This window comes from Typha latifolia, chromosome 10 (genome assembly GCF_019914945.1).
Source record: "Typha latifolia isolate L0001 chromosome 10, TyphaL0001v2, whole genome shotgun sequence".
NCBI classification, from domain to species: Eukaryota; Viridiplantae; Streptophyta; class Magnoliopsida; order Poales; family Typhaceae; genus Typha; species Typha latifolia.
This window is the reverse complement of record NC_133095.1, coordinates 3,705,129-3,760,955: the sequence shown is the minus strand read 5'-3', so window position 1 is coordinate 3,760,955 and position 55,827 is coordinate 3,705,129. Positions and strand designations below refer to the sequence as shown.

Here is a 55,827-nt window from a genome sequence, read left to right as displayed (position 1 = left end):
TCGGATTTCTTGACAATTCTTTGCCGTGGAGATAGAAGAGAGGGATACAATTAAGGGGATAAGACCACAGATCCTTCTAGGGGTTGGGGTTGGAGTTGGATATGGATAGGTATTCTTTGCTGTCGATGGGAGAGAAAGAGATAAATTTAGGAGTTATGAGTTTAGATTAGTTGACATAAGTGTTGTTATTATCTATATTTGGGACATGATCTCCTTATTGACCAAAAATGTAGTCTTGTGTTCCTCTTCATCCTCTCCTTTTCATTATGTTATCTCTCTCCTAAGTCCTTCCTCCGCCCAATGGGACTTGATATTTCTCCCAGTCAAAATTTCAAGTTGCTTTCGTTGAGAGTTGAACTCAAGACCTCCCGCTTACTAAACGGGTGCTCTAACCAACTGAGCTGCGAAAGCTGATGTAATTAGTGTTAATTTTTACAATATTGAAATTTTAAAATTGACTTTAAATTGCTATCTTCTGCATATGAGATTATGTTCTAACAGACAGGAAGGAATAAATAGAACAAAGTAACAGCTTTCTGCAATCCTAGGTCAGTTAGCATTTACCTGGTGGTATCATCATCCTACAGGCTTGCATGAAAGTTTTATTTCGGTCTCATGATATCAGTTCAATTTACCACATTACTCAAAAAGCAATTAATAAAAAGCTTGATCAGCTGCTATGCACAAGGAGATAATTTACACAGGATAGGAGAACTATAGCCAAACAAATCTGCGATCTGATTTTGTATTTGATGCATGAAGAATACCACTTATGCAGTAGTGATAAATTGACAAAACAATACACTGAACTGTTAAATGAGCAGAAGAATGACAGATAACAAGATTTCCGGAATTTGTTTCCAGTTTGTTTTACCAAAAAAAATTAAAAAGACTAGGCCCACATGGAGTACAGACACAGTAGACCAGAATGTACACGAATGACAAAAGATGATACATATTCTAGTAATGACCAAGAACATCAGATATTCCAGCATATGCCCAAACTAACAACTACGGCACGATGGTCTTCACCCAGGAAATCCATTGCTCTCAATTAACTAAAGCCTCTTCCAGGAGTACCTAACCGATGAAGTTAAAGGACATCCAACAATTCTTGAGAATAAACACAACAGACCCACTACACCCACCGCCCCTATTCAGCCCGAAAGGCGTCTGTCTACTTTCCCCAAAAACCACCCTTATTCAGCCTGCTTGGGGCAAGATTCGGTATATCCCTCAATCAAGACATGATCATTAAAGACCGTCGACTCTAAGTTATTTAATCTCAATGATTTCCCTCTAAATGCCAAAGTGATAGCAGCTGCACTTCCATCCCAAACAGGGTCGACTTCCATCACAACCTTCTGTATCAAGTGCTCATCATAAAAATTTGCTAGAAGTTCACTAACACCTCCATCATCCCCTCTAAAATCTAATAAAACACTGCATAAACCTCGACGCCCACAAAAATCAAGAACTGCATTCAGGTTAATCTGGTCAATGACCACGACTTCAATGCCCTCAAATTCTTGATCCACTGATATGGGACTTTCTGCCAAAACTATTATGTTAGCTGGTGACTCTTTGCTGAGGAAGGGAAGCTGCAATGGACTATCTAATTCTGTTGCTATAATAATATGTATGGGTTGTTTAGCTCCAGGTTCATGTGACATTGGTAAGCTGGAGGTCTTGGCCAAATTGCTCGAGATTATTATTCCGTCATATTCCTGCAGTAACCTAGAGTAGTATCCACCTTCTTCTTCTACTCCTCTTCCAAGCTGACTTCGAATCCTTCCATTGAATGAGAGAGTATATCTGTCAATTCAGATACACTAAAATCTATCAAATTCATAGCAAACAGGTTATTAGCAACATAATGCATTCATGGTACTTCAATAATTCTAATAAATGCCAAGAAAATACAAAATGACCCTAAGAATTACATCACTCAATGAAGATATTAAAGATGTATCGACCTGATAATAAGAAGACAACCTAGATTGTTGATTCTGCTCCTTTCAGTCTCTTCTTTAAATAATAAAAAGATAAGGCATTCAGTTTCTACATGCATGTCCATGTTGTATGCGCAAGACAGCAAGAGGTCATTGACCATCAATTTTGTTTATTGAACTATTGTTTTCCCCTAGGAGTTTAAGGTTTGGTTTGCACATCCATCAACTTTGTGATACAATCCGACCACGTGAGTTGAGTTAGTCGAACCAAGTCAAGTTAGTTAAATTTGCTTATTGCTTTATATTTCAAATAAAGTGGATGTAAGCCTAATAGAGTGAATTAGACCTAATTTGCTATAATTCTCTTCCTATAAATAGGAACAATCATGAGTTAATTATTAGGAGTGGAACGATATTGAGCTTACTTATTTTTATTATTTTGTCTTTATCTTTTATTGTAGTCGTTACATCGTCTTTATCTTCATAAGAGTATATTGTAACTCTATATCTATTCAAAGCACTCAAAACTTATCCATCATCTTTTTTCATGAGCCACCCTACCTTACGATCGTTCACCATCACTTTTGGCCATCCGCCACCCTCCAATGACCACTGTCAACGTAGGATATTTCCATTTATGTCCTGTTTTGACCTTCCATTTTTTTATTTTTAACTTTTCACTTCGACCTCGGCTTCACGTGAAACCAAAATCATTAGATCTGTAACTTATGAGGCTACCACCTATAAAATGATTGGTCTAGATTTGATTCATATCACTTTGCAAATATTTTAAGAATTTCTTAGATAAGTTCTTACTAAAGCAAAAAAACTGTTAACCACATAGAGACATATGACATAAACCTCAAAGAAAGAATGCACCAACAGTGGACTACATAACCATTTGGCCACAAACGAAAAGAAGAAAATAACTATTTACTTCACTATGATTCTACTTCAGATGCCCAAATGCTAGGGTAGTAGTGGACATGCAATGCAAATGCCTAGTGTAGATAGTGACTCTAAAGGTACTTTCCAGACTTCTTGTTCAAACTCTACTACTTATATGTTCCTTATCATTCTTCTTTGCCTTTAGCCAATGTTCCTTGACCTAGTAATAGAAACATTAACAATTCTTTCCAACCAACAAGAATCTTCCATAAAACTAACAAGATCTTATAAACTGCATCTTATTACCACTTAATGGGAATAAAACATGAAGTCTTGACAACAATAAGCTTAACCTCTTTCTTACTATATTTTACAGTGTAAATTAAGTGCATGATGACACTGCAAGGTTTTGTTCTTCTGTTCAACCTAAGAACCAGGACACTTTTGATTTACCTTAAGGCAGCAAATGGCTTTCCAGTAAGCATTCGATGAATATAAGCTTCATTAAGCTTGCGGCACAACATTTCCTCAACTCCTACTGAAACATGTATTCCAGATAGTCTGAGCCTTTCAACTCCTTTTGAGGCAACAATAGGATTTGGGTCTGTCATCCCCACAACAACTTGTTTAACTTTGGCGTGAATTAGTGCTTCAGTGCAGGGAGGAGTCCTTCCATAGTGGTTGCAAGGCTCTAAGCTCACATAAGCGGTTGCATTCTCTGCCAAACTCCCAGCATCTCTCAATGCAAAAACCTGCAATTGCCAGATACTGCTCTAATATATTGAACATAACACATAATCAATCAATTGAAGAGATCCCAACTACTGCAAAGCTTTGGCAAAGAATATATGGTACTATCTTCCCTATTAGTGTTCATCAAAGAGTAACAGTCACATTTGGTGGAGCAAATGGAGAAACTGCTAGCCAGAAAAAACTTCGATTTCTCTTCTTTTCTTTGGCCTGAAGTGGCAACATATAATGATCAACAACTCCATCGAACAAAAAAGAGTTTTTTTTTAAAGAAAAAAGAAAACACATACGCACACAGGAATAAGTTGCCGTGCATGTCATTCTTATTATAATTCCTGCAAAACTTTAACATGAAAAGTGAGAACCAATGCAATTGGATAATTTACGAGACAAAAGTTAGTGATGTGTACTAACAAGTCTACAAACTTCACATGGGAGATTCAAGGAAAAAAAATCAGTTGTTGAATTTATACTTGATAAAAATTTAATCATAGTAAACTTGCAGCCTACTTTGTCTATTTGATGGAAAAGTTTTCACCTATATAAGTATAATGTAAGAATGTATTTGTCCAGATAAACTAAAAGATCGAGCCGATGGGATTTGCAAGACATTACTACTGTATATTTCAACACACCCACTAATGCGACCTGCTAAATACTTTGTTTGAATCTAAATAGTACGCAAGAATCACATAGTAAATAATTCAAACACGGTGCGGGCACTACAAAGTAAGGCAAATTTAATCAGCCCTCGTGGGTAAAAGAAAAATTAAAAGCTTGGACAATACGAATCAGATGTGCACCTCGGCATGGGGCTGCCCTGCCCTGGGATGGAAACCTTCGCCAACGATCTCACCATCATCTCTCACGATGACACATCCCACCATCGGGTTAGGGCTCGTGCACCCAATCGCCCTCCTCGCCAACTCCACGCACCTCCTCATGTAGAACCTATCGTCCCTTCTCTCGCACCTGACGGCGGCGGCACGACCAAGATTCCGACGAAGTGCACGAGACCCAACTGGCCTTTTGGGGAATGGGTCGTGACTATTCGACTTCGAGGTGGAGATCAACTCGACGTTGGGAGAATTCGAGGAGAGGAGAGGGGAGAAGAGAGACGAGTGCCTCGCCATTGTTGAGGAACTGGAAGTGGAGGTGAATGGGAAAGGTAACGCCATTTCGGGCTCGCAAGATTTGGGCCGAGTGAAATAAAGTTCATCGGCATGATTAGATATTTGGATATTTGGAGGATATTTTCCAATTATACCCCTGCCAAGTTCCTTATTTGCATTTATACCCTTCAAGATTACTTTTGAATAACTGTTAAGTCAAAATCTTAGTAAGTTGGCTCCGTTTTGATTCGAATCTAGCAGTTGAATCCGATTAGCCAGACTTATTTTTCAGTTTTAGTCCAAGAAAATGAGATTTATAGTTGTGAATAGACTAGAAGTATAATTATTACTTTTGATATGAACAATGATAAAAAAAAAAAGGGTTAAATATATTTTATCTTTACGTACTTATACTTAAAATTATTTTATCCTTATGTATTTTAAAAAATCTTAAATCAGTCATTGTACTTATAACTAAAGTAAAACTATTAATTTTTCTGTTAAATTTAATCGAGTACCATGACTATTTTGATAATTTTGCTGCATTATATTAAAATCTGCATGTCTTTTCTAACAAGCATGATAGTTTAATGGAAAAACTAATAGTTTCACTTTAGTCATAAGTACGTAGAGTGCTTTAACAATTTTTAAAGTATAATAGAGTAAACTGATTTCGAACATAAGTATAATAAGACAAAATATATTTAACGCTAAAAAATATTAGCTTGAAGAAACATAGGATATAAATAAAATAGACAAAAAATTTCTTCTTTTTGACCATTTGATTTTGAAGTATGTTACTATTAAAATATTTTCATTTAAATGTTATGTTCTCTTAAAAAAAGTCTTTAATATTGCAAATCTTATTAGGTATTGTAGGTTTAGTCAGTTTTAAATTTTTTTTATTTTGGAAAGAAATAGAGGATACACGAGGGGATTTAAAATGGGGGTGTCATTATTACTTTAATGTGCTATAGAATAATTAAAAATATATTAGTTTTGGATAGAAATTAATAATATTAGTACCAAAATAATATTACTAATTTTATCAAAGATAAGTGATGAGCATTTGAAGGATAAATTTATAATTTGAGAACAATTTAAAACCTATTTTATTGTTCTCCCTCCTCCCTCACTTCTTAAATTTGGTTAGGAATAAAATAATATTTAATTATTCCCTATTCAAGTTCACGGATTAATCTTAACCTCAAACCAAACATGGGCTTAAAATTTTTTAACAAATAAGAATAAAGATATTTTTATCTTTTGATTTCTTTTGAGAAATAGAAAAATTCCACTAGAAAGTGTTATTAGAATAATTTAGAAAGAGAAGAAAAAAAAAATAACTCAAAAAATAGAGAACATTTTGGTGGATAAAATGGTTCCCAAATTTTCCAACTGTTCATTAGTTTGCATCTTTTCTTTTGAGATTAGAGCACTAGATTGAAAAATGTTCATGAATATTCTCGGCGAAGAGGATAACATTATAAGTTCATAAAAAAGAATAGAAATAAGGTGTTTGGTGGAATTGCGACAAATAAAATTATCTTAAAAACATAATTATTAGAGAAAATAAGGGTTTTAAGAGATATATTCATGCTTGGCATTGCTCGTTAAGCTAAATGAGTGCAATAATTTTGTAATTATAAATTCGTGCACAAATTTATATGTATTATATTTGTATAAATCTAAGTTTATAGTGTATGATCGAGTTACATAATTTATAGATAGATCATAGTATGCAATAAATATGCTTCTCGCTCCCTATTTATTTAACAAAAGAGTATGAGACATCCATCTTAAAAAGAAGTTATAGTCTAAACTTGGAGAGTTATTTAATTCCCTTATGTAGCATGACTTTCATTATAGAGTGAAGAGAATTACCTCATATGTTCTAGTGCTGATATTTAACATAGGATAATCCCCTAAAGCACTGGAAGATTGAATTGAATCGTTTATATCAACTACTATTACCGTAATCTATATCGAAGTAATATGAAATAGATATAGAGGCAATCTAACTAGAAATAGTTAACTGAGACGAACTTCAAGTTAAGAGATACAAATCTAACACTTAGATGACAAATTGTCTAGGAAGTTGTAAATACTTTTTTATTTTTATGAATGATATGAAGTAAATTCATTTGATTGGTATGGATCTATGATTTATTCCTTTCGACGGACTAATAGGGTTTCTATGTTCAAAACATTGTCATATTTACTTTTTGCTATCCAATCTTGATCTTTTGTTTGGTACTCTTACTTGATCTTTTTTTACTAAATGATTTTATGTTTTCTTAGTTTGAATAGTATCCAAATTTTTTACTAAATATAGTAGGATTCCATCTTTCTGAATTTTGCCAAATTGAAATCTTTTTTCTTTTTGTATCTGTAAATCTATTCGAACTAGGAATCCTATGTCCGCAGGAATTTCAAGCTAAATGAGCCAAACACAAGTAAAATGCAGCATTGTTCAAGCCTAAAACCAGATTGAATCAAGCTGGAATGTGATACTAATTAGGTGGTCCACACTTTGTAAAATTGGGGGCTGTTTGATTGCCTGAATCAGATTGAAGATCGATGAATTAGATGGAATTTAGGATTCATGAATTGCTGATACTTGTATCAATAATTCAATCAGCTGTTTGGTTGATCTGAATTAGTGATGTTGAATAAGTCATTTAAACTGAAGCAATGATTCTAAATTATATTAAACAATTCACAGATGATAACAAAAAAAAAATCAAGATTATCTAATCTAACATTACACTTAATTATTTTGAATATAGCTATTATGTCTTATGGAATGTATAATATTAATAAATTTAAACTTTTAATAATTTAATAGTGAAATATATTGTTAAAATTACATGAGAAAATTATAATTTTTCAAACATGTAAGTAATTAAATCTTATTCAGAATGTATAATATATATATATGTAATATTAGTAAATTAGTTTTCAAAATGGCAGTTGTAATTGCCTGTATTTAAAAAAACTGAAATCAAATAAACATCTAACATTAAGGATTCATTGTATATTTGTATCTATCAATAAGGAATCCTTCTCTCGTACTACATTTGGAACTAGTCTTATAATTCCTTGAAAATGTTCAAATAATAACAGCCGTTTAAGAAGAAGTATTCTGAAAATAATTTCATGTTTTAGATATATATATATATATATATATATAAGAAAACTAATTAACTTTCCTAATTTTTGAAAAATATGTCTCGTAGTTCAGTAGATTAATACTTAGAAGCTAGCTCATGTGTCACTAAGAATATTAATTATCGCATTATTTCATGAGTTTCTTAGTTGCAAGTAATCTATCTCATCATAAAATTTGGATAAGAGGGACCTCTAGGGTATAGTACTCAATGAGACTTAGGACTAGTTAGATACAAACTTAATATCTTTTGATCTTTCTTCCTATCATGTCCACAAAATTTAGTTGTTCATTTTTATTTCTTTCTCAACTATTTAGACCGAAAATTGAAGATAAGTATCAAGTGAAAATGATTATCTTTATTCAAGTGAGGATAATAAGTGAACAATTTAGTAATTTTTTGTTGATTCATTAGCTATTTTATTTGCTATTTGAACAGAAAATTGAATATAAGTATCAAAATGACAATGAGTATCACTATTTCAGTGTAAATAATAAGTAAACAGTTTAGAAAATTGAAGATAAGTATCAAATTGATAATGGTTAATTATCGCTCTTACAATGTAAATAATAATAAGCAATTTAGTAACTTAGTTGTTTGATTTTATCAGTTGCCAAGTTTCTATCAAGAACAAAAGAACAAAAACAAAAACAAAAGCTGATTTATTTTATCATGAGATATAATATATTTGAAGCTAATATCCATATTCAAATAACGACTATCATAATTACATCGATCAAATTCCTATCAAGTCAGACTTATCGTAATTATTTATTAAAGAATGACTCTATTGTTGGATATTTTCGACACACAAATTTAACATTTGATTGTCGTATTTACATAAGCTGTTCAGATCTCAAAAAACTAATATTGTTCAATAATTTACCTAAGGTTACTTATGAGTGATATAAATTGGCCTTCAATTTGTCGTAATCGATTTAAATGTCCTTGATAGTTATTTTTATGCATAACAAATAATCAAAAAGGAAATTAGACTTACATCGTTTGCATGTCTGATTGTCGTTCAATAATTTAACTAATATTGTCGGTTTGCATTTCTTTTCTTTTTTTTGAAAAATTATTAACATCGGTTGCGTAAATTGATCGAGAATAAATGTTGATTATAAGATTAAGTATCTCCATTTTTAGGTGAGTTATGGTCGAGTTTAATTTGTCTTTTACATGATGCTTCCTAGAAAATGAAAAAAATATGGCAGTGAATCTAGAATGGGTATACAAATAGAGCAAGTTTTTATTGAGTACATCTATTGTTAAATCCAGTGGGCCATATAGAAGTTACTATTGGATGGCAAAATTGTCTTATATACTAGCATAACCCTAAAAAGATATTGTAGTCATGTTTTTTTGGCTGGATTGACCATATAAAACATTGTAGGAAAGTCATGATATCTATGTTGAATAATAGAGAAAGTTCTTATGATATTCGTGTATATTACCTTGCCAGCAATATGTATCACACTGTAGTGCCACCTTGGCACAAAAAGAACTTAGACCAGTGCAGTTACAATGAGAGGGTATTCTTGCCTGTCATGTGGTCATTAGTCCATGTACATGAATTCCTTCTTTGCCAAATCATCTAGCAATTCACTTCATTCAATTCTTATTCCCCTATTCATTTCCTATAAAATCCAACTGTAGGTTATATCCCATATTACTCCTCACATTATCTCTTTCTTAGTCCTCACTCCCTTTCTCTCTTCTCTTTCTCTTCCATTTTGAGAGCACCAACTCTATCTCTATATTATGGCTGACAACATCAACAATATCGAGGGGAACAACAACAACATCAACAACGTCATGGAGAACAACAACAACAACAATGACATCGAGGGGAACAACAACAACAACAATCGGGTCGTAGGGAGGGCGAGAAGGGGTCGACAGAGAGTGGAGTTGAGGAGGATAGAGAGCGACGATGCACGACAAGTGTGCTTCTCGAAACGTCGTAATGGTCTATTCACGAAGGCTAGTGAGTTGACGACCCTCTGCGGTGCGGAGGTGGTAGTGCTAGTGTACTCACCAGCCGGAAGGCCATACTCCTATGGCAGCCCTTCAGTGAATAGGGTCATCGATCGGTTCCTTACCAACAACCAAGTTCCTACCGTTTGCCCAAACCCAACTCTGGCTACCTCCCAAGAGGAGGAGAATGCTTACCATAGAGGAGTAGTCCAGCACCTAAACATGGAGTACATGAACCTGGTGAGACAATTGGAGTCCATTCGAGTCCAAAAGACTGAGATGGAGGAGCGGATCGAGGAGGGCACACGAGGCAGCCAAGAAGGGGGTTGGTTCGATAGCTCCCGCGAGCTTGGTCTCCACCAACTCACCCAGTTGTTTGATTCACTCAACCAAGTCAAGGCCCGGATGGAGGTGCAAACCAACCACTTGAGGAACAACCAACCCGCCATTAATCTTCTTCCTCTCCATGCGCAGCCACTACGGATGTTTCGCCCATTTGGGTTCAACAGTGCAATTGATTTTGGTGGCTTCAACCCCTACATGGTTGGATTCAACTCCAATCCCAACCCTAACCCCAACCCTATCCCCTACCCCTATCCCAATCCTAACCCCAACCCTAATCCCTACCCTCATCCCAACCCCAACCCCAACCCCAACCCCAACTCTAACCCCTTACCCTACCCCTACCCTTATCCCAACCCCAACCCCAACCAAATGGATCCATTCATGCCTAGCTCCAGTAATTTCAATCCCAACCAGTTCGATCGATTCTGCCCTAGCTCCAGTAGTTTTAATCCCAACCAGTTTGATCAATTTTTTCTGAGCTCCAATAATTTTAACTCCAACCAGCTTGATCGATTCTGCCCTAGTTCCAACAATTTTAACCCTAACCAAGTGGATCCATTTGAATCTAACTCCAACAATATATACCCCAACCAAGTGGATCCATTTGAACCTAGCTCCAACAATATATACCCCAACCAAGTGGATCTATTTGACCCCAGCGCTAGCAATTTTAACCCTAACCAAGTGGATCCATTTGACCCCAACTTGATCAATTTCAACCCAAACCAAGTGGATCCATTTAACCCAAGCTTGATCAATTATAGCTCGAACCAGCCGAATGAATTCAACCCTAGCTCAAGCGAGTTGAACCCGAACGTGAACCCGTGAGCATGGTTGCTTTTGGACCGGTTTGCAATTGTATTCAGCTTGTTATTATTGTCGTCGTCATTGTCATTGTTGTTGTTGTTGTTATTGTTATTGTTGTTGTTGTTGTTGTTGTTGTTGTTGTTGTTGTTGTTGTTGTTGTTGTTATGTTTGTCTGGTGTTGTTGTTATGTTTGTCCAGTCAGTCTGTTTTATTTTATTTTTATTATTTTAAGAAGTATGTGGATGTCTTTGTGTTTGTGTTGAATTTCTATCTATAATAACAACATTTATATTGAGCTTTTTAACATTTTCTAGTGAGATAATCTTCTCCTCCTTTTTTTTTAAAAGAAAATTACTTTATTAATTTAGCCACCACGGTTACAAAAAGTTCCATTAGAATCGGAGACTAATAGATGATTATATGTAGGTTGTCAACACTTATATAATGATAGAAAAGATTCCATCAGAATTCAGAGGTATTGCTAATTCCAACTTTGTGGATAGTTTTTTGGTAAAAAAAAAGGCATTGTATTTTAAAAGGGCACATAAATATTTCAAGTATCCCTATAAATAATTTCTAAGATAGCAAAGGGTACAGAGGAGGCCCAACCTAACGAAAAATTCTGAGATATCCATATGTTTGGCTAATCAATCAACACACTAACTAACCACCTTGAACAATGGGAAACAAAATTAACACACATGTATTAAGCAAAATAAAAATATCAGAAAAGGTGTCCTTCCACCTCCAAGAGGCCGCACAACTACATTTTAGAATGTTTATGTAGGATCAAGAATTTGATTGAATGTGGATGTTTGGCACGTTGTTGTGATTAAAGCAAACTTGACTGCCTTAGCCTTCACTTGCATATAGTCAGTAGTAGTGGTGTCAATCACGCTTGGTATCAAAAGGCTATCGTGAATGGGTGGATATAGATCATGAGCTCTTGGAAGAGAACTATGAGGAGAGGAAGTTTGGCTTATACAATAAGTTCTTGGGTATGCCAATTTCTAGCTCTATCTTGAGTAATGTCCTAGCTAAAATCTTACTGTTGTCGAGTCCATTCCTTACCTTTGATATAGAGGGAGGGTTCTACTATTTTGGATGGAGTTTGAGGAAGATACGATCAGTGCCCTCACTGAGGGACCCAAACCATCCGGTGATAAGTGCTCAACCTTACTCCATGGAAGTCAAATTTCCAGGCTTCCAAGAAGGTTATCTGTTCCGAACGGCCCGATCTGGGTAAGATTTCTTGACCTCCCTCCTAAGTATTAGGAACCCGATATTCTCACATCCATTACAATAAAGTTGGGCCACCCCTTTTGGGTTGATGACACTACCATGCCTATGGCGAGAAGCCAGTATGCATGTATGTGCATTGACTTGGACCTTTTTGATTAAGCAGCTCAAGCATTGACAATAGGAATTTGAGAAGGCTATGAGATTTCAAACTCAAGATCTATGATTTTTATGCAAGCTTAGTAGAGATGATCATTAGGCTCGACCCGCTCGATTTTAATTGGGCTAAGCTCGGCCCGAAACTAATTCGGGCATGGCCCAACCCGAGCTCGAGATGGTAGTGGGCAGCATGGGCTAAACTTTTACCCACCCAGCCCGGCCAGGAAACCCGACCCACTATTCTCATCTATGGCATGACCTATATTGTATGCATATTTCTATAATTTTTTTAGTTCCACATTGAATATTTAGTAAACTATATATCAATATATAAATATGTTTCAATGAAAGATAACTAAAATATCTTCATATAAGCCCATTAAACTTGACCCAATAAAATATAATAATTTTTATATTTAACTCATTACGTTAGATCCATTATACCCAACCCAAGCCTAATACCTAATGGGCTAGTGGGCACTAACATGCTAGAATATTCTGGCCCGGCCCAAGTGATTGGTGGGTCAGGTCGTAAACAAATATTTTAAGTTTAGTTGGCCTAAAAAGCCCGACCCGAACTCGGCGCGGCCTGCCCGATAATCACCTCTAAAGCTTAGCACATAGGATTTCACAAAATTTGCTCTCATTAACATATTAACTCGTTACTTACTCTAAAACCTTAAGCCATTAAATTAGTATATTCTACATTTAATATTCTAATATTGACACTAGCGAGGATTCAACTAGTGTGAGGTGAGAGAGAGCATTATTAAGCGTGACTAAGAGACAGTTAGGACTCGCAACCCTAATGGGGCCGGGCTGGGCTAGTGGCATGACCCCTAATTCCGTCCTTATCCACCAGATCCATTCATAAGGCTCCATGCCCATCCCATAAAACTTTGTTTATTCCACCTCCCCTGTATTCAAGTGCCGAATAAACCACCCCTTATTCCCTCTTCTCTATTCTTCTTATCGGAGCGCGTATAACTATACCACCGTCCGGCTTTCTTTCTTGCTCCCTCCTCAGTCCTCCCACACACTTTCCTTTCCCCGCCTTCTGCAATTGCTCTAGAAAAAGAGGGCTCCTTCTACTGGTACTCGATCTCGAATTTATTAGGTTTTTTCATTCACATTAGTTTTCCTTGAGATGGATTTTTCTTATCTTTCCTTCTACTGGTTGATTTCCCCTCGTTTCAGTTCTTCTTTCTTGAAGTTTCCGAGTTTTTTTTTTAAAGAAAAAAAAAAAAAACCTTGCGGTAGATTCGTCACTGGAAACGGTTGGTATGAAGTGGAGTTGATGGGGTTCCAGTTTATTTTCGCATCATTTTTTTTAAATCTTTGATTCTATCACATTATCAGCTCATTTGGTTTAGTTGCCAGTCATATATGTGCATGCATTTCTAAATCTATATGTTTATGTAGCTAATCCACCTTTGCTAATTGCAATCTTGTTCTTTATTTCATAGATTTTGTGCATCCTTGCCCCCATTTTATGTCTGTGTGCTGTTTAATTTGTCAGCTCCAAATGTGACAAGATCTTAGTTTGATCGTGTTTTTATTTTTGCCAAACTCACAGGTACTTGATTCCAGCATCAGAGTAACTTAAATCCTACTTTCGGAGGACATAATTTAGAGATACAATCTAGAAACATGATGAGGCAGTCATCTAGTAGGAACCAGAGGGCCAGAAGCCAGAGGGTGAAGAATGTTCTTCAGATGTGCATATTGGCTGCTGTCTTCCTCTGGCTTCTTTACCAGTTGAAACACTCTTACGATAAGCAGCAATCATTGGTCGAGAAGAGTTCTTCAATTATGAATAACATAGATGAGATCCCACAGGGCCTCATAAAATTAGGCCGGAAGGACTTGCCGCATCGTGAGGAGACCAGCTCTCTTAACAAGGAAGACGAGAACGATGAAATTGAAGAAGGTCAAGAAGAGAAAGAGCGAGATGTGAGAGGAGTGATCGAGGATGAAGAAAGTGTAGCAGGCAGAGATGATGAGATTGGCGAGCAAGATCAGGAAAGAGGCAACGAGGAAGATGAACAACAGAGGGCTGATGAGGAGGCTGATGATGAAGATGATAAGGATACTGAAGAAGCTGAAGAAGCCGGACTGGATGGGCTAGACCATGAGGAGGATTCTCATTTGGAAAATGAAGTAAGCGCTGTGCTTAGAGAGAAACTTGATGTCGAATCTGACAACAACGAGGCAGATGAGGAGTTGAAAAGCTCAGAGGAGGGAGATGAGAAAGATGATAAAGATGATACAGATGATAGTGAAGGCAATGCTGCTGATGCTGGTCTAGTAGGATCCCAGAATACAACTACTTTGGATAAAAGAGAATTAGTGGCTGGATTGAATAAAACGGAGGGTTCTACTAATGACAACAAAGGGTTGCAGATTAACTCTACCACAGCAACTGTATCTGGCAACTTGTTGGCCACTAACAATTCAGAAACAGAAACATCTATGGTGCATCAGGAAACAGCTAATATCGTGCTGCTCCAAAATCAAAACATTACGACCGACTCAACCCAGGAACAGAACACCAACATCCAGATGGAAGCACATGAGGAAGATCAGTCCAACTCGGAAGATCACTCCATTGTAAATCTAGCCGATGAAGATTCTGCTGCACATAAGATGGTTGCCGGTTCTCTTGTTGATTTGTCTACCTTGCCTGAGACTCAACATGAACTTATTAGAAATGTTGACGATGAAGTAGCAGAACAACGATAATTTCTCAAGGTGGAGATGTTTCTACATATCAAGGGAAAGAAAGATGATCTTGTCCAGTTTGTCAGTGAAAGAACAAATTTTAATCCTAATAGTAGCAAGGCACTTGTTAGGAATATTTGTTTTTGTTGGTTTCAATGGCCTTTATTCTCAACGTTATGGTCATGAGTAAGACATGAGTACTTAAAGTAAGAGTCTTACTTTGTAAATCATCGCAATGGATTATCATATTCCCTAGTTTTTCGAAGCATTGATGTGCTATTTACATCTTTACAGACTACTAAAATACTTGATTATAAAGTCTTTGGTGTCAGCCTCTACTCAATCAGGAATACTTTTTTTTTTGAGATAAAATCAGGAATACTCACTGCTATGTCAACATGTTACTTAATTTTTGGTTTCCATAGTGATTTTTAACTACAAGTAGATCTGGAGAGACAGAGATGGTTGGCATCCTTGATAGGGATGACATTATCAAGTTTCAGTTATGTTTACTTCTCCTCACTGCCTCAAAGTCCAAGTAGTATTTAAGTTTGCTTCTCCAAGTTTCTGCCATGAGCATTATTCTCAGAGATCAACATCTTCAGGTGAGTTATAGATGAGATTATGCTTGAAAGTGATTATGGCTCTTAAGAATCCATCACCCAATGTTGAGCTGCATATATCTACAGGTTTACATTATCTAGCCCTTTGAGATGTGGTGCACTTGAAGGCCTGTGTACAAGAATTACCGTGCCATCAAGTACTACCAAACTGACTTTTTAATCAGGATTTCCTGAGTAGAAAAACCACTTTCTGAAAATGAATTCATTATTTAAAGAAATTGCTGAAGATGATAGTCATAATATATAGCCAATCCACAGAAAGCATGCTTGATTCAGAGCTAATATGACATGATCCGATCATATAGGGTTTAGTCGACTTAGTTAGTTAGATTTATTTATAATTTTTAATTCTAAATAAAATAGATATAAGCATGATACGACGAATTGGATCCGACCCGCTATAATTCTGCTTCTATAAATAAAAAATGTCATGGATTAATTATTATCGTGGAATAATTATTGAGTTTAGCCAATTTTATTATATCTTTTATTTATTATTATAGTTATTAGATCGTCATTATTTTTATAAGAATATATCTTAACTATAAAAACCTACCAAGTTTTTAAATCCTAGTTATTATTTTTCTCCATAAGCCACCTACCTTATGACCATCTACCACCACCATTGGCTGTCCGCCATCCTCCGACATCCGCCACAATATCGGATAACTACTAATCTATTCAATTCTAACATTTCTCCACTATCACGATTATATCTTTTCATCCCGATCTTGGATTTACGTAAAATTAAAGTCTATAAATCTCTAACTCATGAGACTACCACTCATAAAAATACCTTAACTTTTTACAATCGGTTTGAGATATGGTTCGTATCACAAGTTGGGAGGCATAGATTTCAGATGGATAAACATTATATAGAGAGAAAAAATCGCATTGAAATCACGGTTTATTTGCCATGAGAAACAGATCAGAACTAAAATTGAGCTGCTTCAATCAAGTTTCAGTAATCTTAATTGGTTTGGACAGTAAATTTTCAATACATGCCAAATACTTAATGCTCTGAATGCTTCGTCTCAGAAAGACCATCCGAATCTGGATACCACATTCCAAAGAGATTACTAGATTAATCCAATGTTTTACCACAAAATATGTAAAACTTTAGAATCATAGTATCTCAACCAAAAAGTCCATGAATGATCCAACTCAACTGCCGAATATCTCATGCATAGGCAGACAGAGGTTACAGCTTCAAATCTCTTAAAATTATTATAGTTGATATTTGATGAATTTTTCACCAAAAAGCTACGCTATTATCCTTAAACCTATTGATTGATAAGTTTTCTCCGTGTCATAAATGGAATGAATGAAATGACTCACTAATGCAGTTTAGCACCTAAGTTCCATATGATAATAAACTAAACAAATAAAAAAAATAGACTTGAAAGAAGCAATCGCATAGATAAGAATGGACTGAAGCTCTGTTCCCCTTCCCTGGAAGCTCCTGTTGAGATCTTAACATTTAAAAAACTCTTGTTTCACCCATCATTTGCTTGAAATACAAAGGCATCATGAAAACATATAACTCCAGTGGATAAAACAGCTTGTTATAGGTTAAACATAGGAGCTAGCACTTGGACATATAACTTAACCCTCTTAAGGAATTAAGTGGGCTTACAAATAAGTCAAACTACGGCCATAACGATTAAAGCAAGTGCATACATGTGCAATCTATTTACATTTTTTCAAGTTATGCTTACGGGCGCTCAAACTCATGATCTCCTATCATAAATTGGAAGAAAACAATAGAAGACCTCACTCTCTTCAACTACTTATCCAAAAGCTCAAACAAGTTGTACTTCACTTCTTCTCCTTGTGATTATGGATTAAGTATCATGTTCCCACACTTGCATTTCCACCCCAATGGCTTGTAATTGGAGTAGTGCTCACCATCATCATCATCATCATCCGTAGAGGTGATTGTTGCAAAGAATTGGCTAACTCTTTTCTTCTCCTGTGGGACAACAGGCACCTGCACTGCCTTACAGTGCCCACATGAGATGCACCTCCCTTCACATCTTGGTGGCCTTGACCCAATCAAAGCTCTCATCTTCTCTTCTCTGTCAAGCTTCCAGGTAAATTCTGAGAATGCTTGAGTTGTGTGGAGGATTAAGAGAAGGAGCATTGAGAGAAGCAGATGGATAATTTTATGAGATTTGATGCAGTTGGAAACATGAGCCATTTGGTAGAGATGGAGTTGGAGATTGAATAGGATGTGTGGGTATTTATCCTACCCCTGGCTAAATTATTGGATGCATTGATAGCCATTGTTAAAGTGAGTGCAAAGAGAGAGCAAGCTCCAGAAGGACAGCAGATTTGGGCAGTGCTTACTTACAAGAGGAGTAAGAAATTGAACCAGAAAATCTCAAAAGGCACATAATGAAATCAGCATCATTGGGTCATGAGCCCCGTGATCTCCAACAAGAGATTTGAAGGCTAATTTGGTTCTTGACAGACGAGTCTTTCAGTAGGCTGACTCACCCAATAGTGGATAAAGGAAGTTAGAATAAACATGGATATAATCCTCCCAGCTTAGGATTTTATTAATGGCCAACCAAATAGGACCAAAAGATTCTTTTGAGGAGAGAAAGAAAAGAAAGTTTAAAAAAAAAAAAAACGAATCATATGGATAGAAATGAAACCCTTACTTTGATAACTCTATAAAGATGGAGAGAATTAAGTTGGAAGAGGTCAGATCTCGTGGCCAAAGGTAGCTAAAGGCCAAGAAGAACTCAGCGAAGAAGGGGGAGTGTCAGGTGGTGAGATTCTTCCCATAAACAGACATGAAACCACAGCTGTGCCCTTGCCACTTTAATATGTCTGTCAACTTTTACCACATATTTACTGCCCCTCACTTTTTATCTCTGTTTGCTTGTCAGATGTGAGAGGGGAAAGCAAGTTCTATTCTCGTGATGGTGCAGGGGTTCTAAGTGTTATATAATCACACAAACCTGATGTTCTTAATCATATGCTTGAAAAGAAAAATATAAGATCATATGCAATCGAAGTCGTCGAATACATGTAATCAATGAGTTGGTTTACATCCAACTGTGCATCTAGACCAACTCGCACAAGTGATACAAAGTAAATTATTTTTTTATCAAAAGTATAAGAGGATATAATATATTTAATCCTTAATAAGATTTTTAATCTAAAAGTTAATCATCATAGATTAATTTCATTAAGTACTACTTAATATGCAGCATATTATGGCATCGAGTGCATCAAAAGGTGAGTGTCTATGTCTCACTTCCCTAGGATTTCTTATACTAGCAGGTTTAACAACTGAACCGCTCATGCTATTGTCGGTCTAGCCATTGAAAAATGCATCAAAAGGCATCAAGATTTAAGCACAAGCTGAGAAAAGAACAATATCAAGAATTACAACAAGTTCTACCATGTATCTCTTCTAACACCAATCTTGCAAAATCAATAAACCACTACAGGGACAAGACCCTCCAAAAGTACTCAAATCTTCTAGGTTTCAGTGAATAGAACAGAATAAGATGTCAACCTAACACTATAAGATATGAAGCAATATACTACCGAATCATAGATGGCATTACTAATTTCTTAGCACAATAGAAATTAACAAGGGTAATTGCCATATATAAACATACATCATGGGCCAAACCGAAACATGGGATCACCCATGAACTGGCCATCCATGTAGAGAGCAGCAGCAGCAGCAGTAGCATTTGATGGATGGAAGCCATCCATCATGACGAATTGCATGTCCTCCGATGGCTTCCAATGGCGTTTCCTTTGGTTTATGAACCAGTTGTTGATCTGCTTCTGATCAAGGCCAGTCGATTCAGCCAAGGCCACCTTCTCTGTTTCCTGCTTAATTGTAAAAATTTGATGTGTTAATCCAACTACTTAATGCAATTTTACATGGGCAAAGAATTTAGATACAATGAGGATGGAGTTTAATTGGAAGTCTAGCTGATCCCCGTTAGGTTTAACTTAAGCAAAGCGAAAAAGTCTAAGCTATAAGGTAACGAACTAATAATATATTTTATGCTTTAGCACACACTTGGTTGTGTAGGATCATTGAGAAACAAATTCTCTAAGGAAACATAGATTTAATCTTTTAAATTATAGGATAATTTCTATAATATTAATATGTCATGCTACTGATATTTTGGCTATCAAACATTAACCCTAAGATATGTATTTAACTCTATAAACAAAATTACTGAAATATTCATAAGACTATTTCTAGCCTAATCATGAATTTACTAAACTATAATTATGAGACTGTAGACTAATTATAAGTTCGACAGAGAGGCTAAATCTTTATGATATATAAGTTGAATAACGTGATTAACTCTCTTAAGAAATGGATTACAATAGACTCAAATTATGTGTATATAATGCTTGAGTGAGAAATATATAAATACTAACCTCAACATCCATTATGGATTGATAGTATATTAGAAGTTAATCTAGTGCCGCTAATAAAATATTCTTGTTTTATTTTGTTTTATTGATTTGTTTTAAAATGAGAGTTTTGTTGGAGATAAGTTGGTTTAAGTTTGCCTATATGTTCTATAAAAGTTATATACAAATAAAGGGGTTGGAGTACAAAAACCTAAAAGATAGAGAGTAAAACCAAAAAAGAATTAAATATACAATTTTTAAATTGTTTTGGGATTTTTATATAATTGTCACTAGAATTAATTTAAATTTCATAATTCTCATTATATAAAATATTATAATTGTCATTGAAATCTCTCGACTTTTATCAATTGCAATTATAATTAATTTGGAAGGAATATCCACATATATGTGGCAGTTAAAGTTAACAAATACACGTCAATAATTAAAATACTTAAATTTCTCCTCATACTCAGCCCTAGCTCTTCTGGAGCTTAGTGCAAGAGCTTTCTCCCCCTTCTTGAAAAGGGGCTTTTTCCCTCTAGGCTTTCTTCTCCTCCCCCATCCTAGCCCAAGTGGCTAAGAGAAGGGAGAGGTTTTCTCCCCTCCCTTTTTTCACCTCTTTTTATCATCTTTTTTTTCTTTTCTCTTCTTTCCCCTCTTTTGCTTCTTTTCGATCCTCTACGTCTCTACCCCTTCTCGTCTTGCACTCTTCTTTCGATCCTTCTCTCTAGCCACTCTTCTTTTCATGCCAATGCCCCTTCTCGTCTTGCACTGTCCTTCTCTCTAGCCACTCTTCTTTTCATGCCAACGCTCTCTCTCTTCCCCTCATATCTTACCTCCTCCCTCAATTGCCTTCATAGTTCACTATCCCCTTCTTCGACGAGCACACTGTGCCCTTCTCTTTCCTTCACCCTCTACAACCACTCACACCGCTAGGGGATTTAGCATTGGTGGTGTTGTTGCCTTCCTTGGTGTCAAGCTATTCTTTGTCACTGCTCTAGTCAACCCTTTTAGAACTGGCACCTCATCGAACCCCTCAGAGTCCTAGTGATGCTTGGCCGATGTATTTGTGTTGGCTCAGGTCTTGTCCTTGGCCAAAGTCAAGTTGTTTAGTGTTGCACGGTTTAGGCTTGGCTAGGCATGTCCCATGCCATTGTGTGTTGTCTTTGTTAGGGCTTTAGCTTTTGTAGGTTATAGCTACAATGCTTCGTGATACCTTCTTGATTAGGGAAGCTAATGCTAGCCTGTAAAGTTTCGGTGATTTGAGTGTTTTATCATTTTGAATCTATTTGCTCTTTGAGCTTGATGCTTGTTTTTCTTGTAGTGTTTTAAATTAATATCTCTCATTTTTCTTTGTGTATAAAATTTGACTAAATGTAATAAAACTATTTGCCTATGGGCTTTGCATTAAAAAAAATGATCAAAATAGTACAGTACTCCTCTGTAAAATTTAGGATGTGAAATATTTATCAATAATATTTTTTAATGATATTTTTGAAAGAGACGTCCAATAATTTGGATGGAAATTATGGTATTTAAAAAAAAATAGCGGCAATTATGATGTGAAACAAGAGAAAGATGCATGCAAGAAGTTGGGAGAAGCTTTAATTCATACCGAGGGATATGGCCATTTATAGTGAAGCTCCCACCACTTAAGAAGCTTTGCTCGGGCATCCTTGGGAAGCTTTCCTTTCTTCTTCTTCTTAGAGAGCTCTTGCCTAAGGCTGCTCAGGTATCCACTGTACTTCTTCAGGAGGTGGTGTTTCAGCTCTTTGTCCTCCGCCCGGGGATCGATCTCCGGGAGTGCGGGCTCCCGGACACTGCCATCTTGCTCCTCTTCCGACGAACCTACACCTTCGACCTTCTCATCTGCATACTCAACAAGGAATTGGTGGCCATGTTATAGAACAAACAAGAACTAATTAAGCTCTTTTCTTTCTTCTCTTGGGTTAAATGTCTAGATCCTACACTGTCTAAAATCTTCCGAATGTCTCTTTTGTCTCTTTCTAGTTGCTTGTTTAGTTATTTTCTGTTGAAAAAATGTTACGTGGCTGTCATGTGATCAATTCTAATCGCTGAGAGGACTACAGTTTAAAGAAGGAAAAAAAAAATAGAGAGAGAAGTTAAAGAATAAAATGATCCCTGTAAAGATTTATATCTACAAAGACAAGAGAATAAGGAATATTAAATAGAAGATCAAAATGCCACAAAAAGTAATGAAAACAACAATAGTTTAGGGCGTCTAGTTGTAATTCAAGAGCAATGTGTTTAGACCTCATATTTGAACCGTATGTTGGCTTCCTCTATCCACAGTTGTGGCAATCAAAATTTTGAAAAATAGAGAAACCTTGGAGATATTAAACATAGAGATAATCCACCAATTGCTTGATGAAGATTATTTTGTTAAGACATGAGATATATTGTTAGTCTCTTACCTATCAACTCGATCTTTAATTTGAAATCAATTATCTAGAGGTCCAAAATTCAAGTACCGTCGATTTGTCGTCGATTGGTTATATATTTAACATACGACCAGGACTACTCAACAATAAAACCGAATCTTGTAGATCTGGATGACTAAAAGATATCATGCATATTTTAGTACAATTATTGATACTTCTAACGTGGATTGGATTTTAAATACTCTCTCAACTAAAAGCCAATGTTAACATTTTATCAATCATCTACTTCATCAAACTTAATTGATTTACAAATGTCTGAAAGAATATTTCTACAAGGTTCTTCATGCACCATTAAGCTGAATAATTAGCCACCCTCTTCAAATGCTTCATACTCTTAATACCCTAATACCCATAATATAATTATATATTATGCTTTAATTGAAGACCCAACAATTAAGAGAGCATATTTCACATATTTCAACTGGACATTTACTTGGAAAATTATGTATGTATCTATGTATGTATGTGTGTGGTGTACATCTTCTACATGAGTACTCTACACTATGGCTCCTTAAGCTAATTAATGGGTTCAAATCCTAACAAAATAGTACTACACCAGTGACATATGTAGCTGGAATTGTTGGTGCGGGTGAAGTGGAACTGATTAAAATAGGATTCCATGCGTTTACATATTCTCATTATAAAGTACATTTAGAGAGAGAAATAGAATAATTATATATATATTTATATATATATACCATCGTGAGATTAATAAAAAGGCAGCGAATTATTCTACAACACCCTCGAGGGAGGATTCTCCTTGGAACCCTAAAGATGGCTCTTGTCACTTCTCCAGACAATCCATCTATTCAAAAAAGAAGCTTTAAAAGGAGGAGATGAACGAGAGGTCCTGACTTGTGAGTTAGTTTATTATTATTATTATATATATATATATGTATATTAGAAGCCAATGCAAAAAGATGGTAGAGATCAATCACTGCTCTCCTTCCTTTTCTTTATTCCTTTCTTTCTTTCAGATGATGCACACAAGTACTTTGCTTACTTTTTTTCTTTAAAAAAAATTATATGTACTTTCTTTATTGCACTACTGTTTTGAGAGTAAAGTTTTGGAACCCTAACACCTTTGATCCCGAAAAAGAAATTAATGAGAAGGCAGTAGGATCATATATAGTACAATAGATACCTGAGGTTATAAGCAAGCGAGAGGAAGAGGCAGCACTAGTGAGAGAGTTGAGTTGGGCTTCCACCTTCTTGAGGAAGTCCATGGCCTCTTCCATTGGCTTCTTTAGCTCTTCTTGGTATTTCACCAGCATATCGCAGTATGCTTCCTATGATACACTATACTATATTATAATTCAACCCAAAGAATTAAAAGTACTAGAAATATGGTATACCATGAACTGGTCTAGCTCTGAGTCATTTGAAGCCTCATGTACTCGACTGCTACTTGACGGCTCCTCTACTTGTTCTTGAGCAATGGTGGAAAGATGGGACACCACTTCAGGTGGAGCTCCTACCTATATATATATATATATATATACATATGATAAGTGCTTAGTTTATTGGTAGAAATTATATATATTAGATATATAGATCACGATATAGAAAGAGAGGAAGAGAGTAATGGGAATTGAGAAAGGTGAGACCTTTTGGCAATCTATGTAGGCTTTGAGAAGGGTGGAGTACTTGGGGTGTGACATGATCTTGGTCTTGATAGACTCCACTTCTCCTGTGAGTGGAAATTGAGAAGCTCCAAATATTTGTGGTGGTGCAACAACCATAGGTGGTACTGGAGTGGATGAGGGGAGGTAAAAGAAAGAACTCCTTGAGTTGCTGCTGCTACCACCACCACCACCACCACCTAGATGGGAGAACTCCATCTCTTTATCTTTAACAACAGTAGCAAATCCAAAAGAAATTAAAAAAAAAGAAAAAAAGAAAAGGAAAGGTTGGAAATTTAGGAGGAGGAGGTGGAGCACCGAGAATGATTGTACTAGGGATGAGAATTGGAGGAGAGGAAGAAGAAAGAAGAAGATGATCATATAGAATCTCAAGTAGACTCAAGACCTAAGAAGGAGGAGTCTGGTGGCTTTCTTTTCCCATGTCAAATCGAGTAGATAGGAGATGGGCAGCACTGGAGCTGTTTGTTACTCACCAAACCAAAACCTTTTTACCAGAAGTCTATGTAATTTAAACTCTCTCTTTTTTAAAAGATTTAAAAAAAAAAAACCCAAAGATCAGTAGAAACCAATGGAGTGATGAGGAGTTGCACTTTGTTCTTTGACTTTTTCAGTGCCAGAAGAATGGGAAATTTTCAAATAACATTCTGTATTTTCTCTATCATTAACAATTATAAAACCCAACACATTCCCTAGTGTTATTTTGATTACTAAAATAACTTTAGAATTTCTGATCTAGACCTACATAAACTAAACCCTTTCTAAGCCATATCCTACCTTAGCCGCATTCCACCTTCCACCAAATCAAAATTTTCATTTTAAATCTAATCAACCGATACTAACTTACCGAGTTATGATTACAAGCCCTTAGATGAAAGAAGAAAAATATAATTTCGATCTTTTAGAAGTTGTTTTTAGTATTCATTGGTTGATACTCTTGTGCTTGAAAATAGTTAGATTAAATTAACTTACAATATTAGATAAAAAAATAAGAGAAGAAAATTATAAAATCTTCAAAAACAAAGTGCGAAACGGAATATATAAATATATAAGGTGTTATTTAAAGTAATAAACTATTAACAGGTGTTGAGGTTATATTCGCTCCTGGATCCATTATTCCCTGGGAGGGTTGTCGTTCGACGAAAGTCCTCAATGAGATGACTGAGCCCAAAGTGAATTGTAAGTGGTTGGTTGTTGCAAGGGTTAGATATATCCCACTCAAAGAATATGGAGAGAGCTACCTATGGATGAGCAGTGCAAAGGTATAGATATAGTAATTGATCAAAATTTAGTCATTTTATTGCCCATCTTGTAATTTGGATTTGGGATGAGAAGCCTTTTTTCTTATCCGACAATTTTAAGTGGGTCACTTTCTCTTTTATACAAGATTAATATATGTATGTTATATATATATATATATATATATATATCTTTTTGCTTAATAAAATTTTGCTCCATTGAACTCCCCCCTCAGACGTAGTTAGTAGCTATTATGAAATTACCTTTCTATCATTTTACATGTAGAAGAAAGATATCTAGTTCCTGACTGAATATTTGATAATTAAAATTTCCAAAACTACCATTATATGAGGTAATGGGATTTTTCACTCCTATTCATCTCTTGCCATCTTCTCCCTCTCATTCTTTCTTGACCCAATTGAGTAAATTATCTAACATAGACACCAAAAGTTCTTAAGGTTTTAAGAACATTAAAAAAGACTTTGGAATGTTAAAATCAGATTGGGAGTGAATTTTTTTGGGGTGCAATTTGATGGTCTTCCTTTAATATATAAAATGAGTTCCTAGATCATACTTCATGATTGGTGCCCATCCACTCCCTTATTTAAAAGAGAACTAGAGCTCATGTAGCATGGACAAAGTTAATTAAATGTGATAATCAATAGGATTAATTAAAATACTAATAACCATTAGTCAACATAAGAATCTAAAGCTGTCGACTCACACTTTTTGACTTCATGGTTGTTTGTAGGGCAACCATTGAATTGGTCACACGCCATTCTTTTCCTAATCATTCATCATTAGAAAGGATATATATGAGAACTCCCAGTGACCAAATTCTAGTGAGTAGTGACCCTTGATGTAAACTAACAAGCCTTTAATTAATGGGGTAGTATGATCTCATTAACAGTGTACGAGAATCATAACAAGTAGCCCTCAAGAGTCTATATTACTTTAAGCACAAGCAGTGTCCCATGTCAAGCTTACGGCACGTAGCAACTTAGGAGAAATAAATAAAATCACATCAAGTGATCAAACTCTAGTTAATTAGTTTGTAGCCTTTTTCTTTCATAGCCTAAAAGATGCTTAGGAGGCAAACATTTGTGATTATTATAAGGAAGTAAGACTTTGCCCCCCCATTGTTTAGTTTTCAAGCTAATTGAGCGAGAAGGATTGTTTGCCTTAACAACCATCACCGGAGGCTAATAAGATAATGCTTAGGTAGCTAAAGGGGCTCATGATGTACGAGTGTATTGATATTTTAATCTCAATTTATATACTTATAGACCAAGCAGTTCTTGGAAGGCTCAATGTTATAGTGATCTTGGTAAGCTATAAGCTTTAATTTCGTTATTAAAAATATATTTTACGTATTAATATAATAATAATATATTAAAAAGGTTAACAAAAAGCTAGGTTAATTGCACTATATTACCGCATAGTTTGGCTCAGGTTTATAAAACTAATAATCTAGTTTCAACTAAAGCACTTAACTTTTCTATAATTTTGACTAAAATATAATTATTATTGCTTTTATCATATTTGATCAAAATTAGATATCGTGAAGATTCTTGTTAGAGATAAAATTATAGAGGATTAGATAAATTTTCTAAACGCATTTAAAATAATGCTGATCGAATGTAAATGCATGACAAAAAGATACATCTATTCAATATACTTATTATATATTTATCATATAAAAATTAAATTATTTTATTTTATATATATTGAAAAGCTTATCTAATCTTTTACTATCGATATCTGATTTAACCAAATATGATTTAAAAAAAAAAACTGTTACTGTTGCACTTTATCAAAGATCAAAGGGGGTTAAAGTGTAATTTTATCCAACAAGTTACCAAAAACGTGGGGGTGTTATTTGAAAATTTCTATTAAAAAGGGGAAAAGACATGTGAAGTTTCTGAAAATAGAGCAGTCCGACAGCGAGTCCAGAGAGCGCGCGATTCGCGCGGGTTCTGTTTCTTGGTCAGTCGCCAATCAACACAAACCTCTCTCTCTCTCTCTCTCTCTCTCTCTCGTCTCAGGCGCACTTCCACCCACTCGATGGAAAGGGAAGCATATGACATATAAGAATACCAAAGTGTGGGGTAAATAAAATAAATTACAAGGACCAAAAAGAGTATATATGTATATATATATATATATATATATATATATATATCCTGGGCTTTGGAAATTAATGGACCCACCAATGTCACCTCTGCTGCCTCGTGTGGCCCCCACTTGATTGACTAGGTTTTGGAAGTAATGATAATGGTACATGCATGGATATTAGTGGGTCTGGGACTCTGGCTCTGGGTGTGGGTGTGGGTGTGTCACTTATTATTTATCTACGGTTAATAATAAACCAAACTTGTTAAGGTGAAAAAACGAAGAAGCTAATCTAACAAACGAGATAATTAACAACTAATTATATCAAACCGACTACGTATGATAAAGTAAGTGTGTTAGTAGAAGTGCTCATGGGCCGGCCTGGGCCAACTTTGGGCCGAGGCCTGGCTAGCATTGAGCTCGCTCCAAGACTCTCTATTGGACTGGGCCAGGAATTGAAAAATTAGGTTGGATTAGGGTTTGTAATAAATGTCTCTCATCCCTAACAAAGGGACAAGGCAAGGTTCAAGACCGTGTTTCAAACGCCTAACCTCTTCCTCCGTCCTCATTGTCATTGTCCTTATAGTCCTGGTCGTGGTCGTCACCCCCAAAGTTTATTCCAAAAAATGAAGTCGGCAATGGCGTGGAAAATGAATTCAAGGTTCGGCACATTGTTCATACTTCCAAGTGCGTCAGAGATTAATTACCATCTATTCTCCATTAAATCCAAACATTTATTCATTGCTGTTGTCATTGCTGACGAAAAGGAGAGGATCCAGCATTTTTTTGATCCAATTGAATGACCTGTCCATACAAGTAATGGATGTGGATCCCATCACCATAGTTGACATCTATATATATATATATATATATATATTGATAGATTTCAACTGCTCTTTTCTAGATCTCTAGATATAAATTGAGCATTGGAGAGCTTAAACTGGGAGGCAATAAGAGAAGAAGAAGAAGAAGAAGAAGAAGAAGAAGAAGAGCATCATGTGCTACGAGGTGAAGTGTCGGACTTGTGCCAAGAGCTCCTGGGCCGGGTGCGGCCGCCACGTGGCGTCTGTATACCAGCAGATCCCGGAGGGGCAACACTGTCAATGCAAGAATTGGCCCGGCGTGCCGACGGCGGCGGCCGGGGCTTCCGCCAAAGCCGACGGCGGGACGGCCGGAACCGGTTCGGAGCCTAGCACATGTACAATACTTTGAGAGGTTCTAGCCACCCATCGTTGGACATTTGGCTCTAAATTTTATGTTTGTTGCTTGATTTGGAGTGGTAATTGTGTGTCGATTTGTATCTGTTAATTAATTCCCTTTCCTCAATGCGATAATCCTTTTAAAATTGACAAATGATTTAATATTAACTATTAATTTCTTAAACAATACTAAATAAAATCAACCGAAATTATCAGTTATATGAACCAAGAGTATTAATCACTCTTTTAACTAAAATCATACGGATAAATTAGTTATACTTTATTTATCTCTCTTAATTATTTATTTTTTAATTAAAAAAAATAAAAATTATAAGAATAAGCAACAAGAAAATACTCTAGTCTAAAATATCTTAAATACTTCTTATTTTCTCAACAAATAAAAATTATTTTTAATAACTAATTGGTTAGTTTGGATAAGATTTAAGAATAGGAATATTATCCAAGCAAATTAGAGATCACTGGGCCTAATAAAATTGGGCTTTTCTGAGGCCCGTTAAGGAATACATACCTATGATCGTTCAGAAGTCCAATAAGGGAGGCCCATTAAGCTATTAGACCTGTCTACTGGCCCATCATCTTCACTCTTCTCCCACAGAATTGAATCAAAAACAATCCTGACCATTGTATAAAAATTATATAAAAAAATAAATAAATGGTCGGATTAGAAAATATAAGGCTTGAATCTTATTTGCAAATTTTTCCTTAGAAATATTATATTAAGATTAGTTTTAACCCTTTTGAACTATAGTTAGTCTCCGTAGGGAAATCTAACATTAATTAAAAAGAAAAAGAGGGGTTGAAATAAATCAACTTTTTCTAATTTCTAGGACGTCATGGATAGCTCCAAGATCAATTGGTTCTCGACACGTTGACGTTGAAGTTGTAGTGGCTGGTCAAATCGTGATGTATGATGGAAATTTATCTATTTGGATTTGATACGATAAAAAAAATAAATAATAATTGCAGTAGGATCTTCCAAGCTCTCGTCAATTTCTATATTGATATAATATATATTGATCTCTAAATTATGAAAAATTATCTTACCTTTTCTATCGTGCTAATAAAGTTTTATTCTCGAAGATGTATAAAGGTTCTAAAATTAATCACGTAATAAATCACTTGGTTATAATCTTCCTAATGGAAGACCCTCTCAAAACTCAGGGTGTTGTTATTCAAAGTAAATACATCTAAGACTAATTAATCTTTCACTCTATGAGCCTTGACTTCATCAATCACTGCTTACCAACTTTAATTGCTCCTCTAATTTCCTATCTCTAAACTAATTTGATCATGCTTACATGCGCAAATCTTTTCTTCACCTAACGCAACGTTGCAGTCCATCACCACATCTCTTATTAACTTAATTACCTTCATAATTTAATAAACTTAACATATCTAAAGTGGCCATACTCTTCTCTTGTTCGTTATGGAAGACCACAAACCCTACGCTTAAATTTGATAATCAAATTTAAGGGGTTTCTTAGGATTCTCCATAGACTTTGGAATTTGGGACTCTTGGACCCAAGCAATGGGTCTAGGTATTACAAGCAAGCATATGGTGGGTGTAAATAAATAGGAGTCTCCCAACTTCATGTTCTTGAATTAAATAGGATTAGATAGATATATATCAACAAAGACTATTGGATTAAGATTCTATGCATTAACACATTGATCACACGAATTTAATAGCTCCAATCACATGTATTTGAATTCTAGGATTATCGCTCGGAGTGCAAATTAAGGTGACAATTGCCTCGGGTTTGAATAAAATTATATTTATGTCTAACATAAATGAGAGCCATTAGCCCATAACTTTGTCCATGGGAACTATATGTATTATAAATTAATTCTTAAAAAATGTGATACCCTTTCACATTGGCGTCAATTTTGGTTGCCAATGGAAAGAAGAATGGCAAACTTTATATGTTGCATCTTATATGACCATGTTACTTGCTATAGTTGCCTAGTCTTCTTGTTATATATTTTAAATATTACCACTTGGTTAACTTTTTAATTTTAGTAATTAAAAATTGATACGAGGGTTTACTGAAGGAAAAGGAAAAGAAAAAGAACTTGCATAGAGGAATCTTTAACCTTAAGTATGACCAAATGTTCTATATCAAAGCTAGGGTGATTAATTTACAAGATTCAATTGAGTTAAAAGGAGGAGATTATGATCACTTGTCAAAATATCTTTGCATTTATATTTGAGCTTTCAGATGTAGGAAAAGTAAACCTTGTAGTCCTCCATAGTTCCACAAATAGTTTAATTCAAGTAGATTTATAGTCTAAATACGTACGATTTGTGGTTCACCTGCTCCATTAACTGGAAAGAGATAGTCTTCGCTATATGACTTCTGGAAAATAAAATACTTAACCATCAATCATATAACTATTGATCATGTATATTTATATTACATACTTTTCTCCCCTCAAATCCTCATTCCGAATGGAAAGATTTAATTATTTTGACTGTTCTTGGAATTTTTTTTTTTTCCTATCAAGAACTTGTTATAATTTATAAAAAATTTATTCTTATAAGCTAATTAAAAAGCTAGAGAAAATGGCTAAACTCTCTCTATCTCCTAATTACATAGCTGTGACAGTGTTCACATAAAATTTCTACTATGAGTCACTCATATGCCTAGGGTGAAGATTTAAACCCATGAGCTCAATTATGCTAGATTAACAATAGTTTTCATCCAATTATTCCTGAATATTTTTTCTAAGAAAGTACGATATACATTATTACTTCATTAACGAACAACTAATTATCTAATATTATATATGACTAGAGTTTTTTTTTTCTTCTTTATTTCTAGATAAGTGTGGCATGAATGCACAGTAGAATGCATAGTTTTTTTGTTATCTGTCGTCTATCGACGTGCAGTATTAAGAGTCGCATAAATATTAAATCATGAACTACTGGTTAGCATCAAAATAACTTGAAAACTAAGGAGGTGGACAAAGTGCTAGCAATACCCAATTAACATCTAATTCAGGCTAGGTTGGTTGGTGGACCCAAATTAAGTGGTGATGGCTGCTGCATGATAGAGATTCTAGCTAGTCCGAGAAAGACAAAGAGAAAGACACCCAGATGTTTCCTCCATCCTCTCACTTTAATAACTTTCCTCAGCACTACTAATGAAGACTCTTATGGTCGATCGCTTCTTTCTTAAGCCTTAACCCCTCCACAACCCTTGCCCTAATTAACCAAGAAGCTAGCCATCAGCCCAAGAGATCAACACCATGGGAAGAGCTCCTTGCTGTGACAAAGCCAACGTGAAGAAAGGGCCATGGTCGCCGGAGGAGGACGCCAAGCTCAAATCCTACATCGAGGAGCACGGTACCGGCGGCAACTGGATCGCCCTTCCTCAAAAGATAGGTATACGTGTACATATAGATGATATTTACTACTACAACTACTGCTACTATATATTTCATGCATGTTGTTATATATGTTTATGTGTCTATCTATGATCAACATGAGGTGAGGTGTTCTGTGATCGATGGTTTACATGGATTTTTAATCTTTTTTTTTTTCTTTTTAGGGCTCAAGCGTTGCGGCAAGAGCTGCCGCCTCCGGTGGCTGAACTACCTCCGGCCGAACTTGAAGCATGGAGGATTTTCCGAAGAAGAAGATAGGGTCATATGTGGACTCTACATCAGCATAGGGAGCAGGTAGGTTTTAGGTTAAATTGTCTCCCTTTAAAGATTCATGGATTTGAAGAAAAGCACGAATAAGGGAACACAATTATGTATACAATATATACATATATAAATTCATTCTAGTCTTGCAACCAAACATAAATGGCTGAAGGAAGGTTTATGTTCTTTATGTATGGTGTGTAGGTGGTCTATAATCGCGGCTCAATTGCCCGGTAGGACGGACAACGACATCAAGAATTACTGGAACACAAGACTAAAGAAGAAGCTCCTAGGCAAGCAGGCACGCCGCGTCGGTGGAACGAAGCACGAAGCGAAGAGAGAGGAGAACAACGGAAGCATGGGCATGGCTAATGATGAGAGCACACAGTGGCCCGAACCGCCCTTGCCGGCGAACGCTGCTACCGACATCGCCCGTGTAAACATCGGTGACGACCATGCGTATATCAGAAGACTGCTTCTAAAGCTTGGAGGAATTGGAGGAAGTAGCAGTAGTCATCATCAGAATCCTATAGTAGCTCACTCATTGATGCACCAATCACCGGTGCAAGTAGTTTACGATGAATCTTCTAGCTTCATCGCGCCGTATGTTGAAGGTCTGCCAAGTACTAATAATGGTTTTCGGACGGAGCTCGATGAGATGTTCCAATTCAATCAGGTTAAGTTAGAAGGATTGGATTGCTTCTATGGAGAAAGTGGAATATTGGGTGTGGAAAGCAATGGGACTACTAGTACTTCAGAGAGCATGAATTGGAGTGATCAGGTGAGTCCTTTGATGTACCCCAATGTGATTCAAAGCTTTCAAGGGATGCAACAGTGTCTTTTGGAAGAACCAGTGCACCTAGACATGCAGTGACTGACCCATATGTACATGAGTTTGGTGTAAATCTGTGGCATTGATGGAGGAGGAGGCCAGGTGGTGGTGTTGAATTCCTTGGATGCATGAACTCTCAAGTCTTTGGATACTGTTTCCTCTTTTTTTTTCTTTGGCTTCTACTGCTATGTTTATATTGTTGTTGTTGTGTGTGGATTAATTGGTTGGTCTGTTTGATGTTTCTTCATCCTACAACCCTAGGTTACATATTTTATAGACATTGTTCTCTGACTTCAAGGTACTGCATTTAGTCTCATGGCTTCTTTTGATTTGGTCACTTAGCAAGGACTGACTTGTTATACTTGTTGGGCTTCTTCTTTTTTTATTTTTATTTTTTAAATCCATGTGATGATGGGATTGGGATCAGTTGTCTTTGGAATATATGCTCCACAAACTCACATATCCACATGCAAGATATATAGGCAGCTTATATTATATACATATATATGTGGGAAGATATAACTCCTAAGTTCATTGTCTCTAGAATATATGTCTCACTGGAAGAGTCAATCTCCATTTATATATGTCATTGAATGCAATAAACCAATTAACTAGTTCATGTTAGCAGCTGATTGTTTTCTTCAATCTATGCATGGATTTCTTGGAAACCTAGGTAAATTATGCTGCAATTGGGTAGTTTATGGCTCAAATTTGGGAGGTAATGGTAAAAGGAAATTTTGATGGAAGTTCTTCTTTCAAGAAGAATAGTTACTCATCTTGCTACATAGAATGTGTATCCATTTGAGTTTGATGAGTCTGCCATACTATGCAAACAGGATAAAAGCTTACAAATTTAGCAACATTGTTTGAGTACAGAGGAGAATGTTCAAGAAGTTATCTTGTTTTACAAGTTTATTAAGTGTAAGTATTTTGTCAAAGCTAGTTTTACCATGGATTTACTATCACTTAGCATAAGTCTATCAGATTAGTAGAGAATGCAGCATGATATATACATCTCCATGAATATTGATCGATACAAACATTTTAATGCAATAGATAATTGATTAGTATTTTTTTTGAAGATAAGTGAAAATTTAATAGTGCCCCACTAACTAGCAATACATCTGGGATATTTAAACTTAAAACTCTTATACAACATAAGCTCCTTTAATCAACTGAGCGCTGTCTCATTGGCTAAACTTAATTGACAGAGATAAATTATAATAATTCGTAGACCATTATTTCAAACAAACATATCCAGTTTTTTCTCTTCTTTCCAGCTATCTAGGTCTTCTCTATATAATTGATTAGCTGAGAAATGATCGATTAAACTTTTATTTTATACCTACTTCCTTGTTAAACTATCATGCATGTATTGTAGCCTCATTTGATACAGCTCAACTTTGCTCATGCGTATGAATTTGTGGAGTCTTAAATTATTCAAAGTTTTAGTACTGTGTAGCATAATATAATGTTTCATGAAAAATGGGTTAGATGATAAATATTTATATAATGGACTAACCAGAGTTTGGTGCTTATTTTAATTAATCACACATGGTAGCATAAAAAGTTACCAATATAGTAGCTTATCCTACTTCAGCTAGTCTTTTCTTTAAACCAGACATCTACTACATGAAGAAGCAATAAGGAAAATGCACTCCCTTTTGAAATTAATATGATAGCAAATGAACTTTCATTGGTTTGTAATGAGTCATATCATAAGTTTCTCATCAAAAATTCTAATATTTAATCAGTTTGTAAACCCAAAAAAAAAAAAGCAATTGGATTAATTAAATCAATATATAAGTAGTGGTACGTCTAATTTTAGAGAGTGTATCAAAAGTATTCTACATTTTATTTTTATTATTATTCGCACCTTACAATACGGAGATTTATTATTCGATTCTTGAATCTTGCATTTAGAGAATATTTAATTTTAAAAATGGAGAACTAAAGCACCCCTAATTTGATTTTAAAATCTAGTTCTCCGTTTTTTTTTACTCTAATCTAAACATTTTATTTAAGAGTATTAAGATCATTCATCTATATAATAATAACATAGTATTTTTGAGATATTTTAGGCAAAATGGAGGGGTCAAATTTTAATATAAAATTTCCCATAATTTTAACATGAGAAGAATTAAGTCTTTCTCATTTAAGCAAGGACTATTTATCTCTATTTAATCAAGCTGAGTCCTATGTATGTTATTTTTTTTATCATTCGAGTCCTATGTATGTTAGTGGACTATGAGATTGGTGTTGTACTTTCTTTCAAGTATGTTGTTATTTTCTTTTTGATAATAATCCAAGATTTAATATATTATGGGCAGTGAACTTAACCAAAAAAGAAGTAAATTGCATGCTTAATTAAACACCCTTTTTCGCATTACACTAATTAATTGTTCTCTGCCAATTAATTTAAACAATTAACTATGATAAACTACACCAATAATTCTTAAAACCCCAAGATTATGCCTGTAAAGTTGATAAGAATATCCCTAAGCAAGTAAGGTCTTAGAGAAAGATCCCTTTGCAAAATGTCAAACTCTCACTACTTGATGGCACATGCAGTCAACCCCACAAGATTAAAGAAATTAACACACCAACCCAAGACAAAAGCTAAGAATCCAACCTCTAAATCTTACATTATTCTTGTAATCTTAGTAGACCCAATAGTTTATTCATGACAATGACAGTCACTAAGGAATAATAATTTATGATTTGCATGCTTAACTTTGTCTCAGCAAACACACACATACACACTTCCAACCAAGCTGCAGCCTCTCCTTCCATGCAATATATATCACTAGGATTATATATAAACTATTAGCAATCGAGGGAAAGCAACCTGATGGCTTGTTAATTATTCGAGTACAACAGGAAGATGTTGATTTGGGTCTGATTTAATTGGTTAAAAGCAGCATTAAAGGAAGTATTAAAGGAATAAAGAGATCTGGTTAGTAGAATATCTTTATTCGATAAGTCTCTCTAATTGGATTTATTCAGATGGATTGGTCCGGTTCTTATCCACTTCTTTTCCTTTGCTTGCAAATGAATCAATCGAGTTGAGACAAGTAAAGAGAGGGAAGATATTATTATAATGAAGAGAAGAGAGAGAGAGAGAGAGAGAGAGAGAGAGAGAGAGAGAGAGAGAGAGAGAGAGAGAGAGAGAGGAGAAAAGTAAAAGTTTAAGAACTAAGATGATCTTGATTACGTAAAAGTCGACATGATTTAATTATCACAATCGCCACGAGTTCCGTAAGGATTTTGTATTCCAATTCAAGTTTCAAAAAGAAAATAAAAAGAAGAGTGGGTGAAGTGAAGTTTTTTTTTCCTGGGTATACTCTTTTTAAAAAAAAGAAAAGAAGAAGAAATATATATATTAATTCATTTAAAATTAAAGTTAGATAAAAATCAGGCTAACATAATGGCTCAGATAACTCTACTCTTTGAACTATACTTATGTATACCCATCTTAAGTTATTACTAGTGAATTTAAAAATAACAAAAGTATTCTTATTGTAATTTGTATACATTCCTATCTTTTGAGGGTATGAAATTTAAAAGGGTATACAACATAGATAATACCTTGTAGTGTTACATATATATATATATATAATATTTAAAAAAAATCCTATCCTTTAGAATATAGTCTTATGAGTTGGATGTATAAAAGAATCCTATTTAAATATATAGCCCACAAAGCCAATTCATCACCCCCATAATTGCTCGAAATTAACACAAAAAAAAGGGCCAGAAAATGCTCTAAATAACTCTAGGTTCTCACGGAGGAGAAGAAATTATATTCAAAATCGAAGAATCTAATGTCACAAGTTGGAAAACAAGCAGTGAAACAGATTAATAGTAAAGACAAGCCAGATCATGCAGCAGAATATTTTCAAGCAACCCTTGTCACCATTCAGGTGTGTGAACATATCCATCCAATCAATTAAATTCCTAGGTTAGAAAAAATAACTGAGTTTAAGAAAGAGTTTCAGTCCAACCATGACTCAAGTTCTCAGTGGAAAAAAAAAACAAAAGAAACATAAATATATAAGACTATTTCCAAGGGTAAGTTATCGGAATACGGTTGAAGCTTAGAGTTCAGAACTATCAGCTACTGCAACAAGAAGATCCGAATGTGAAATGTACATGTCGCCTTCCGGTTCAAAGGATCTCGTTAGAAGCACCTACAAATAATGGAAAAGTTTTAGTCAAAGAAATACTAGAGTGTACCATACAAACATACCATCAACAAAAACGAAGTTTAAATAGTTGACCAAAGAAATTAAAATTCTTCAGCACAATATTATAGAGGGCATCTCAAAACTCCCCTCGACATGGGGATCTAGGAGTAGATGCTTCCATGAATTGAACCCCTGGCCAAGTGGACGCAAGGACAAGTCATACTATCATACCAAGTGTTTCTCAGTTCAACACAATATTGTACCAAGTCTAAACCATCAGAGACCACATAGATATAAACTAATATGATGACAAAGCACATACTGATACGAAATCAATGTTGCAACCTCGCACGCTTATTCGCATGAACATCATCATAAGATGGTAAGGTTATTCCAAGCGAAAGATATCAGCAGTAAATTCTAGTACAATTAGCTTACGAGAAATAGAGAACTCAACTGATTTGACTAACTAGTACAACCTGAGCAGGATTGTAAGCAAGCCATAAAATAAATTTTAGATGAGTCGGCGGTTGTCTGAAAGGTTAAAGAGTCATCAACATTGTCATACCATCATTAAACAAAACAGTTGCTTACCAAGTGAAAGATAAAAAGTCTTAACCAGACACCCAAGTACTAAAATAAGAATGCTAGTAATAATGACCCAATATAGTATATCATTTGAATAGACAACTGACGCTAGTACTCTCGTTATAAATAATCAATGCATAGAGAATTTTCTAATCAACTTGAGTAAAAGTGTAAAACAAAGAAAGTTGACAATTAACAAGCAAGAACATACAGAAGTTCCTAGCAGCATGAAGTTAACTAGTTTAAAGAATATGGAACCAGGCTGGAAACAAAAAAAGATTCATTCCTATTATAATGGCCAAAAATGAGAGACCGTAGTAGTTAAGCTGCAATATCAATCTAAATAAACTAGCCCTGGAACTGACATTAATTCAAAAAAATTAATAAATGGATTTCATCATTCATGATGGCCAAGGATTCTCCAAATGAAATATCCAACATTTTTGAAGAACAAAATACAAAAGGAAAAACTATACCAGTGTAGGAAAAAGAAAATGTCAGGAGGAATTGAAGGTAAAACTTTTAATCAACTGGATCACTATATGGCATTATACATTTAAGTGCCAAGGCCTATATGCAAAGTTAAGCAACAATGGGAAAACAGATCTTTCAAGGAAATACTCCAGACAAGAAGGAAACATTAGATAAAATAAGAGAACATCAGTTTTGTTAAAAGAAAAAAAAATTGAAAGCCTGCCCTTTTGCAGACATACTACTAGTAGTTATCATAAATTCATAATACAACAGGGTTCAGATAATACAGTAAATATAGTTCCGCCATCAACAATTGGTAACAATATAATTAATATTTGTTTCTCCTTCACAGCTGAGGTAGGACATTAACAAATAACATTTGGCTGTGATCAGCTTGGATCTTCAATTGCATACATCATATATCATTTCAAACTTAGAAGATGTATTACCGTCAGAACATCCAAAAAATTTCAGGATGACTACATCATATGTTTCACTCAACAAGTGCCGGAGCCCTATGCCAAGGATGCTTAACTAAATTAGCCAACAATAGTTTCCCACTATCATAGCACATATTTCCAACTTTTAATAATCATCGTATAGCAAACTCTTCTATAGTTAAAATTCGATGACAAACCTAATTCTCATCATTGCCATAAATGTCACATTTATTCCTTCCTACTAAATATACCCTTATTGTTAAACTGTCTTCAGTCTCTGACAATCAAAAAATTTACCCCACTTTGTTAGTGGTGGAAGTTTAACTTGACACAGTTAAGCACTGATAATAACTCAGTTCCGTTCCGTAAGGAAATCTTATTACTTAGACAACCCCACAATCAAATTTCATTCTGCATGAGGCGCAACCTCCCCCGATACAATTCAAATCCTCAAGTTGCATGTATTCACCATAAAACTTGACTTCCAACATTCTTTAACAACCATTATCTTTATGTACAGTTTACTAATCAAAGAACAAAGGAATTAACTGACAATCGGACATCGCGACTTAATTTTGGCACAGTTAGTGACGCATTTAGTCAAATTTCAGAAAATTGGGTAACTAAGTTTTTTTCGTCTGGCAGAACATCCTGCTGTACTAAAGCTTGAAAAAGGTCGTCTTGCAAGGAATTCACGAGCATGAAAGTTGCAATAACTCTTATAGATAATGATTAATAATGAATTAATATCTTAAAAGGATGAGAAGCCAAATGAATATTGATTAGAAGACATGAGCAAAGAATTAGAGATGGGCCATTCTAACGAAGAAATAGAGAAGAAAAAATGATAGACCAATAAGGCCCTTGAGAAGAAGCAAACTAAAAAGTGTTATAGACTAGATCTTGAACAATCTGGATGGTAAGAAAATTATGATATTTTGATGGGAAGAGAACCATGAGAATGATCAATACTATGAGAATATAAAAGATCAAAGTGCTCAAACAGATCTTATGCAATCAACCTAAATATTCCACTGAGCCAGCATACTATTGATATTACCCTATACAAGGTATTTGTGATGAATATGCACCACTTTATAAACTAAGATAAAAATATGAAAATTACATCGTATATATTCTTCTATGCACAAAGCAGCATCTTTTGCAAATTAATAAAAGTAACTCGATATAACGACTGGAATATCCAACGTTAAAAGTGATAAGATATTAAAGAACATAATTACATTGATAAGTTAAGTCTAATTATAAGGAAGAATTTAGATGCATAAAGCTAAAAACTAAAATATGTGCTCTATTGAACTAGACTTTGTAATCCTCGGGGAGGGGCTAAATCCAAATTCAAATGGTTTTAGATCAACCAATGCAGTGTGCAAGGGAGAGGACAATATATGCAGACTTAACCCCATTGCCTGAACATGAGGATAGCCTTAAACCTTAAGCCAAATGAGACCCTTATAAAAATTGTACAAGTTACTAACTGATAAATGCAGATCATCTAACAGGGGTTAAAGTAGACATTGACAAATACCAATATCTATGTTTTATTGTTTTTTTTTTCATTTAGATGTAACAAGTAACAAGCCAAAGCAATGTAGAAATAGCTCTTCATAACCTGGAAGCCAGGGAAAAGCACCGAGTACCAATGACTGTTAAGATCTTTATGATAAACATAACAGCAAACTATATTTCTCTTTTTTTAGGTATCAAACACGCAAGACATAACTAAAATAAGAAAATGCCTTATCAAATATACACAAAGTTGTCAGTATGTTTAATGTGCCAGTAGAAGGTTTCAACTAACATACAACAAGATCTTCCAGACACAACCATGCAATCCTGGCTGTAAGAAAGAATATCACAATAACAGCAGCGCGTACTGCATATGCTGGAATATGAGTAGTCTACCAAAAGACAGGTTCAGTTACTCGGAAATGGAATTTCAATCATCAAACAGTACATAATCTCCAGATGTCAGCTGCACTGAAACTGATTAACGGTAAAACAGAATAATAACTAAGAAATAACACTGGTAATAGATTTAGAAAGAAATAAGGGAAAAGGGAAAAGGGAAAAGCGGAAATCTCGATATAATAAACAAAGTAAGGTGATGGTACGTACCAATCAATAAATCATTGAGTATTTAGATATGGCAGACTATTGTTTGTTTCTGGCTGCACATCTACATCGAGGTCTGGTTGCACGTCAAGGTCAGATTGTTTATTGCCTGTTTCCAGCTGCACATCAGTGTGTGTTTCTGACTGCACCACAATGGTAGATGTATCTGACTGCACCACAACGGTAGATTGATTATTTCTTGCATCTGCTTGCACCACAACGGTAGATTGATTATTCACTGTATCTGATTGTACCATAATGGTAGATTGATTATTCACTGCATCATTCATGTAGCCCCCATAGGCTCCATTTGAGTAACCTGGAAGCATAGGAACATTGATAGAGGGCACCGGACTATGCCTCCCTATCATTGCTTGTCCAGACCAAGGGCTCCCTGTGGTTGGTCCAAGTCCAGAGTAGCACATTGCATCATAGTCATTAATGGCAAACCCTGCCCCATAACCACCTCCTGGATATGTATATGGATGATAAGGTGCTGATGCAAAACCATAAAATGTATCATATCTTGGACCATAAGTTGGATAGTTACCAAAAGCAGGAACACTTCCACCAAATGTATTGAAAACATAACCACTGCCATTATAAAAGTCATTATTGCTATGGTTTCTATTATCCTTTGGCACTGCTTTTTTGACCTCTACCCTTTTATCATTCAAATAATGGAAACTGTTCTTCAACACTTCTTCAACAGATGTCTCTAAGTCGAAGGTAATAAACCCAAAGCCTCTTGGTCGCCGCGTACTATTATCATACATAACAACTGCATCAGTTATCGAACCAAAGGTCTCAAAGTACTTTTTAAAAGCATCATCTGTAATACTCTCAGGTAAGCCACCAACAAAAATCTTCTTTAAGTGACTACCATTATTGTCATTAGCAGTGTTCCAACTTTGCACTCCATGTTGATAGGGGCCCTGATTCCCGTATTGCTGTTGGAAGGTGTGGTGACTCCGATTCTGATAATTCTTTTGCACTGCTGGTCGCACTTCCACCTAATAAGCGCAAAAATAAATATAAATTAGCCAAGATTAGATTTGGCAAAAAGAGAACCGGAAAGCAAAGAACAAAACAATCGGATGACTATCAATTTCTTGACTAAACAAATTGCCATGATACGTCTCTTTATCCTTTTTTGGCATAAGTGGTGATAAGTAAATAGCTACAAGAACATTTTAAAATAACGAATACTACTTTCGAAACGAATAAAATTCAAGAAAAGTTCTCTCTTTTACATATAAAGTACAAAAAGAATCAAATTCATGCAACAGCTAATTAAAGATTCCATCTATCAAACAAAAAAGAACCCAAAAAGAAAACTTTTTTTTTTCTCTCAAGTGAAAGAAGAAACACTAACCGTTCTACCACCGATGAGATGGCTCCCCTTCTCCTTCTCGTCCAATGCCCTCGCCGCCGCCTCAGGATCCACAAATTTGACGAACCCAAATCCCCTCCCGCTCCTAGTCTCCCGATCCCTTATCACCAGCGCCTCCTTCACCTCCCCGTACTTCCTGAAGTGCCCCGCCAGTTCCTCCTCGGTCGCGTCCGACGAGATCCCTCCGACGAAGATCTTGCCCTTCTCCGAAGAAGACGAGGAGGACGGTGAAGGAGACGAAGAGGCCTCCATCTCCCCCATAAACCCTAGAAAACCACCAACCGACGGCGAAGAAACCCTAGATACGCAAGCGAGGAGGTGCGCTAGGGTTTTCGGAAAACCCTAGAATAAATTCGGAAGCGGGCGGGACGCGGCGCGAGGAGAAGAGGCAGTGACGAAGAGCGAGGTTTAGCGGTAGTTGGGGTTTTAATTTGAGTACTAAGTTTAAATACTTACATCTCGATAACGTCAATATCTAATCAAACTACTAGAGATAGAGACCAACTCAAAACTCTGGATACATAGATAACGAGATAAATACATTACCGATAAAACTCTACTAGAGATAAATATATTACGGATAATTATAATTAGTTTGGCACAATTGCACGATAACTCTCTAGAATTTTTTTTTCCCAAGGTGCTCTTCCTATCTATTATCATACTTTCATTAAAATAAAATAAAAAAATTTCGGATCAAACTTTTCTTAACTCCATTTGGATAGTTGAGCAAGGATATGGGCCGGATTACGAAGATCCGGCCCAAATAAGGCCCAGACTAAACGGTCCAAAAGTCACATTGTTTTATTTGGGGAAAATTAGAGTAGATTGGAAGAGGAGAGAGATACAAAGACATTATTTACAACTAGGTAAACGTGATCATCGGGCGGGCTGGACTGAGTTCGGGCCAATTAGGCTTAAATATTTGTTCATGGCCCGACCCACCAATCACTCGGGCTGGGCCAGATTCAGGCCGGGCGAAAATATTATAGTCCGCTACTATCCACTAATCCATTAGATATTAGACTTAGGTTGGGTATAATAGTTCTAACATAATGAGTTAAATATAAAAAAAATATTATATTTTTTTAGGGCCGAGTTTAATGGGCTTATATGAAGATATTTTAGTTATCTTTTATGGGAACATACTTATATATTAATATATAATTTATTAAATATTTAATGTGAGACTAAAAAAATTATAGAAATATGTCCGGCATAATAATCATGTCTACAAATAAGGCCATGTCATCTGTATAATCTAGTCCAAGATGCTGATAAGAATGTATGAGTTTTAAGTTCTTTGGTTTTATTTGAGTGTCTCATTTCAGAGGCGATTGTAGTTATTAGATACATACAGTCGAATATATATGTTTATGCATATGAAATCAGTACGATTGGTCCTCATTTGGGTCTGTTTGGGTTATCGACACTATGAAAATAGATCATCCAATAATTAACCCATTAAAGAGACAATAAACTAGTCAAATTTGTCAACAAAAGAACAAAAAGAAGACCAACATCCAATTCAAGATTTTCAAACCCTAAATCTAGGATGAATCGTTCTTGACAGGGAAAGGGTCGTCATCCTTTTTCACATCTAACTCGAATTCTGGGGCAGTTCTTACTGGCGCCTTGTGAATGTTCTATATACTTCCAATATAATGGATCCTAGTTATCCGCTTAACTTAATGATAATAACATTGTAACTTGAAGCAAGAAATTAAAGTAAAAATGTTTAATCTAATCACTATATAGTAAGTTAATATCCTTCACCATTATATTATATATATATATATATAGAGAGAGAGAGAGAGAGAGAGAGAGAGAGAGAGAGAGAGAGAGAGAGAGACATAAATCCTAATAGTATCTGCCTCACCACTTATTTAAGCCCCCCTTACACTCTTCTCTCCTCTTCAATTCCTACAACTCTTCTTCATTCACCCTTCCTTTTCCCTTAGCCCAATCCAAGTTACTAGCCATGCCCAAGAGTCTCATGCTTCTCTTCATTGTCATCCTCCTCTCACTCTCCCTGACCCAAGGTTCAAGTCTTGAACCATGGGAACCAAAGAAGACATCTCTTGAGGTATTCTATAATCTATATCAATGCTCTACTTAATTTCTTACAACTTTGGCATGGTTGATATCAAGGTTTTCTTATTGTAAATTTTTTACAGGGTGTGGAGTTGGAGGTCCCTGAGAAGATAGAAGGATGTGAAGCAGTTGGAGAGGAGGAATGCATGATGAGGAGAACTCTTGATGCCCACACTGACTACATCTACACCCATGAGAAGCACAACTAGTGGGAGGATATAAGTTTTTGTTCTTTAATTAACTTGTGGGTCATGTTGCTAATAAAATGGTGTTTCTTTGTTATGCAACCTATACGCTAATATAAGTCCTATGTACTTGTATGAAGATATATGGTGATATTGTCAAGATTAATACTATCTACTTATATGGAGATATTACTTGTTGGATTTTTGGGTGTTGGTGTCTTTGAGTTAATGAAGAAAAGAGTGATTTATCTCCCTGCATCGAAATCTCTGATGTATGATCTGATATCATTTCTGCATGTTAGATTTTTAGTGTTTTCTAGAAATTGATTGATGCTTTTATGCAGAATTAGCCAGCAGATCTTGACCTATACCTGGGGACTCTGATTAAAAACCAAAAAAGTTTTAATTGCTTTCTCTTTCTTGAAAAGTTTTAGCTAGGTTAGATTACAAATCTTATGTCATAAAATGATGTCTTGACACTACCTCATGCAAACTTTACTGAGTAATTTCTCTAAATAAGAACTATAAAAAAGAAGAAGCAAAGCCATCCTCTTATTGTTTAAAACTTCATGAGAACTAATGATCAAAGAAAAGAAATCAAGAAGCTAGAGGATCTAATCTGAATCCACAAAAATTCTCCACTTCAATTTCTAAACCTTTGGGGGTTCTTGATAATGCCCTGTAGTAAATGTTTCAGAAGTATTAGATGTCATAATTTTGTGTACATACTATTGTTGAACAGCTAATACAACATTCCTTACAGCAAGGGCTGCAACAGGGCTTATGATATTTGGCATTCAAATGTGAAAACAGCGATAGATAAATGCAACAGTTCAGAAGCTTTGCAAACAAATCAAAAGAAGAAATAGACCTTGGATGTCATTCTATCGATATTGGCAAATAAAATTTCCATCTATTTGTTTGTTGGACAACTTATCATTGTGAACAAACGAGTAACCATATCCATCAAGAAGTTACTTCCATAAATTATGTCACAGACATGCATAAGGAAGTAACAAGAAATGTCTCTCTAGAACGGTAAGGCAATTCTACATCTCAGAATCAAGATCCAACACACATTCTGTATTCGACACAAACTATCATTGGTTGCAGTATTACCGAAGAAAAAGTGGCTCCAAGAGAGAGAGGTACTGAAGATGAAAGAAAAATATTTGTCCACACCACACACTTCCACAGAATTTGCGTAGCACCTGCTAACTTGTGCCAGTCTGCCCCTATTTTGCTGCCTCTTCCTGCAGCTTCTTTGTCCAATACTTCTCAAGAGGAGGTCCAAATATCACATTTCCAGAGACCACTCCAATCCTACAATAGTTGCAAATTGTTTAGAGATAAAGCAATTGGTTCATGCATAAGGGAAAGAAATGATGTGTGATACCTGCAACGAAAAGTGCAAATTGATTGAAGTTCTTTGTTCTATGCTTGTTGCACAACATTCTGAGAAGAAAGAGGGATGATGCAACAACAAGGGCAATACTAGTTGGTGTATTAATTTCATGCCCTCTAGGTTTAGAATCTGACCTATAAGCATTGACTTTGATCAGTAAAGACCAAATAGATTAGTTTCAGTGCCCATCATTCCCTCCTAAAACTATGGCTACTATGATGGAAGACTGAAACCAAAATTGGATACTTCTGTTGGTTTCAATTTAGAACAATTCAGATGAACTCAGGTAGAAAAGAAACATCTCAGTTTAGAATATTCATGGTGGTTGCAACATCCAGATATTAAAACATATAGAGGGTAAAAACTTTGCATGAAATAGGACCTCGAACCATAGGATGTGGTGTCATACATTAAAAAAAAATTACACCTAAATCAATTGATATCCAGGGAATGAGATTATTCCAAAGGAAAAAATTTTAGTTAATTAGAAATCTCAACCCTACCTAGTTATAGGAATTGGGATGCCATCCTAAGAAGAAAAATAGAAAAAGATCACGTCTTTCCGTATTCTTCTGGATATCCAACAGCTTAAGTTCCTCTCGGGTTAAGATCAGCTACTAAAAGCATCACAATACCGAGATAGAAAACATTCGTCGCATATATGCAAAGATTTAACTGAAAAATTGCAGCAAAAGATAGCAATAACCAGCTTAGACGATAAAGAAACTGTAAAGAAAATATCATAATAGAAGCTGTGAGAAGAGATATTAGGGTGACGAGGGGAACTCACACGACCGCGCCCATCACCATGGGAAACGACAGCTTTCTCATGGCGACTTCTTCGATCTTCCGACGCCGGTAGGAAGAAATAATGTATATGTCTCGACGAACCAAATCGCGCTGATCCAACGGCTGCGATTTGGTAATTCTATGGCGGGTCGGATTCAGAAGGATATTGAATCCGGACTTAGATACGGACTCGGACGTCCTTATCGGGTACGAGTCATTGTAAGTTTTATCCGAATTTTCGACCAAACTAGCCCTCTTTTAAACTTTATTTGCTGAAATAGATTACACCTCAAATTTAATTATTATAGTTCTAAGTAAAATACTAAACTGTTAAGTGTTTTACTCAGCAAAAAAAAAAAAAAAAAAAGCGTTGATCATATCACCGTTTTTCCAATTAAAATATTAATATGATTAGCCTTTTAATTTAAAGAAAAAATGCTGAATTTTTCAGCATTTCACTAGTAAAAGAGGATACACATAAATATTTGAACAATTAAGTATCTTATATTAAAAATATATAATTATTTAGTATCTTATTAAGACGTTAAATTACTCACTTTCGCATATCATAACTTTCTAATTGGTAATCCATTTTGGACATAATCAGGTAGTCGTTTCTCGTAGCTGACTATGTTTAGAATCACAAAAACAAAAACCATTAAGCTCATTTCTAAAGTAAAATTTGGATAAGTTTTTACTGATAAAACATTTAATTGTTCGGCATTTTCTAAAACGTAAAATATTAAACAATTGAGCATTTTATAAAATAAACTTTTCTATATTTTTATCTAAATGTAAAACAAAACTCTTTGTTTTACTTAGGCTACACAAAAAAAAAATAGGCTCATTTTAGTACTAGATCTAAGGGATAATCTATTTAGATAAATAAAATATAAAAGACAGTTAGTTTGACTTGATTTTGAGGATTTTATAACTCAACTACTCATTTGCCATGAATTTTATATAACATCTTACCATTATTTTGACTAACTAATACTAGCAATGTCATATAATTTATATAACTCTACTAATTATATTACTAGAATATTTATGAAAGAAATTTTGATCTGGACGCTCACCAGCTAAATCCTTTCTAAACCATACTCCATCCCACCATAGAAACAAAATTTGATCCAATCGATTTGCTACTTTGTGTTAAGACAATCATGAACATCCCAATCTTAATTTGCAATCAACTATAACAAATAGTCTAACTTACCTCCTATATATCTGCAACATTATCAATGATTGGATTTTATCAGCTTGAATTATTATATTTAGAACAAACACAATTAATTATTCACACTAACATCAGTGCCGGCCATCGGGATGCTTCAGTGTAACTCAATGATTCAACCATGAAAGAAAGATACTGCCAAATGGTTGCGACAATAACTCGAAGGCCTTATTATGTACAAAATGGTCAGCAGTCCACACAACTCGGACGCAAAGTAAAGGTGCAGACGTGGAGAGCTGAATAGCTTACAGTACATGCTGCACCATATCATTCTGCGTCAAAATCTTCTATGTCAAGCCAATCATTCGATTCCTTAGTTTCTGGACTGGTGAAAAAGCCTTCCTTCGAACCCAGAGAACCTTTGTTTAACTGAACCCAGCCTCTTGGATTACTTGTTTGAGAACTAATTGCATCCGGCCGAGATTTTGAGCTAGTCTGCTTGATCTGATCATCAACATCATCATCATCATAATCCTCCAGATCACTGAAAGATACATCTTCTGGCCCTAGTGGAATAACGGTACGTCTTGTGTTACTAATGTCAGTCGTCTCCTCTTCCGACCAGTCCTCACCATCATCTTCATATCTCTGTATGGATATTTCTGATGACTCAACTGGCAAATCCTTGCTCTCATTACCAGTTGACAGCTCTTCTTCAATTACAGACTTGTCAACAATTTTTATCTCAGTTTGAACTGGATGCTTTTCGGTCTCTATGTCTGCCACAGGATCAGAAGTAAATTCTTGGAATGAGGATGTTATCAACGGGCCAGATTCATTTTGCGTATCTGAAGGCAATATTATTTTTTCTTCAGCAGGGTAGGCAGTAACATCATCTTTCCTAGAGGAGGATTCTATATCAGACTTCTCAGATACTGGCTTGGTCTGATATTGCAAATCTTGCAATAACATTGTTCTGGCTTCAACAATCTGCATGAATAAGAGGATGTGAAAGGATGCTAAATACATCGTAGAGCAATTGTAAATATGTCTAGAAGGTATTTACAACAAACAACTCCAACACGGAAACCAGAAAGAAATAAAAACAGCAACATTAGCTTCATTCTGGAACTTACTCCCAAGTCACAATACCTGTACTTGATTACCCAAACTACAGAGAACAGGATATGTTATACATATCTACAATTTCTTAAACCAAGTCCCGCACCATAGCTTTCATGTGCCAGAGCAGCTAAATTATGGTGTACTAGGATGGGTGCCAGACTTCTAGCTGAACTGGTCAAACTTTATCTTTATTTTCGACTGGAAGCTGAACTTCAGGCCAAGCATGGACTTGCCTGAATCTGGGCTAACTAAAGCAAACCAACCTCACCCAGAGCCTATATTATATTCTTAGTCAGTGCAGGATTAGTAGAGCTTTAGACACTTTTATACTAAAATTGTCCGACAAGCTCAAAAAGGGTTTCAACTGATTAGTAATGTATGATCGCACCCCCAAAAAAAAAAACCAATAAGGCCAAGCTCAGACTGCAAACCTGATGAGTCTGGCTATATATATGGCTGACGTGGACTTACAGGTACCAGTAAAATAGACCATACGTTGAAAAAAAAAAACAGAATAACATGACAAAAAGAATAAACCTAGCAAACAGTCAAACCTAACACCCTCCTAAACTAGTACCCTCTGCAAAAGAAAAGAGAAGGAAACCCACAACTACTCACAAGAAAAGCAATCATATTTTTACAGAAAGGAAAAAAGCTCCAGTAAAATTGCAGCTCACATCACCCAACTATCTTCTGACTCATTTCCCATGATGTATGTTTTATTCTTATGATTGATTCACTTTTTTGCCTTTTTGCAGTGTTTACTTATCGTTAAAGCCTACTAAACAAGTATGAAGTTTGTCATGACCGCTGTCTGACCCTGGAGGAAGTCGAAGCTGAAATTCCAATAAAGTCCAGTATCAGTCTGTGAGGGACTGTTCTTTTGCATTTAGGTCCTATATCAGTTGGTTCAGTCAGTTCTTTCATCATATGGTCCTTAAGTCAGCACATGTAGGTCACATGCTGGCGGTTGGATAGTGGGAAAGTCAAGATTTGGTTAATTCAGGGTCTTTAAGTCAGCACGCTTTCCTCACGTGCTGACAGTTTGATCTGAAATCCAGTCCAATTTCAGTTAGTTGGAGGAGGAATTGGGGATCTGGAGGAGATAAATCAGCTGTAGTCCCCAACTTAGGGAACAAGTTTTAGTATATGCATCAATGGAGTGGCCCTATCCCGAGCTGGGGAAAGAAGTTCATCCAAATTAGTAAGAAATTTAGTATTTTTCTGCTGTTTTCAGGTTCAGATTGCAGGTTTGCAGTAACTCACCTGGAGTGGTGATCGGAGATCACAAAGTTTACAAGACAAACTAGGGTTAGAAGGAAAAAATTTACAAAACACAACCTTTCAAACTTCCCACTAGTAGTTCTACTACTCGCCTAATTCAAGCTGTTATAATGGTATACAGTGCAGCCAACTACCAAAAAAAAAAGGAACACATGAATTATGATTCTATATTGTATTATTGTTTGTATTAAAATGTGTTAAAATGATTTTGAGAGTTTAAACATGCTGAATTCCATTAAAGATAACTACATGTTGTGAAGGCATAAACAATATTTTTTTGCGCAAACAACATACCCTTTATATAGCTTTTGCAAGCATTTTAAGCCAGACCAGATTACAAATCAAAAGAGTACTAATTCACTATGTACAGCATGTTTTCTTGGCACCAAGATCGCAATATCAAGTAGTCAATATATTGATCATAGTCAAAGGTTTGCTAATTCATCCATATAACTTTAATGAGATGAATAGGAGGAAGGCTATAATTTCTGTTCAATGTAACTGCTGCACAAGGCATCATCATTGTAAAGACTTATAAAAGACTTCTTTGGGTGATAGACGAGAACAAGTAACAAATTAGTGAAGAAAATATGTATCCAGATTATCATAAACGTCCTAATTCCTAAATAACAAGCCTAAAGCCCAATTACTTACATTTCTATATTCATATGTCTACAACCATCGAAAGATAAACTGTGAACTGATGATCTTTTAAACCAAAACATGCCAATCATGATTAGAGAAATAAAAGAGTGATCAAACTTACTTGAGGTGTTGAAAGAATTTCAGCATCATGCTTACTGAGTCTTGAATGCAGCAACACAAAATAGATCTTCCAAAAGCACCCTTCACTCATATGACTTGGGCAAAGTTCAGTTCTCAGAGCCGCCAAACTGGGTGCAAGATGCTCTACAGACATTGCATGCTCTTGTTGAGCATCTGACATTTCAAAATCTAGAAGAAAATGACAATATATATTTATTATTAAACTGGAGCAAATATATGACAAAGTATGCCCATAAATGAGAAATCATTTCTTTCCAATATAAAGAAAATATTAGAACATCGCATGCCCAAGTAGGACCCTCTTTCAGTAAATGTTGCTTAACTTAACTACAATTAGTAATGTAAAAGATATTGTAGATAAAGAAGTTTTCAATCATAAATGACATGTGGTTAGTGGTTAACTGGTTACATCTCTGAGAATCATTGTTAAACCAATATAACTATATAAGTGGCTATGGTTTACCAATACCCTCTTTACTTAGATATAAAGCAAGGTATGCAGCTATTAACGAGGCAAAGGAGAAGAAATCTTTAAGTGCAGTCATACTAAATAAGCAAGAAAATACTTTAACCCTTGTCATGATTTTGAAATAATGTAGTCCGTATGCAAAATGAGATTCAGTGATTAACATACATGGTCAATTTTTTAGCTTATGAGGCCAAACAATTACATTAGAAATACAAAAATAGATGATGTCTCCTCTAAATCTTATCCATTTGCTCAAGGGGATGTATCAAAGCACAATGCATGTGCATTCAGAGTTCGAGTTAGTATGCAACTATGCATGAGTTCAGCAGTTCACACAGCTTCCTTATGTGATTTAAGGAATAGAAAAAACATTGATTTACAAGTAAAACTCAAAGTGCATGTTGAAGAAACCAATACTTACAAAAGGAAGCCTCAAACAAGTATTCAAATGCCACAGCCTAATCATGTTACAATCAGCAACATTATCAGAAAAACTAGCATAGGCAAAGAATGAACTTTTTCCTGGACTTGTAAGAACTCAAACTTTTGACTGGTCAGACATTACAGGCTCACGCTTCACTGTCTAAGGGTAACTATAACAATAACAAAGGGTGAAGCTTACTATTTCTTCCTTTTCCATTTAATCTACTTCTGTTTATCTCCAAAATAGAATGGAAAATCACATAAAGCTACATCATATCACGAGTGCAACTGAAAGGAATCAAGAAATCAACACTAGCAGCTTTTCTTTTAATCTTTTGTGCCCCCATAAATGATCAATTTCTGATGTATCCCTCCTAATAAACACAAATACTCTAAAGAGACTATCTTAATTCCTATTCATAAATGAGGTACGACTGATAGAGAATCAAAGAAGCGTATGAAAAAAAAAGGAATCTCCTAAATTGGATTAGAGGTATAATTCACAGTGTATAAAGAATTAAGGACATATCGAACCCTAAATTGGAAATAGGAGAAGGATAAAAATCCAAACCATTAGAATCCCCATCATCGTGGAACGCCGGAAAATCCAACCAAGTCTCCGAATGCATCGAGATATTCCTCGCAAAAGCCAAAACCTCTTCGGTTATCCCCACAATTCCAACTCCCACATCCTCCTCCTCCTCCTCCTCCTCCTCCTCCTCACCAAATGGCAGAATAGACGACGCGATCTTAGAAATCTCGGACACCGCGTTAGCATTCGACAGCATCGAGATCCCGCTCCTCAGCTTCCCCCCGATCTCCGCGAAATCGCTCCGGATCCCGGCGATCCTCGGCGACTCCGGCGAGGGCTCCGCCGAAGGAGGGGAGGGAGAGGGAGAGGGAGGGGAGAGGAAGGAGGCGAAACCCCATAATTGGCGGGTTAGGGTTTGGGTGAGCTCGGAGATGTCTTCTTTGACTCCGCGGGTTGGGGTTTCGGGTTGCTCTTCTTCCATTCCTCCGTGCTCTTGGGATTGATTTCTTGGATCGGCGTCATCTCCTTCCTCATCGCTGTGGTCGGAGCTCAGAGAGCTCATGAGAGACTTCGCCAGCCATGACATCGTTGTCGTCGAGACGAGTGGGCTTCTGTTTGCCTGTTATTATCATCGATAGCCGGTAAAACGAATAGGATTACTATTTTTTTTTTTTTCATATGGGCCCAATAAAATACAAATCCTCACAGTATATAGACACTTCGGTATCACTGTGTCACCGCAAATAATTGCTTTGAATCAAATGCCATTGAAACATGCTATAAAATGTTGTGCTGTCAAGTTGTTCTTCCAAGCTAATCGTACTGCTTAGTTATCAACCGAATCAAGTCAAACTATCACAAATAATTTATTCACAATATTATTTGGAGTTGAAGTTGAATCCATGACTCAAGTTATATTCGACCAACTAACTCTACCTATGAAATTAAATTGATACTTATTATAAATAAATGATTGGATAATTACAATGACACCCTGGTTTTTATCGAGACACTCAACTTTTTTAGATTATCTCTCCTAAATTTTAAAATTATTTTAATGTCATCTTTCTCTTATTGTACCCTTATATAAATTGAGAGAGTCAGTTGATGTGACAGTTATTTTAAATAAAAATAACATAAATGCTATTGTTGGAGGAAAGATAATTTTATTTTATTTTAATTCAATAATAATAGATGAATATGCCCTGATGTCCGGTGAGTGAGGTACACGGTATGGATCTCCACGATGCTGGGACCTCCCTCCCTCCTCCTCAGTAATGAAGTTTAACTTAATTACTGAGAAGCCTACTTTTTTATCAAGCAATATATATATAAATACATAGTATATATTGGAGCTCAGCTGGAAATAGTTTATATAAAAACATATATATTACAAGTTGCATAACTTATTTTAGATCTCTTGAAATTACCCATTTCATAACTATAGTTTTACTACTGCATGCCCAAAGGAGCCAAGCAAGATATGACAAAGAAAAATGGGGACAACCAAACTTTTAATATATTCTCCAAAGTCGGCATGGTTGCTAGTAGACATGATCAAATGGCCTAGCCCGCCCGTGCCCAGCCCGACCCGACCCGGTTTGGACCGGGCTAAGCCCGGCCCGGACCCGATTTAGGCCCAGCCTGGCCCGAGCCCGAACTACCCATGGGCGGCACGGGCCAGCTCTTTGCCCGCCCGACCTGGCCCGAAAGCCCACCCGTCTGCTACAGTACTTTGCCCTTTTGCTACAGTAATTTACCGCTGCTACAGTAAAAATTTTGGTATTATACCATTTTGCATTATTTTAAGCACACATTTAAAAATTTTTTAATTTATTTTAATTTTTTAAAAATGGAGGAATATAAATATATATTTTTTAAAATAAGCTAATAGTTAAAAAATTCTAAAAATAGCTAAAATATGGGTTGGGCCAAGTGATTGGTGGGTCAGGCCGGCCCGGCCCGACCGGTTAGTCCGATCTCTCATGGGCCAACGGGCGGTAACGGGCTAGACTATTCTAGCCCGGCCCGGCCCGCCCGATGATCATGTCTAGTTGCTGGACTCAGAATCCACGGGAGAAAAAAACAACGTCGAGTTCGCCATTAAATTCGCTTACTCCACGAACCCCATACCGAAGTCGGCATTGCACTCAACCCCAGGGTAATTTAATGCCGACGACGCCGACGGCAAATTTAGCTGCGGCGGCGCACCGGTGAGACGCTGCACGAGACGCCGGAAACCCTGGAGCTCGACTCGGTACACCTTCGGCGGCGGGGGGAGGCGGTCGGAATTCCTCAGCGGCTTTGGCGCAGGTCTCTGCACCGAATGGAGTGCGGCGTGGGGAGTCGTCGGCGACGTTGCTTGCTTCTGCGCAGTATTCGGCGCTTCCATTGCTACTCCTCTTCTCTCTAAGTCTTGGTGGCGAGTAGTATTTAAGATATAAATAGAGATGCAGGAAAGATGCATTATTAATGACAATTGACAAGGAGTCAGGCGTTATTCACGTGGCTGCGACGACCGGAAGGACGTTAGCTGTGGCGGCGGAGGCGGCGGCTACATGACGTGGCTGATGTAGATCGAGGGAGGATGCCCTGATCCCCGAGTTGCAGGAGTGTGCTACAGATGGTAGCTAATCATTGGAAGCCAAGTTTGGCATTAGGAGAATTTAGTCATCATCACATGTACGAAAGACTACTGTTTATGGACTTGATCGATTTGACAAAGTCTAGCTCAATCTAATCCTGTACTACTTTTAAGTCAGATCCGAGCTCAAACGGTCAAAAAAAAAACCTAACAGTTCATGTCTGTGTTTTGTTATAATATCTTATTAGGGCTCTATTATCAATAAGTATATAAATCAAGAGGCCAAATTATCTAATAAAGATTAGAATTTTTTATTGTAGAATTTAATAATAATTGCTTTCTTTTCATGTGTTCACATATTTCGTCTATATATAAATCTTTAGAAATTCAAATTTTCAAAGAATTGTGTGTCTCTATCGTCAGTGGATTGACCAATATAAATTAGATTGGGTCGTG

At 35.8% G+C, this 55,827-nt stretch overlaps 7 protein-coding genes, 3 long non-coding RNA genes and 1 other non-coding gene across 13 annotated transcripts in view; 4 read left to right on the top strand and 7 right to left on the bottom strand.

Moving 5' to 3' along the window:
• Positions 1-102, bottom strand: part of LOC140796940 (xylulose kinase 2) — a 6,005-nt gene extending 5,903 nt beyond the window's left edge. Inside the window, exon 1 of the mRNA XM_073150158.1 lies at positions 1-102. This exon is cut by the window's left edge and continues 57 nt beyond it. The gene's annotated coding sequence lies outside the window, so the exon portion shown is untranslated.
• Positions 103-337: 235 nt separating this feature from the next.
• TRNAT-AGU (transfer RNA threonine (anticodon AGU)) lies at positions 338-411 on the bottom strand. Its single transcript has one exon. It is a non-coding gene; the product is annotated as a tRNA-Thr (tRNA).
• A 304-nt stretch (positions 412-715) lies between these two features.
• LOC140796975 (riboflavin biosynthesis protein PYRD, chloroplastic) lies at positions 716-4,817 on the bottom strand. Its single transcript, XM_073150206.1, has 3 exons — positions 4,394-4,817; positions 3,294-3,592; positions 716-1,815 (listed from the first exon to the last, which is right to left on the bottom strand). Exons 1-3 carry the CDS (start codon positions 4,766-4,768, stop codon positions 1,200-1,202), a joined length of 1,290 nt encoding a protein of 429 aa, XP_073006307.1. The 5' UTR covers positions 4,769-4,817; the 3' UTR covers positions 716-1,199.
• Positions 4,818-13,289: 8,472 nt separating this feature from the next.
• Positions 13,290-15,388, top strand: LOC140796929 (uncharacterized). Of its 2 annotated transcripts, none has more exons than XM_073150146.1 (2): positions 13,290-13,496; positions 13,979-15,388. In XM_073150146.1, exon 2 carries the CDS (start codon positions 14,053-14,055, stop codon positions 15,142-15,144), a length of 1,092 nt encoding a protein of 363 aa, XP_073006247.1. In that variant the 5' UTR covers positions 13,290-13,496; positions 13,979-14,052; the 3' UTR covers positions 15,145-15,388. The 2 variants fall into 2 exon arrangements, with proteins under 2 accessions (XP_073006247.1, XP_073006248.1); XM_073150147.1 differs by lacking the exon at positions 13,290-13,496 and adding an exon at positions 13,569-13,578.
• A 3,721-nt stretch (positions 15,389-19,109) lies between these two features.
• Positions 19,110-24,731, bottom strand: LOC140796928 (homeobox protein rough sheath 1-like). Of its 2 annotated transcripts, none has more exons than XM_073150144.1 (5): positions 24,217-24,731; positions 23,965-24,087; positions 23,754-23,898; positions 21,763-22,016; positions 19,110-19,604 (listed from the first exon to the last, which is right to left on the bottom strand). In XM_073150144.1, the coding sequence occupies exons 1-5, from the start codon at positions 24,610-24,612 to the stop codon at positions 19,386-19,388; spliced, it is 1,137 nt and encodes a 378-aa protein (XP_073006245.1). In that variant the 5' UTR covers positions 24,613-24,731; the 3' UTR covers positions 19,110-19,385. The 2 variants fall into 2 exon arrangements, with proteins under 2 accessions (XP_073006245.1, XP_073006246.1); XM_073150145.1 differs by having other exon boundaries at positions 23,754-23,908; positions 24,217-24,671.
• A 3,471-nt stretch (positions 24,732-28,202) lies between these two features.
• Positions 28,203-28,945, top strand: LOC140796704 (uncharacterized). Its single transcript, XR_012110508.1, has 2 exons — positions 28,203-28,416; positions 28,505-28,945. It is a non-coding gene; the product is annotated as an uncharacterized lncRNA (long non-coding RNA).
• A 2,983-nt stretch (positions 28,946-31,928) lies between these two features.
• LOC140796666 (transcription factor MYB106-like) lies at positions 31,929-33,601 on the top strand. Its single transcript, XM_073149740.1, has 3 exons — positions 31,929-32,205; positions 32,372-32,501; positions 32,673-33,601. The coding sequence occupies exons 1-3, from the start codon at positions 32,070-32,072 to the stop codon at positions 33,340-33,342; spliced, it is 936 nt and encodes a 311-aa protein (XP_073005841.1). The 5' UTR covers positions 31,929-32,069; the 3' UTR covers positions 33,343-33,601.
• Positions 33,602-37,061: 3,460 nt separating this feature from the next.
• On the bottom strand, positions 37,062-42,958 carry LOC140796960 (heterogeneous nuclear ribonucleoprotein 1-like). The gene is made up of 3 exons (XM_073150184.1): positions 42,501-42,958; positions 41,129-42,138; positions 37,062-37,490 (listed from the first exon to the last, which is right to left on the bottom strand). Exons 1-2 carry the CDS (start codon positions 42,777-42,779, stop codon positions 41,140-41,142), a joined length of 1,278 nt encoding a protein of 425 aa, XP_073006285.1. The 5' UTR covers positions 42,780-42,958; the 3' UTR covers positions 37,062-37,490; positions 41,129-41,139.
• Positions 42,959-44,436: 1,478 nt separating this feature from the next.
• On the top strand, positions 44,437-44,998 carry LOC140796740 (uncharacterized). The gene is made up of 2 exons (XR_012110519.1): positions 44,437-44,604; positions 44,696-44,998. It is a non-coding gene; the product is annotated as an uncharacterized lncRNA (long non-coding RNA).
• A 692-nt stretch (positions 44,999-45,690) lies between these two features.
• On the bottom strand, positions 45,691-47,103 carry LOC140796927 (uncharacterized). Its single transcript, XR_012110558.1, has 2 exons — positions 46,993-47,103; positions 45,691-46,120 (listed from the first exon to the last, which is right to left on the bottom strand). It is a non-coding gene; the product is annotated as an uncharacterized lncRNA (long non-coding RNA).
• A 1,133-nt stretch (positions 47,104-48,236) lies between these two features.
• LOC140796926 (uncharacterized) lies at positions 48,237-53,473 on the bottom strand. Its single transcript, XM_073150143.1, has 3 exons — positions 52,827-53,473; positions 51,344-51,531; positions 48,237-49,158 (listed from the first exon to the last, which is right to left on the bottom strand). The coding sequence occupies exons 1-3, from the start codon at positions 53,371-53,373 to the stop codon at positions 48,496-48,498; spliced, it is 1,398 nt and encodes a 465-aa protein (XP_073006244.1). The 5' UTR covers positions 53,374-53,473; the 3' UTR covers positions 48,237-48,495.
• Between the last annotated feature and the right edge of the window lie 2,354 nt (positions 53,474-55,827).

Excerpts from the sequence above, each read along its gene's own strand:
- LOC140796975 (XM_073150206.1), bottom strand. The coding sequence starts at position 4,768 with ATGGCGTTACCTTTCCCATTCACCTCCACTTCCAGTTCCTCAACAATG. Across the intron at positions 3,593-4,393 it reads CAGGGCAGCCCCATGCCGAG|GTTTTTGCATTGAGAGATGC; the intron begins GTGCACATCTGA and ends TGGCAATTGCAG. Across the intron at positions 1,816-3,293 it reads AAGCCATTTGCTGCCTTAAG|ATATACTCTCTCATTCAATG; the intron begins GTAAATCAAAAG and ends CTGAATTGACAG.
- LOC140796929 (XM_073150146.1), top strand. The coding sequence starts at position 14,053 with ATGATGAGGCAGTCATCTAGTAGGAACCAGAGGGCCAGAAGCCAGAGG.
- LOC140796928 (XM_073150144.1), bottom strand. The coding sequence starts at position 24,612 with ATGATCATCTTCTTCTTTCTTCTTCCTCTCCTCCAATTCTCATCCCTA. Across the intron at positions 24,088-24,216 it reads CCTACATAGATTGCCAAAAG|GTAGGAGCTCCACCTGAAGT; the intron begins GTCTCACCTTTC and ends ATATATATATAG. Across the intron at positions 19,605-21,762 it reads ATAAATGGCCATATCCCTCG|GAAACAGAGAAGGTGGCCTT; the intron begins GTATGAATTAAA and ends ACAATTAAGCAG.
- LOC140796666 (XM_073149740.1), top strand. The coding sequence starts at position 32,070 with ATGGGAAGAGCTCCTTGCTGTGACAAAGCCAACGTGAAGAAAGGGCCA. Across the intron at positions 32,206-32,371 it reads CGCCCTTCCTCAAAAGATAG|GGCTCAAGCGTTGCGGCAAG; the intron begins GTATACGTGTAC and ends TTTTCTTTTTAG. Across the intron at positions 32,502-32,672 it reads TACATCAGCATAGGGAGCAG|GTGGTCTATAATCGCGGCTC; the intron begins GTAGGTTTTAGG and ends TATGGTGTGTAG.
- LOC140796960 (XM_073150184.1), bottom strand. The coding sequence starts at position 42,779 with ATGGGGGAGATGGAGGCCTCTTCGTCTCCTTCACCGTCCTCCTCGTCT. Across the intron at positions 42,139-42,500 it reads ATCTCATCGGTGGTAGAACG|GTGGAAGTGCGACCAGCAGT; the intron begins GTTAGTGTTTCT and ends TGCGCTTATTAG.
- LOC140796926 (XM_073150143.1), bottom strand. The coding sequence starts at position 53,373 with ATGTCATGGCTGGCGAAGTCTCTCATGAGCTCTCTGAGCTCCGACCAC. Across the intron at positions 51,532-52,826 it reads CGATGATGGGGATTCTAATG|ATTTTGAAATGTCAGATGCT; the intron begins GTTTGGATTTTT and ends ATTTTCTTCTAG. Across the intron at positions 49,159-51,343 it reads AAATTCTTTCAACACCTCAA|ATTGTTGAAGCCAGAACAAT; the intron begins GTAAGTTTGATC and ends TTATTCATGCAG.